General features: G+C 40.8%; 1 protein-coding gene and 1 long non-coding RNA gene across 2 annotated transcripts; both read right to left on the bottom strand.

Moving 5' to 3' along the window:
• Window positions 1–8,283: 8,283 nt before the first annotated feature.
• On the bottom strand, window positions 8,284–47,098 carry LYPLAL1 (lysophospholipase like 1). The gene is made up of 5 exons (XM_084624003.1): window positions 46,820–47,098; window positions 42,058–42,157; window positions 23,745–23,914; window positions 9,130–9,245; window positions 8,284–8,538 (listed from the first exon to the last, which is right to left on the bottom strand). The coding sequence occupies exons 1-5, from the start codon at window positions 46,893–46,895 to the stop codon at window positions 8,299–8,301; spliced, it is 702 nt and encodes a 233-aa protein (XP_084480129.1). The 5' UTR covers window positions 46,896–47,098; the 3' UTR covers window positions 8,284–8,298.
• LOC311518303 lies at window positions 31,878–35,603 on the bottom strand. Its single transcript, XR_014710946.1, has 3 exons — window positions 35,503–35,603; window positions 35,238–35,318; window positions 31,878–32,173 (listed from the first exon to the last, which is right to left on the bottom strand). It is a non-coding gene; the product is annotated as an uncharacterized lncRNA (long non-coding RNA).
• Window positions 47,099–72,089: the final 24,991 nt, after the last annotated feature.

Here is a 72,089-nt window from a genome sequence, read left to right on the forward strand (position 1 = left end):
GTTTATCCTTATTGGCCTTATAGGATATAGCTACACTGCAGTAAAACACCTGTGGCTGACCCATGTCAGCTAACTCAGGCTTGTGGGGCTCAGGCTGCAGGGCTGTTAAATTGTAATGTAGACATTCAGGCTTGGGCTGGAGCCTGGGCCTGAACGTCTAAGCTTCAATTTTATAGCCTTGCAACCCAAGCCTTGCGAGCCCAAAGTCAGCTGACATGGGCCAGCCACAGGTGTTTTATTGCAGTGAAGATATACCCATAGTGTCTCACAACACGGCAAAGCCACTGCAGTTCCAAAGCACAGATGAAAAGGGGTGGATGCCAGGAGCCTATGCTGAGGGGTGGTTTGTGCTATGTAGACTGCAGAGTATGGCTACATATCATCAGCAAGTGTGCCTGGGCCCCATAGCTTTTTTCAGGGTCTGGTTAGTATGGACGATCTGCTTCTAAATGAGGCCTCCAAACCTTTCCTTTCTCCCCCAACATGCAGGAAACCAGGAGAGCCAGAGAGGTACTTCCAGCCCCCCAAGATAGAGTAGGGGCTGTGAAATGCTCTGGTCCCATTGCACACCCTGGGAGAGAACAATTCTGCCTCACTTCACACCCCACTGTGTTACGCAATACTCAGATGAGTGAGGGTTTGATCCTGCTTCCGTACAAGTCAATGGAAAATTTCCTATTAACTTTAATGGTGAAGGATCAAGCCTCTATTGAGACTGGGTGGTGGGGGCAGGATTTGGAGCAGTAGGGGCTTGATTTATATAGTTATATATTAGGAATAAGGCTACAATTTTGGTCACTGAATCCGTGACTTCCAGAGACCTCCATGACTTGAGCCTGCAGTGCTTAGGAGCTGCAGGGTCCCCCGCACCACCTGGGAACTGTGGGGGCCCCGAGCTCCCAGCCGCAGCAGGCTACAGGTGCCCCGCAGGTCCTGGCTGCTTTGAGTGCCCAGAGCTCCACACCAGGGCCCCTGCGGGTGGTGTAGTGACCCTGCATCTCCCCATTTTGTCATGCATATTTTTAGTTAAAGTCACAGAAGCCCATGATCTTCTTTATTGCCCGTGACCCGTCCATGACTTGCTAAAAACAGCCTTAGTTAGGAACAATTCTATCAAAGTCAACAAAGTCATATCAATGAGAGAAAAGGAAGCGGGCTCAGTGTCAGCCTATGGACAACACAACTCAAGTTATATTCATCATTCATTGATCATTTTGGCATTCAGTTAATAAAGGACAAAGTTCTCTCAGAAAGTGATCTGAAGGTGGGCATTGGTGTTTTTGTTGTTGTTTTTTAATATAAACGAGGTTTGTTCCTGAACTATATTAACCAGCAAATGAATGATTTAACTTAAATTTAATAACCAAAACCAAACATAGAAGCAATGCCCTTGTCAAACTGCAGAAACCCCCTTATAACACTGAAAAAAACAACAATCAAAACCCAAATCTAATAGGTGGGAAAATTAGAGTTCTAACTACACAGCACGTACTAAATCACTTCATTTGCATTTTTTACATAACTGTGAGTACTGTTCACAAATATGGTCAAGATTACTTTGGGTTTCACTGATCCACATAACTAAGGCCTTGGCTACCTACATACCCATACATACCTACCTACATACCTACCTTGGCTACATTTTTCTGTAAAATTCCCATTAGTGCTAGTACTATTTCAGCCTGGGACAACATCAGTAAGTACCGTAGGCTCTGACTGAAGTCACTGGGATTATTCACATTCTTAACGTTAGCCATGTGCTTAAGTATCTTGCTGAATAGGGGCCCTAGTGTAGATACATGACCAGTCAACAGAGCAGCAGGTTTAAGTAGCAAAAACTGGCCTGGCTTATCTAGACTGCGGCTCCCTCTGGTTCCAGGTAGCTAGAGAAGGAATGTGCAGAGCTCGTGTGGATGTCTCAAACTTTGTGTGACAAGTATATCTTTTCACTACTAGTCAACTCACACTACAGTCTGATTGTCTAAAGCTCCAGGATTAAGACAGCGATCGATAGCTCAACTCCTCTGGCACAATGGAACTCTCTGAAGTGAGTAAAGCTCGACTGTTCAGGAGACAAGGTTTTCTCAGGGGCTGGTCTGATCCTGTAAAATGTACCCCTCCGAGAACTAAGGACCATTACAAACCTCACCACCTTCTGAGGCGAGTGCAAGAAACTTTTCTTTGACTTTTTCTTCTCCAACGAACATATAGCAACAGGTATATTTATATTTAAAAGACCCAAAATATACACACTTCCAAAACAAGACACTCCATTGCACATGCTTCTTCCTTTGGATGAGAGAACAAACACCACATGACGGATGTGCAGTCATGTGGCTTAATGCACTACTGGAAGTCATAGCATCAGATATTACGATGACATGCCTGGTATAAAAACCTATATAGAACAGAACGTGCAGCATGGTTACCATCCTACACTTTGCCAAGTGCTTTCAACTACATTAACAAGTGTACCAGTAGGTGATCAACTGTCCTGTATCTTATATTAGGTTACTTCTCCTTATTCTTGCATTTCATTTAAAATAAAAAGCCGTTTCAAGGAGCTTATGCTATATATTCTGCCACCACAAAATATAGCCCCTGTACAAAGCAGTGAAAAGGTCAAATTCTTTCACCTATTTTAACCTCTAGTCACTGCTTTTTAAATTTTTATTATTTTTAATCCCAGGTTACCTGAATTATTTGGATCTGCTCTTCCATGCCTGGTCCCAGGACCCTGGCTGCCTTTACAGATGCCATTTGTGGTCCAATAGGGATGTTTAATTCTCACTGTCTCATTTTCTCACGATCAGTACTAAGAGCCAGCAGCCAGTGTAGGCTGGGATTTCAAAGGAGCCTATGGGAGTTAAATTTCCAAATCCTATCCCATTTCAGTGGGATTTGGGCACATATTTCACTTTGGCTCCTTTGAAAATCCCTGCTGTCATTTCCCCAAGTTTATTTTTATTCATCTTCTCTCTCCTTACCCTACCCCTTCTCTTTAAAATGCTGTGTGGGAGAAGCTCAGAGTTGTGAGTCAAATGCATCCGAGGAAGTGAGCTGTAGCTCACGAAAGCTTATGCTCAAATAAATTTGTTAGTCTCTAAGGTGCCACAAGTACTCCTTTTCTTTAAAAGGGAAGCAGACACTTGCTGTTCCAATCCAGCCAATGTTAGCAGCACTTGAGAATAGTTAGGGCATAAGATAAGGGAGTTACAGCTAAAATACACAGACATTAAAAAAAAAGTTATATCTGTTTTCCTTCACCTAGAAAATGGTGGGTTGGAGGGTTGTTTTTTGTTTTACTTAGTGACTCAGTCCTGGTTTTGCATCATTGGGCTTTAGTGTCTGGCTTGGACAGAAAAGCGTAACTGCCTAATCAGAGCCTGGCTTTGAACCACCAGTATACCCTGCGCCACACTGTAATCATTTATAAATGCAAGCATCCTGCATGGTAGTGCTTCTCCTGTGGCAAGCTGTCTCAAACACCTAGACTGTCGTGCAGTCGGTTGGGCTACTCCAGGTGCTCATCCCCTCAATCTGTCAGGGAAATCTTAGCACATTAGCACAGTGTATATTAATTGGCACTGCTTTTCCCTCTGTCTTGTACTAAGGGGGACCCACTGGATGCATAGCTCCTGCAGGAGTTGTGCTATCTCTGGGTGGACATGAGGGAGTGGGACAGGCAGTAGCATACACAAGGGGCATCTGTGCAGATGTTAGGGAATCTGCAAATTGAAAACAGAACCACCAGATTCTTTTGGGGTCAAACTACCCAGAAACTGCATGAACTAGTACTTGTAGTGTTTCCTTTCAAGTCTGCATGTGAAGCCGTAGCTAGCCATCCTATTAATGTAGGTTAACCCAAGTTCATCTCAGAAAAGGGAAGGTTCAATTTCTCTTCAGACGGGACATTTTCTAAAACCTCTCCCAGCTGTCCTCCTTTGCTTTCCTGGAGCATGATCTTTAACCAAAAAACAGATATCTACTACCTTCCTCCATCCATGTCTTAACAGTTTTCTGGCTAGCATAATTCCAACAGGTCCCCATTTCCACGCTTTGCCATCTGGATCTCATCTTTGTGCATGGAAGTTCTGTTCACCCACTTGGCTCCCTTCATCTGCACAGACTTGTTAAATGGTTTTAAAGATGATTTACTACCAAACCTTGAGTGTTATGATTTAACAGGAGGAGAGATTAATGTAAGTGCAGAACTCATAATTTTGATATTAAAAATAAGGTTACCAGTTATTTTTGGCTTCCCAGGTTGATCAGCTGATTTCAGGTTTATTTGTGACTGTCTCTGGCTCCAAGTGTCTGCAGTAACATGCTAGTTAGTCAGGAAGGATTGCAGTTCATAGCACCAATCTATTCACACATTTTAAACCTCTTTTAAATACAAATTTATAATTACAGAAGTTTAAAAACAAAACACACACTTGTGCCTTGTTTCCAAGCAGCACAGAAAACATTTACTGAGCCCAAGAGAATAAGCCTAGTTTAAACTAATTTTCTTTAGCTCACTGAATTATGAACCTTACTAAAATAGCAGCAAGCTCCAGCAGGTATCAGGAACCTGAACAGTTAAATCCATTCAGTTATTTTTTCATATTTTCCAAATGGCCTTCAAGCCCAAAAGTGAAAGGACAGACTATCTAACTTTGAAAAAAGTGATATTTGGAAGGACTCCTGAGAACATATGTTACATGCTGGCTAATTGTGTCCTGTTCTTCGTCAGTGACTGATCCACGTAAGAGGATAAGATCCTGCTACTGTTAAAAGCTCATGGTGTTACACCTGTGCTTGGTAGCTCACGGTTCTGCTTTTTATCCCTTCTTACGACCTAGGCTAGTGGGTCATTAAATATATTTTCTCTCCCCCTCCATCAGGAGGAAGCACCTAAAAAAACTGATGTGAGCACGCACCCACAGAATAATAAAAATCTAGTTTCCCAAATATTTCCTTGCTATATCCCCATTGCCTTCAAAGTGCACTTGGCTCACTGACATCTGAACATTTTCAGATGAAAGGCAATAATACATGGATATTTGAAAGTCAAGGACTGGGAATTGGAACTGCTGGATTCCATTCCTGCTATGAATTATTGTGTTTCATTTATTTTGATTTAAAGTTTTAAATGAGCCACGTGTACAAAGCTCTAGGTACCCTAACACATAATATAACACCACCAACCCCACAGTATTAATTATTCAAAAAGGAACTCCTGACAGTCCACCCTTCTGTCATTCAGGGAAGCACATCCTTAAACTCCACCAAGAGACCAACAGGCAGCCAGAGGAGATCCCAGAGTAGTGGTTTCATATGCTCCAGTGAGATGACCTTCTCAGCAAGTGAGCTACATTGCTTTCAGCCTCTGAATGGTTTTAAGGTGTAGCCGTATGTAAAGTTAAAGTTAAACACACATATACAGGGTTGTACTGCACTTCACAGAAATCATTGAGGTTTGTGTTAAAATGAGATGTCTTTAGCTTCAGTACTGATGCTTGCTATGTACTATCATTGTGGTGATATTTCGGGGTCTAGTTTTGGAATAGCTGTTAAAGCCGTATTTTTTTTGTTTTGTTTTGTTTTAGGTATAGGGAATAATAGAGTGAAAGATGCCATAATGGTTCTTAAATATACCCAGTTTTTGGGGGAAAAAAATCATTCTTTGGGAAGAGCGTCTGTAGAGACTTATATTTTTGTCAACAATTGTATTTTGGAGCCTGCAGGATCACATTTTAAACTAAAAGATGAGGACACTTGAGTCCTCAGTGTGCATTTAAAAGAGCTGTAAATAACAATGATACAAAGAAACCTCATGTCCCTGTTATTTATATTCAACCCTGTGTCAGTGTCTGATAAATCTATTCCTATTTCATTTTTTCCTTTGTATTTTCCACTTTGCCCCAATTCCCCCTCCCCAAATTCAATAACTTTATTGGCATGACAAGGTATTTGTGTTGCCAAAGTCAATACACCCAAGTCTCTTGCTTAACCTCCTCCTTCCCCCTTTGTTGAAGAGCAGATTTAGGACACTGTTGTATGCTCTGTCCCAGAAATCACTGCCAGTATTGGCTATGGCTTCAGTGGGGTCAGCCAACTCCACGGGGCTGAGAGGTTTCTTTCTACCCTGGTGTGTTTGGCCCTAAGCAAGCTTTCACCTATCTTGAAGAGTAAGGGAAGGAAAAAAAGTGTCAGCATTAAAGTACAAGGCATGTAATTGGCAGTAGCAAGTAACAACTTCCTGCTGCTAAAAATATTTTGCGTTATTTCATTTCACTGGCATTAGCAAGTCAGCAGTCTGCTCTGAAACACAGGACATTAAATGGCACACAAACTTTACTATTTGAAATAGTAACTCAAAAGCTTTTTTCTTTGCTGCCCTACGTTTCCTAATTATCGCAGATTAAGTTGAAACAGGTGTGTGCTGAAGCAGCTGAGCTAACATTGCCTTAGCACAGCCATAATTACAACCTGTGACAAGTAGTCTCTTAAAAGTGTAATGACGATGCATCAGTTTGGTTTTTGTACTGTTTTCTGCTCTTATTACAGTTGCTGTCATGGGAATTTGTTAAGCACTAACATTGGGTGGTAACTCATTCTGGTGACAGGCACAATGAGATGAAGAGAGATGACAAACTCTTTTCATCCTGCCATTATGGCTTTCTAATGACATCCGAGAGCAGCTCAAAGAAATTGGAACAAATATGGTGAGAATAGGAATAGTTACAAAGAAAGGACGGTCACGAGAACCAGGATTCATTTTGTAATATCAATGGACTACTTTGGTTCCCTTTATTAAACACCATAGTGGACCTGGAGTTTTGTTTAGTCCCATTGTACAGATTAGAGACCAACTGTGACCAAGGTCAGATCCAGATCTGGATTTCACTACATTTTGGAAGATGTTTGGATACAGATTTTGTGCCCATTTCTACTCTATCATCACACCTGTGAAGTAGGTAAGTGTTATCCAACTCCTGAATAGATATGTTATGATTTACACACAACCTGGAAAGGGTTTTATGTTAATCAGTCTTTATGGTACAAAAAGGTCATGAATCGTCCAATAATCTCAAAACTCTGAAAATATTAATTTTCAGAAAATCTCTATGGAACAGGTGCTCTAAGAAGTACACTTTGAAGATTACAGATGATTAAACTGGGCCACGGGGAGGATATAAGTAACGTGTTCAAGGCCTGACTTGGACAGTGAGGTTAGGCCCCCTAGCCAGGGTCTAGTTGAGGTCGGGGCATGAATGAAAGTGAGCAAGACTGCCATGATGATGGGGGGTTGCGGCAAGTGGAGATGGCAGAGGTGATATCAGACCCTTTGACTGAGGGAGTACGTTGGACATTAATTACTGGGGTTAGCAACCAAGGGGTATTTTAGACCACAGTTGCTGTTTGATGACCATATTATAGCAGTAACCATGTTCCCTTCTTGCCAGCTGCCCTGGTTGTGATCTTTTCTTTCAGTTGCGGACTGTGCCACTGCTATCCATACTTTTGTACCTTCCTGCTTAGACTACTGCAGTGCACTCTAAGGGACTACTCAGTGTGTAAAGTTAAGCACACGCTTAAGTCTTTGCAGGAATGGCACCATAATTTTTTTTCCTCAAATGTAACTTGAATCATATTACACACTGCTACATTTGTAGGCTGTAAAATTATTTTTATACTTTTAAAAAAAAAACAAAACTATTACAGATTTTTCCAGCTTGGAATAAAAATAGGATGATGTGGAAAATCATGGAACACTATATATTAAAGTTTTGAAAAGAGTTTGGGCCATTTATAAATGGTTTTAATACTCTCAGTATCTTCCACAGAATGTTGTAGCTTCCATGTTTTGCATATTGGACAGTAAAATCATCAGTAAGTATCAGTAGTTTATCATCATCCAGGCTAGGTTTTAAGAAAGTTGTACGTAACATCAGTGTCTATCTGAAGCTGGATTTATATTTACGAAATAAATGATGCACACTCTTAGGGCTTGTGTGTGATGAAGGCTAGTGTGCGGTAGACACACACCCCAGTTTTCCATTCACTAGTGGACCATGCTGCCATGTACTAACCATTCCCTATGTACTTTGATCTACTCCTGTTTCAAAGCAGGGTAGACCAAAGTGCACTAGCGAACTAGTGAGGCAGCAGGATCCTCACGGACACTTAGTGCATGGCAAGCTGGGTTGTATATTTACCTCACACTAACCTGTTGTGCATTAACTTATAATGTAGGCAAGCCCTTGCTATACATAAACATGTTATTTTGAAATGTTAAGTTAATTTCATTTATTCATTTGACATTGCTGTCTCCACAGGCAATTTCTTTACAATCCAGGAGCTCAATTTTTCCAGTTCAGTTTTGTGTAACTCATGATTAAGATTTGGAAAACTATGAAAAGATGTTGCTACTCCCAATGATTTTAACATCTTGTTGGTCTCTTCACCCCACGAGTGCAGAACTAACTCATCAGCTGTTCCATGACACTGAAATAATTCAGGAAGGACACTTTCATTTTTCTGTAAAGCCTAGATGGGGGAAGAAAAAGAGTTCAAATATGGATTTTAGAAGATGCAAATGTTGATATATGAAAACTTTATATATGGAATTCCAATGTGCTAAACAAGCTCCATTTACAACTGCAAAAAGCTACATGCAGCGTTTGATCCTGCTCCACGTAACATGAACAGAAAGATTCATGTTGACCTGAATACAGCAGAATGGAGCCCATGACCTTTATAATCTGCTAGACATTCTCAAATAATAGGTACAATAATTAAAGATGCCATGTAACTAAACAAATAATTTGATTGTCTAATGTTCCATCGCACACTTGGCATACTTTGCACAGTATAATAGCAGTGAAACTGCAAAAGTAAGCAAATAAACAATGTGTAAAGATAAAAGTAGTTTTTAAACCTTTATTCCCTGATATTTTGCTTACCAATGTTCTCAGTGCAGAACATTCCCTGCAGTTAATGACCACCTGGAGCTAATCAATTCCACTCCCCAGGTAACGCCGTGCTTCAACTGTTTTTGCCTAATTATCAGTTTATCTTTTTAGGTGGAATTTGTATGTGCTCCAAAAGGCATTTGTAAAAAGACTGGCATTCACTCACCTGGTAAACAGCAGATGTCTTATTGAGAAAGCTAGAAAGAGCAAAGACTCCAGCCACATCTTGATGATACCTGTACGCTAAATGCATTGCCATGCCACCTCCCATTGAAAAACCTCCTAAAACGTGACCAAAAAAAAAAAAAAAAGTATTTTAGATTTTGGAAAAATATCATACATATAATATTTTATGTTATATATATAAAAACAAACTAAGATTCAGTTAGAAAGCTGGAGAGCTAAAAAGAGGAGGAAAAATTTATAAACCAGAATGGTACTATTTCATAATCCTCTCATTTAATGGTCTCCACCAGCTGTTTGGATATTGTAGATGTGTGTTTTATAGACAATGCAAAGCAGAATTCCATGATGTGGGTACGGCTGTCACCTCCAGTTCTTCAGGTGACTTTTCATACTTTGTCAGTCTAGCACTCATGAAGGATGACAGCATATTGCCATCACTGTACATAATCAATATTCATACCACTGGACCACCATGCCAGGCAGACTGAGATCCTCTCTTTTTTCACAGGAGAGATATGGCATGGGCGGTACAGCTGGACAAGCGGAAACACTTCCCTACAAATGTGCCCTACCCCTGTTCTAATAGATCACTTTGAAGGGTAAGAGAATGGATTACTCTCTCTACCCAGGGTCTACCTTTTGGGAACAATAACTAGGCTGCCACCAGCATTTTTTTTTTTTTTTTTTAAGATGACAGATACTTGCCTGTTAGGAAACTGGCTCTGTGACCATCACGTTACTTTCCATGTACACAATGTAGACGGTATTTTATTATTGTATCCTGCTAATAGAGGACATTAGAAGTGAAGCACTTAGGTGGCATGACTGTCCTGTTGAAATCTCTCCCAGTGCACAGACATAAGCTAACAGAGAATGGTTATGACTTATGCTTAATTAGAACAGTACTTTTACACAGTTCACTTATTTGGTGGTGCATTTGGTTTTCACCAAGTAGTTTGGTGCTAAAAATAGATGTGAAATTCTGAGTTCTGGACTTTTTAAACACAAAACGTGCTGAATATAGATTAGAGGAAAAGGAAATACAGATGAAATACAGTACGATTTTGACTGGGGCTTTTAAAGGCAGAATGGCAGGTTGATGTCATAGTCCATCCACTGGGTTGACCCAGTTCCACTCTACTTCTGCCCTGAACAGCATTTACACAAAGCTGCTAGCATGGAAGTTCTGTAAAGACACTGCACTGAGCATAAACATAACTCTGCACTGTATAATTTAGGTACTGTGGGCTTGACTTGGCCACGTCTTATGATAGTGTATCCCAAGCCACAGGGCAGAAAAATCTGTCTGGGGGTAAGAGCAGCAATGGTGACAGATGATTACAGGCAACCAGTGCTACATCAAAAGTGTGAGGCCCTAGCAGGGGGAAAGGAAACAGCCAACATGCCAGGGGATGCACAGATAGGTGCGAGCAGGGGTGGGGGAGACCAGAAAGCAACTTAAAACTGCACCTTGTACCACCCCAGCTGAAACCCCCAGGAGAAAACCAGAGCAAATACTGCTTGGTCTTCTCCAGCAGGAAATTTCCTTTTGGGCACAGGATTTCCCACAGCTGTTTATCACACAAAATGCTAAAGTTCAAAGGGAAAACCTAGAACTCAAAAGACCACCACAGAAAAATCCACCGCAGATCATGGGGTGGGGAGGAAGACAGAGACAGAGAGAGAGAGAGACTCTCTCTCAATATTTAGATAAAATGTTGTTACAACTACCCAAAACTCACTTCTGTAAAACAGCAATGTGTCTTGGCTGAAGTGTGCTTTATTCTCTCTCATGAGATCCAGTTGCTTCTCACCCACTTCCTCATGCCACCCAGGCATGCCATCTTCCAAACTCATAAAAATAGTGTATTACATTCCAAAAGGTTATTGTATGTGTTTATATCTATACATATAAATACACACACTATACACAGATATACATTGTCCATATGTAAATGTAAGCACATTTTTATGTTTTAATCTAGACAAATGTGTGCATTGAAAACCCATTACTAGTTTGTAAATGATTTAATCTAAAATTTTGCACCCGGTTAGTCACACTCTGGCAAGACTATCTGCAATTACTCACCGGCAGTCTTTGACAATGCAATCACCTTCTGTGTAGAAGAATATTAGGTAATGGTGCTTTCATGTGGCTCATACTACTATGAGAAAATTTAATACAAAGGGCTAGTTCTTTGAATTCAGTTTTCCATGGGAAAATCTGCACTTTATCACTCAATACCACAGTAGCGTCTGGGTAAATACTATATAGTAAATGCTTCGCAGACAGTGATTTCAACGAGTATTTATACATGAAGGCAAAATATTATGATTCCAAAAGGATAATATTTCAATGTACGTCTAAGTTTGACATAATACATAAAACACATGTTCACTCAAGGAGTTATTTTTTAAAAGACTAGAAATATTAAAATGAAACAAAAAACAAAATATACACATTGTTACAGAAAATAAGATCTCATAACCAACACAACTTACAAGATACATAGACGAAAACTACATGCAAGTTTAAGTACTAATTATCTCAGTAGAAGGAAAGATAGCATGGAACATGCAAGACTTACAACATTACTAACCAGATTCTGTTGTGAGTATCCATCAAGATCAACGATGCAAGTTCAGATGTTTTAATCTTAGACATGCAGACCACTCCACTCCCAAGGAGTGCATGGAGTGCCATTAAAATATTAGAATTTGCCAATAGGTTCCACACAGAAAAAATCTGCAAGTATCACAGATTTTCCCCTATAACTACAATTCGAGAGATCTGCAGTTAGTGCTTTGTAACAGTTAGTAAATGTTGGCTTTATAATGGATTCTGCTGCATGTCAAGAACATCAAAAAGCAATATGCTCCCCTGTGGCCCTGATTCAGCAAAGCACTTAACTGTGTGCCCTAACTTTAAGCATACAAGTAATCCTATTGACATCAAAGGGGTGACTCACTAGCGATGTAAAATGTAAACCGGCTAACCGATAAGCATGAGTCATATCGGTAAGCATTTAATTCCGGTTAGCATTTAAACTCTGCTGCGAGACTCTACTGCCGGCGCCCCCATGCCCAGGGCTCTGCGCAGGGCCAGCAGCCGGGACCCCAGAACTGGCAATGGAGTCTAATGGTTAAACATTTAACCAGTACAATTTTAATAGTTTAAACGTTTACTTTTTTAAAATGCTATTTACATCCCTATGACTCACATTTTTAAAATAGGCAACCACCTATTAGGCCCCAATTCAACAAGGTTTCTCCAAAACAAGCACCTGAGATCCTACACCAAAACCTGCTCTGATGGGGCTGAAGTCTGCTTCCATAATAGGTCTGCCACCCATATGTGTCCTCTCTGAAAGTCAACCACTATTAACAGAGAAGGATATGGATAAAGTGAAATTTTAGGACACACTGCCCATGTGGAGGAAACTGCTTGTCCTTGAAATAGCTAATTGTGAGCTTTCAGCTGAAATCAGAACCCGTCACATCCTCACTTTCCAAATAAAGACCGTGAATCAAGGTTGAGCTCTGCATGTGTGATACCCATCTTAAAAAATGAGAGATTTAAGGCAGGCTGTTCTCTAGAATTTCAGGTGCAGTATAGAGTAACTCAATCACTCAAGTACACGGTGACATAACATGGGAGGAGCAGGCAGAGACTGTGCTTCCCATAAGTATTTTATTCCCTCTCAAGGAAGATTAAATCCCAACAACTGCTGCCATGTTTCAGTGGCAAGTAAATAAATTCTTTCATATACAGTCTATAAAAGGGCTTTAGGATTTTTCATAATGAGATGTTCTGTTTACATGTAAGATCTTCAGACTCGATTCCCCTTAAACCTTTAAATTTCAGTGAGGCTACTCCAAATGGACACCTGAGAGATGAGAATCAGAACCATATGTGAAGCAAAATCTGTTGCTTCAACCACTATGCTTAAACCCAGGAATTGACCAGTTTGCTTACTATAATACTTCAGTTATATTCATTTCTTTGCATTACTCACAACCCACTATTCACTCATCAAACAATGGTTTGGGTCTCAAATCTATAAATGAATGCTTAATTTCGTGACCCAGAATGAAGGACGTTTTACCTAAGGTCTCTCTTAGAAGTGCCCTGTATACCCTGTTATATATACTGTATGTTAACAGTTTATCTTCTGATCTCCCTTGTTACATTGTGTTTGACTTCCTATCTCTGACTTCAAAATGTTCAGTTCTTTGTCTTAGAAAGTGGAAGAATATATTTTTCTCAGTCATGCAGACTGCACCCCATAATGGGCTCTAGTTTTGTCTCACTAATGGTTTTCTGAAATCAGAGACTGGAAAATGTACTAGTACATTTGTTGTAGAAAATAATCTTAGATTTACAGTAGAATGGACAGGTGGCCAGTTAGGTTTTTCCATCTAGCTTTAACATGTTCAAAGCCACTTGCCTGGAAACTATTCTACAGACCCATAGACCCATACTGGGTCAGACGATTGGCCCATCTACACCAGTATCCTGCCTTCTAACAGCGGCCAATGCCAAGTGCTTCAGAGGGAATGAACATAACAGGTAATCATCAAGTCATCCATCCCCCTGAATATTAGGAAGCATTCCCTAATATTCAACTTAAACACTCCCTTTATTTCACCAAGTTACTCCAAATTTAGCACCATAAATAATTCTGTCCTTACTCCTTGATGTTTCAGTGCTCTGCAGCGCTAAAGCCTAGATTCTTCTCTCTCTCGCTGGTGTAAATCATGAGTTGCTTCCCTGAGTCATAATCACGCCCTGGTGTAACTCCCTTTGATCTAAGTGAGAGGAGAACCAGGCCCTTAATCATCACTTTGCCAAATTATACATATTCAGCTTTTTAGAATCTTTCCTCATTAGTCAGGCCCTTCTCTGATAGTTTTTCCAGCTCTTCCCTGAATTTCTTCAAGTTTATCAATATATCTCTGACAATGAGGTGGCCAGAAATTAACATAATATTCCATATGTAGTACACCAGCATAGCATGAGGAGAGACAATTACCTTCTTGCCCATTTTACTGCCATGATGCACTGTATATTCAGGTCTAATTTTCTGTCCACTCTTTCAGCATTACTGATACCCGGATTTATCCTTGCCATTGAATATCTGAGTTTAGGATAATTATTACTCAGAAGTATTAGCTTGTATTTTTCCAAACTGACTCTCATTTTGTTATTTTCTCCTCATCTTTCTGCCATCTCTAGGGGCGATTTGGGCAATTTCTCTTTCCCCATTGGTGAATGCAACAAAATATCCTAATAAGTGACCTGCAAAGAGACTCATGTGCTCTTTAGTTCCTTCTTTCAAATCAGTATTTCCATAAGCATAAACACACTACAGTATCCCACCTAGACAATTCCCCCAACCTGTTACAGTTTGCTTTGAGCGGAACAGAAAATATCAAGTAAGCACTAAGTACAAAGGCATATAATGAGCATGTGGCCACTAGCTGAACTGCAATAGTGCGTGCGGCAGGAGAGAGTGCCTTGACAAGACAACATAACAATAGCCTATTATTGTACATATGAACAATTACTGTGCGCCAGAACTAATGAGGCATACAATTGAATATTACAACAGTGGATGAATGTTAACGGGATAGCACATTTTCTTTATCTACATCATACAAAGAACTTCATGAACATAACTGTCTTTTGTCAGTTCTTCAGGGCAAGGACTTGTTTATCTGTAAAGCACTGCTACATAACTCCCACGCCTATCCCCTAGCAATACTGAAATGTACAGTTCAGAATCCACCACATTCTGTCCTGTTTGCTGTTCAGTGATTTCTTAATGCCTTTACAAGAATAAAGGCAGCTTCCTTTTAGTAGCCAGACACTTTCTCTTTTTACAAATTGGGAGCATGAATAAATTTGCTGTCCAGTTTTCTCTCCTGACAAAACACTCAAGCAACATGACATGTTTTCTGTGAACAGCTAAGTGGTGCAAGTTCTACATTTTTATTGTAAAAGTGATACTTTTTTGCTGTATGTATTGTTTCATGTTGGAACTCAAAGAAATTTTGCCACATTTTCACTTGATATGAAAAACACATTTTCATAAGACTACAATTATTGAAGTTCACTGGCAGAAAAGTAAAGACCAGCAAGAAAATGTCCATTTGTCTTTTACCTGATCATCTTATTACAACTATGGTTTAACCATTATTTCTGTATGCCTTTATGAAGATGAGACCATAGATGTGGTACTGGGAAGATATCTGTCAAACATAACATTAATTTCTTACTGCTGGTGACCAGTCCACACAGACAGACCTCTGCAACCATTTACTTCAGTGGCGAAGTGCATGGGTGTAGGGATCTGCTCTCATTGATCAGGATTGAAGGTCAGCTTTGTAACAGTTAATTAAATGTGCTTTTGCTGATATAGCTTATACAAGCTCCCCAGATGAAATAAGCTGTACTGGAAAAAGAACTTTTTCCCCCCAGTATAACTGCATTTGCACCTGAACTTTTACTGGTATAAAAGTGTTATTAAAAACAATCCCAACACCACCTGCCTGCACTGCACATTGTTATATCAAGCAAATGTTTCTAGCATAGACCTGGCCTAGCACATGGGAATGGCCTGCAACTATAAAAAGAAATTTTTCTCCTAACAGGAATTTTAAACAGTGGAACAATATTGCCAAGGGAGGTTTTTGAGGCCTTACTTGACAGATGAGATTAAAACCTCCATTTATTTTCACCTTTCCAGCCCCCTGCACCAACTTTGCTCCCTATGAGTCTCCAAGCTTCCCTCACAACCCCACATTTTAAAATCTGTATCTCACTCACATCTTGTACCTTCTTCCATGAAGCTTTATCACTTGTGAGGTTGTCTCCCTCCTCGTAAGCATCAAACCATCTTTGCTCTTTTCAGCTCCCTCGTAAAAAAGGGACCTTTTATTCTGGGTTGCCTTTCAGAGATGATCCACTAAAGGTAACTAACACAATGTCAAGCTTGAACCGTCATCTAGTATGTCTGTACCATATTAGGTTTATTGCAGGAGTGGGTGGGTGAGATTCTGTGGCCTGCATTGTGCAGGAGGTCAGACTAGATGATCATAATGGTCCCTTCTGACCTTAATATCTATGAGTTTATGAGTCTATTTTGTGTCTCTCATTTTGGCCCTAATCTCAAAGACATATGAGCATGAATAATTCCATTTCAACTGGGCTACATTTGAAGGATCAGGATTTACATGCAGAAGAAACTATCTTCATGTAAATCTCTATGAACCTGAGCACCCAGGTGGCACTAAAATAAAATTAAAACAAACAATAGTAAGAGCTGGTTGAAATATTTTGTATATTAAAAAATTGACATTTGTGTAATTTCACACACACACACACACACTTCTTTTTAAACCAGCACTAATAATAAAACATTAATATACAGAATAATGTTGCACGCCAACTGCAAGATGACCCAGAAGGTTTTTTCCAATCCTAGAATCAATGATTGCATGAGTTTATGGAAATGCTCCAACAATGGGACACTGACAGGTACATGGCAAGCTGGTGATCCAAATGCTAGAACAGATTCAGGATTGCTTATCATCATCTGGTTGGTGGTGCCCAAGTATTATGAAATCCATATTCTACTTGCTTAAAGCAACACTGACAAATTTGAGAATTGGTCTGAATTCAACATGATGAAATTCAATAACGGTAAGTGCAAAGTACTACATTTAGGAAGGGGAAAAAAATCAAACGCATAACTACGAAATGGGAAATAACTGGTGTAAAGGTTCTGAGGGTCACAGTGGATCACAAATTTGAATATGAATCAACAGTGTGATGCGGTTGTGAAAAAGGCACTGGGATGTATTATATTAACTGGAGTGTTGTATGAAAGACATGGGAAGTAATTATTTAGCTCTACTTGGCATTGGTGAGGCCTCAGTTGGAGTACCATGTCCAATTGCGGGCACTGCACTTCAGGAAAGACATGGACAAACTGCAGAGAGTCCAGAGGAAAACAACAAAAATTATCAGAGGTTTAGAAAACCTGACCTATTAAAAAAACTGGGCATGTTTAGTCCTGAGAAAAAAATACTGAGAGGGAATCTGGTCTCAGTCTTCAAATATGTTAAGGGCTGTTCGAAAGAGGACTGTCATCACTTGTTTCCCATGTCCACTGAAAACAGGACAACAAGTAATGGACTTAATCTGTAGCAAGGGAGATTTAGGTTAGATATCAGAAAAAACTGTCTAACTATAAGAGTAGTTAAGCTCTGAAATAGACTTCCAAGGGAAGTAGCAGAATCCCCATCATTAAAAGTTTTAAAGAACAATTTGGACAAACACCTATCAGGGATGGTCTATGATGCCCATTATATGTGATCAATAATAAATACATATTTTAAAAAATTAATTGCACTATAAAGACATGAACATGGCTGAACTGAGTAACTGCTGATTTTATTGCTGTAACCCTTGTCCTTCCCTACTCCAACCTTTCCCTACTGTTTGCTAAGCCTGGTCCCTGTACCACGCATATCTAACTTAGACAGGATGACCAGGTGTCAGGTTTTCGATCCTGGCAGCTCTGGTCAGCACCACTGACTGGGCCATTGACTATCCGGTTGGCAGTGCCGTGCAGGGAACCGCAGCCAATGGGAACTGCGGTGGCGGCGCCTGTGGACGGGGCAGCACCCAGAACCGCCTGGCTGCGCCTCCGTACAGGAGCTGGAGGGGGGATGTTCCACTGCTTCCGGGAGCTGCTTAAGGTAAGCGCCGCCCAGAGCCTGCACCCCTGACCCCCTCCCACTCTCCAAACCCCTCAATCCCAGCCCAAAACACCGTCCTGCACCCCAAACCCCTCATCCCCAGCCCCACCCCAGAGTCTGCACCCCCAGCCAGAGCCCTCACTCCCCCCCATGCCCCAACCCCCGCCCCAGTTCAGAGCCCACTCCCACACTCCGAACCCCTCAGCCGCAGCCCGGAGTGCCCTCCTGCATCCCAAATCCCTCATCCCCAGCCCCAAATCAGAGCCCACATCCCAACCCCCTGCCTCAGCCCAGAGCCCCCCACCACACCTTGAACCCCTCATTTCTGGCCCCACCCTGCACCCCCAGCCCAGAACCTGTACCTCCTCCCACACCCCAGCCTCCTGCCTCAGCCCAGAGCCGCCTTCCATACTCCGAACCCCTCAGCTCCACCCCCACAGTCCCCTGCAAACCCCTCATCCCTGGCCACACCCCCAGCTGGAGCCCTCACCCTCCTCCTACACCCCAGCCCCCAATAAGCGAGTGAGTGAGGGGGAGATGGAGTGGGCGAGGCATGGACAGGGCCTCAGGAGGGGAAAGAGAGTTCGGTTTTGTGCGAGTAGGAAGTTGGCAACCCGAAACTTAGAATGCAAATCTTTCAAGACCTATGACTTTCTGTGTGTACTGTAAAACAACTAGCAGAGTTTGGGTGCTGTAAAAATAAAACAATCAGCAAAGACAAAGAAATTGAAGTATATGCTCTTGTGGCAGACATTATTAGTTACTTCTATCCACTGCTGGCACGTCCGTTTGACATTTCTCCTGTTCACGCAGATAGGATGAAGGAAGATGAGAAGAACAGGAATGGATGGGAATAGGACCAGTGGCAAATATAAAAGCTGAGTCACATTTGGGGGTGAAGGTTTTTGTAAGGTGCTGCGCACACACACACACACACAAAATTCTACTTCTTCATCTTCACATTCAGATACTACAGGAATGGGGCAGTAGCACACGACCATAAATTTACCTCTGGAGAGCTCTGTAGTAAGTGTCCTTACATGAAAGACAACATACTTCATCTTCCAATAATTACAAAAGATGCAAGAGGAGAGAACTTGGAGGCTGGAGACATAAAAAGCCATGGCTGTAGGTGAAGTTGTTTGCCCAGCATGTTTTAATGATTTATTGTTGATTTTTCATCTCTCAGTACTTACAATGCCTTCTTTCTCTGGGATGTCTAGTGCCAAGATATTTCTTCCCCCATCCCATTTTCACACATACTGAGAGGGATGACTATGCCAATATTTACAAGAGATGCAGCCCTTTCATGTTACTTCCACCATGGTCCAGTAGCTATGTAAGAAGTCTAGCAATAAACAAAAAAGTGGTTGTCTCTCTCATGTTATTGTTATAGTACAAGGGGTCAGGAATCATGCATGTGTTTTCTGGCACATGATCAAGTCTACAGGACTGTTATTGAAAGTTTATTTTCACTGGCTGCTTATACAAGTGACTACAGGTGGCAAAGACCAACATGCTTGGATCAGCATTTCTGTGGTATACAGAAAGTGACCTGTAAAACTAGGAGGAGTAGTAGTAAATCAAAGGTGGCGGAGAGGGAAAGAGGGAAAAGTCAGTTTTTGCTTAGGTATCCAAACATCATAACTGAACGTTAGAGCAGGCTTCAACATTAATTGACACCTCATTTTTAAATCCAAGGATCTTTCTGAAATTCACACAGAACCAGGGTGCTTGTACTACAGTGGTGGGTGTAGTATAAAAACCTAGATATGAACAGAATAAAAATTATTCTCAAGAGTTCTAAAATGTCAGCATGATTTGCATATTTTAGGATCTGCCTAATTTGGCATAAACACAGAAGTTTATAACATAAAAACAGTCAAATTTGACCAGTTTTAACATTCCTTTGCATCTTTAATATCCATATAATTCTACTACTAAGGTTATTTTTAACCAGTAACAGCAAGACCCAACAATAACAAATCAATGTATGCACACAACTGAAAAGAGAGGGGGGCATTTGGCAAGAAAATGTCTTCCATTTTCAAGTTCTGGATTGGGTTATTACTACACAACAATTGAATAAATCCTCTCTTTTTTTAAAACTTATGAAAAAATTCCTTGATTGTGCTCTTTAAGTTGGAAATCTTGCTACCTTTGTAAGACTTTCTGTGATTCCTTGAGAACAACTTCTGAAAACTTTTTCTTAAGGAATAAGAACTGTGGGCTGTATACGGCCTTCAGTCAGTGCATGGAACTCCCTCAGAACTTGCAGTACACTTTACATCACGTATCAAAAGACGTATGTATTTAAAACTGTTAAACTTAGACTGTATATTTGAAAATGAGGATGTGATAATATTAAGGAGGCTGTTCTTCTGATGTATAGGAATTAGATTGAGTTGAAGGGGGAGGAGTGGCAGTACACCACCCAGGTTCCACCTTCAAGGCAAGAGCAGCTGGATGCTTCCTTTAAAATGATCAGTAGTGAAATGGTTAACAGTGTTGATCATTAAGCCGTCATCATTAGGTGTCATGAGAATTAACTGTGTTATTGAGATGAATGGTTTAGGCCACAATTCTTTAAGGAACAAATGCTCCTATTGCATCAACAAACCCCAACCCTGTGTAAAACTTGAATCAGAATAAGAAAGATAGTCACCCATGATAAAAATGTTAGGTTCTCCCTTTCCATTCCTGGAGTTCCTGTCTCATTTATCCTCCTATCTTTTAGACTGTTCTCCTATCCCACTCTACGTAGCTGTCAGCTACCACCCACTTTCTGTCCTAATTTTTACACCTGGCTCTCCCTCCCCTCACAATCTCTGACCCTCATGCTCAACCTGCAACTTCCACACTGACATGCCATCTTATCCCTCATCCTCCTTTGACCTTCACCACTGAATTAAATCCTACTCACTAAAACGTCTACTCCCTCAACTTTGCCTTTGGAAAACACTGCTTCTCTGTTCCTTCAACATCAGTGTTCCCACACCTTGACTATCACCTCATCTCCTTTAGCACCCTATGCTACTTTCAGCCCATTGCCATTGACGGCTTATCTGCCATTTTACGTCTCACTCTCTCCTTCATTGACTCAGTTGTCTAATCCCTCCACTCCTTCTTTCCACAGAACAATGTCCCACATGACTCACCACCACCATTCAATTTCCCTACATCTGTGCCACTGAACATGTCTGGAGAAAGTCTCCTGAGTAACAATGGCTTCCTCAACTATAAGCTTGTTCTCTTTGACTTCCTTGTCAAACAGCACTCTACCTCCCCCCACATCATATCCATGAACCAGCTGCCTGTTCACCACCAGATCCACTCTTAAAATGCTCTCCCTCCTCCAGGTAGAATGTTGCTGGCATTTTCAAAGAGATGACTGACGAGGGCTGATGTGACGTCCCACTTCCTTCTCCTCCTCCCATCACCCTTTATCCCATCACTGATGTTCCTCACCTGCTCTCCTCTCCAATCCCTCCACCTGCTGCATGACACCATCTTCTCCCACCATATGACCTCCCTTGCCCCTACCCTCCCTTGAATTTTCCCTTAATCTCTCATTCTCATCGGGTTCCTTCTCCTCGCAATATAAACACACCACAGCCTCTCCCATATTCAAAAAAATTCCAGGTCCTGCATCTCTCTCTCCCCCCAACTACTTCCCAATCTCCTCCCTAGAAGCCTGGCACCTTGGTGCAGAGGGACTGTATAGATGCTCTAGATTGGCTGATTAAGCCATAGCATAAAAACACCTTGTTGCCCAAAAGTTACACACACAAAAGGCATCATGCAAGGTGCCTTTACAAAATACACCGTTTTCTGTCTCAGTGGAAGTCTATGGCCAACAGTTTAACAATAAAGTCACCTTACACTGGTCCAGATCCATGTTATAACCATTCTTTCCTTACAGAAACTCAAAGCCTGATTCTCTGCTGCCTCTCACATCTGTGCAGAGGGAGTGTACAACCCTACCACTTTGATTTAGCAGTGCTTTAACTCCCTTTTGCACAGGTGTAAATGACACCATGTACCTACATGACCATGGTGAATAAGAGCTTGTGCACCAGTTTTTCCACACCCACATTCTCATCACCCTAACGTACATATTTGCACTTATTTGGTATGATGCTGGACTACTGACTCAGTCCTTATTTCATTATTTGTCATCGTAATGTCTAGAAGCCCCAACTGACTCATAGACGCATAGATATTAAGGTCAGAAGGGACCATTATGATCATCTAGTCTGACCTCCAGCACAATGCAGGCCACAGAATCTCACCCACCCACTCCTGCAATAAACCTCTCACCTATGTCTGAGCTACTGAAATCCTCAAATCATCATTTAAAGACTTCAAGGTGCAGATCAGGGTCCTATTGTGCTAGGCACAGGACAGGCCCATAGCAAGAAAACCTCTCTCAAAGACCTTGCAATCTACATAGACAAGACAGACAAAAGGTGGGAGAAAAGACAATTTTCCTCAATTTAAAGATAGAGAATTTAAACACAGAGGCTGGAATTTTCAAAAGAGACTAAGGGATGGAGATAATTAACCTCAATTACTCCCTTAGATGATTTCCCAGATTTAAAGTGTGTCTCAGACCCTGAAATCTCACTACTTTTATTTTCTCGAGGTCAGATGGAAAATCTAACAGTACAATGAGTGTGTATGTGGAACATCTCCACCCCACTCTCAGAAAAAAGCACCTGCTCTTCTTTAGCTGTCTCCAGGCCTGCAGGTATAACACAGGAAAGCCAGATCAAAGAGACTGTGCAGACAGCCATTCAAAACAATGAATTCTGCAGCCAGGGCAATGAGCCACCAAGGAAAAATAAACAGTGACCTTCAAAGAGCAACACAGGGCTGGGCCAAGAAATATGCAGGCTGAATGGTCCTGGCTCCACCTCTCAGGAGCTCAACGGCAAGAGTCAATTGGCCATGACGTCAGAAGTTCCCACATTAGAAGTTTTTTCCAACCTGAAATATTTAGTCGTATAAGCATAGAACAAGGAGTCAGGCACTCCTGAGTTCTAATTCCATCTCTGACTTATGCTACTCCTGTGGCCTCAACCTCTTTGCTTCAATTTCCTCAACCGTAAAATAGGCTTGAAACAGCATGTCCTTTGAGAGTGCCTGAAGATTAGTAGATATTTGTACAATGTTCTGAAGATGTAATGAGCTAAATAAGTGCTAAATATGATGCGTAAATGCATTTGTTACCAAGTTCTACCATTACCAAACATTTCACAGGACCTTTGTTTTCTCATGACTGAACTCCTCTGAAGCAACCACAGCAGTAAAGATACAACGTGTAACGATTTGTGTTGTCTAGATGCTTATTGAAATAAGAAACTACATTGCCTTTGAGAGAACTCAAAACTTACATTCTTCAGAAGCCCTCTAAATATGAAGAGGCCAGACAGACATAGCAAAGTAAGAATAGGATAGACATTGTTGACTGGTATTTAAATTCCAATGATATATGAGCAGTTCAAAAAACAAACAAAAACCTTACATTTAATTTGATGGGACAGAGTACCCAGCCAGCCAAATGCTGTATACGTTTGCACCCACAGCACCCCAATGAATTCAAAGCAGTTTTACAGGTGTGACAGCCTAATCTGACCTACCAAGGGCTAGATCCTGCAATGCACAGAGTGCTCTCAACTCTGAATGAAGGTCAGCTGAGACCTGGGGTTGCTCAGCACGTGTAGAGATTGCTGGTCAAACTTGCAGGATGGAATCCAATGGGAACCCAAAGTGAGAGGCTCTCTCAGAAGCCTAAAAAAAAAAAAAACCCCATAAAAAAAACCTTACCTAAAATTATCTTATTCTTGCTGATGCCATTTTTAACCTCATCATCAATCACGTTTGTAAGCACCCGACACATTGAGTCAATGGTTTCAATGTGTTCTGGGCACTCATTAGATATCTTCCATCTGTCAAACCACACAGTGGAGAGGGCCCCTCTCATAGGTGTATACGGTCTGGGGGAAAAGAAAAGAAAGGTTGATTAAAAATGTCTGAGAACAAAGGCATTCAGTATAACCACGGTAAATAACAGACAATTTGGTGACTGACTGGAAAAGGAGAGGAGGAATCAATTAATTGTGTCTCAATTCTAAATGTGTCTAATTTAAACGTTATTCACCACTAGTTATACAAAGTCTCTTTGTACATCAAGGACTATCCTTAAAGGGTGAGGACATATAGAAAACTGTTTAAGATACAAATGCAAGTTTCAATCAGCACAAGGTCATGGCTATATAGTTTCATATACTAAGTCTTTTAGCTCACAATCCTGCCAACAGATCTGCAGGTGTGACTCCTATTCCTGAGCATACTTCCTGATGAAATAAATGGGAGTAAGGGGTCAATACATTCTGATCTATTGTCTATGGGTTGCAAAATCCTCAGGTCACATATTATGTGTGTGTCTTGTGGGGTTCTGATTTTATATCAGGAATAAGGCTGAGATTTTTTCAAAACCACCTTGGGGATTCAGAGGCGCAATTCCCACTGAAAGTGATGGGAGGCTTTTGTGATTTTTTATTAATCTTCCAGGCACCTATGGAAATTTCAGAGAGAGAGAGAGAGAGAAAATGAGTGAGTGGTGAGAGATAGTTTATCTTAATAATCCAGATAACTTTATAAATAAGGTTGAAAAACACAACTTTGTTTATCTTGTCAGCGTGCAGGTTGAAATTAGAGATGTAATTACACTTTTCTTTGCAAGACTGTAGTGTCAAATTAGTATCATAAATACCTTACATACACTGTCCAAAACTCAAATAATCAAGGAAGTTGCAATTCAAAGGAGACTTTTTTTATGATGATGAATTGACCCCTAGAATCCCCAGAAAGATGATCTAATTGTCTTACAATGGTAACAATTCAATACCAAACCTACTGCACTGAGGTCAGTGTTTCATGTCAAGGGGTCAAAACCAAGACCCTAAAATCCTTAATTGCTACGTTTAATCAAGAGGCACATTTTTCACTCTAAACTTAAACTCAGAAAAGCTCAGATCAGATTACAATAGTTGCCTACAAACAGACAGCCTTTGATAAATTTGTCTGGCTGGGAACCCACTGAAAATGAAAATGAAGCCTTCAGTCTTTTATCTGGATTTTCTCACTACTAAGGTTTAAACAAAATACCACTAACAATTCCAAAAATGCTTAATGAAGCAGCAAATTCTGCCCTTATTTATACCATGGGGTTTGCACATGTGTGAAGTAGAATTGTCTATTTCTAAACCAGAGAGACTATGACACTCCAGAACCCTAGTTATGCACCAGGACCCCATTTTGCTAGCCACTGTAAACACAGAACAAAAAGACAGTCCTCGACTTAAACAGCTTGCAATTTAAGTATAGGCACTTAGACACTAATAGGGTGATAAGTAATAGTCAACATCGATTTGTCAAGAACAAATCATGTCAAATCAACCTACTTTCTTCCTTTGACAAGGTTACTGGCATAGTGCTGTAGACATGATTTATCTTTATTTTAGTAATGCTTTTGACACCGTCACCAGGTGGGGGTGGAGCTTGGGCTTCAGCTTCAGCCCTGGGCCCCAGCAAGTATAATGATGGCCCTGGTGATCCAATTAAAACGGGGTTGTGATCCACTTTGGGGTCCCGACCCAGTTTGAGAACCGCTAGTCTAGAGAAAAGAAGACTGGGGAGGAGGGGCAGGGGTTGATAACAGTCTTCAAATATGTTAAGGGCTGTTCTAAAGAGGACTTTGATCAATTGTCCACTTCCACTTCAGGTAGGACAAGTAATGGGCTCAATTTGCAGCCAGGGATATTTAGGTTAGGTATTAGGAAAAACTTTGATTATAAGGATAGCTAAGCACTGAAACAGACTTCCAATGGAGATTGTGGAATCCCTGCCCATGAAAGTTTTAAAGAACAGATAAGACAAACACCTGTCAAGGATGGTCTAGGTTTACTTGGTCCATCCTCAGTGAAGGGGGATGGACTAGATGACTTCTCAAGGTCCCTTCCAGCCCTTATATTTCTATGATTCTATAAGAGAAGAGACTACATTCTCGAATCAATTCCCACAGGAAAATGATAGAAGACAAAGCACCCCATCACCTGGAGGTGAACACTTTTCACAAAGTGATCACTCCATACCTGAGCTCTCAGTCCTCATCCTCAAAGGAAACCTGCACAACATTTTCAAAAGACAAACCTAAGAGCTTAAATTCATAACTCTGCTAGACACCATAGGCTGACTCCATGGGTGCTCCAGAGCCGGGATGGAGTGGTGGGGTGGGGTGGGGCTGTGGCCTTGAGGAAAGGGGTGGAGTGGGGGCAGCGCTGGGGCAGAGCTGGGGGTCGAGCACCACCTGGCACAACGGAAAGTTGGTGCCAGAGCTAGACACTAAAAATCATGGACTGAATAGGGACACTGGATTTATGGCTTATTACAACAATCTGTCCCACTACTAATCTGTCCTTTTTTGTCCTATGACTGCAGAGGTATTAACAGACCACACCACCTTAAAAGGTCCCTTAGAATATGTACTAACTACCTATGCTAAACAATCTGTTCTACCTTGTATTTCGCTGTGATGCTTGGAGTACCTTTCTCAGACCTGAAGAAGAGCTCTGAGTAGCTCGAAAGCTTGTCTCTCTCCTCAACACAAGTTGATCCAATAAAATATATGACCCCACCCACCTTGTCTTTCGGATAGGCAAACAGACAGATGCAGGAATATAACATGTCTATACAACCCAGATCTAGGCACTGATTCAGAAAGCACGTTTGAGTTCCACTGCCTTTAATTTGCTTAATTCAAAGTTAATCATGTATTTAAAGAAATATTGCTATTAAAACACATCACTTATCAGGCCTTAGTTTGGATTCCAAAGGATAAATAGTGATTGTCTATTAAAATAAAGGAAGATCAGCAGACAGTATTCAATACACAGAAGAAGCTCAACTGAAATCTATTTAACAAATTTTGTTCTTTTCTTCTTCCATTAGGGATTTTACCATTGCTATTGATTTTATATGGAAGGCACTCAGATACTATGAGGAGTCGGAGTATAAAACAATTTGGGATAGATATTATCCAAGTACTGGTTACAGGCCCTTTCTCAAAAACCTTGGCATCAGTGCTTATGGTAAGCACTGCTATTGACAGTGGACCAAATGCCAAGAGACTTCAGCTCCTAGAACTAATGGATTAATACATAGGTCGTTGGGGAAAAAAAAAAAACATGTAAAAGTTTTTTAAAAGAACTTTGTCCTATGGTTGCAGGATTGCCCCCGCATTTACATGGAAAAGGTATGCGTGGATATTGCTGAAATATCCACAACAAATTTAGTGGTATACAGCTTTGCAAGAGAAACTAACAGATACTTAAAAACAAAATAAAGAAACATAACCACACAACACAGCACCTTTTGTTTGACTTTCCCCTATACTGTTTGTTAGCACAACAAACCTTTCAAAGCTGGAAATATGTCCCCATCCCCTTTGATTCTGTCTCCCTTATTTGGCAAATGATTTAATTTATCAGCTTAGTGGTCCCTTGCTCGCAAGTGGGGAGGGAGACCACTCCACCTCACTGTGGCAGGAAGCAGCAGGCAGGGCCAAGCAGCTTGTAGCCTCCTAGCAGGGACAAACAACCATTAACTGTCTGAAGCTCTAGCCCCCTTGGGCAGGGCAGTAAGCAGTCTTTAGGCCAGAGTCTCCAGGCTAAGGCTGACACCAATCAAGAGTCTAGGGCAGCAATGAACAGTCTATAAGGGAAGCTCTGGCCTTCTGGGTTGGGCAGAGCAGGGAGCAGGCTTTTGCCTAAGTGGAGTGCCCCACCAATCAGTCCTGGGGCTGGTTTTGAATATCATCTTCATAATGATCTGGATGATGGGATGGACTGCACCCTCAGCAAGTTCACAGATGACACTAAGCTGGGGGGAGAGGTAGATATGCTGGAGGGTAGCGATAGGGTCCAGAGTGACCTAGACAAATTAGAGCACCGGGCCAAAAGAAATCCGATGAGGTTCAACAAGGACAAGTGCAGAGTCCTGCACTTAGGATGGAAGAATCCTATGCATTCCTACAGACTGGGGAACACTGACTAGTGGCTAAGTGGCAGTTCTGCAGAAAAGGACCTGGGGATTACAGTGGACAAGAAGCTGGATATGAGTCAGCAGTGTGCCCTTGTTGCCAAGAAGGCTAATGGCATATTGGGCTGCATTAGTAGGAGCATTGCCAGCAGATCAAGCGAAGTATTTATTCCCTTCTATTCGGCACTGGTGAGGCCACATCTGAAGTATTGTGTTCAGTTTTTGGGGGCCCCAATACAGAAAGGATTTGGACAAATTGGAGAGAGTGCAGTGGAGGGCAACAAAATGATTAGCAGGCTGGGGCACATGACTTATGAGGAGAGGTTGAGGGAACTGGGCTTATTTAGTCTGCAGAAGAGAAGAGTGAGGGGGGATTTGATAGCAGTCTTCAACTACCTGAAGGGGGGTTCCAAAGAGGATGGAGCTTGGCTGTTCTCAGTGGTGGCAGATGACAAAACAAGGAGCAATGGTCTCAAATTGCATTGGGGAGCTCTAGGTTTGATATTAGGAAAAACTATTTCACTAGGAGGGTGGTGAAGCAGTGGAACGGGTTACCTAGGGAGATGGTGGAATCTCCATCCTTAGAGGTTTTAAAAGTCCGGCTTGACAAAGCTCTGGCCGGGATGATTTAGTTGAGGTTGGTTCTGCTTTGAGCAGGGGGTTGCACTAGATGACCTCCTGTGGTCTCTTCCAATCCTAATCTTCTATGATTCCTGGCTAAGGCAGCCAACAAACACAGACTCTAGGCCCCCCAGTCTCTTTGCTGGGGCAAGCCACAAACAAAGCACAGGCCTTCTGGTTTAGGGGTGAATAGACCACAAAACCAAAGGTGGGGTTGGCAGCAGAAGGGTAAGGGGACCTGGGCCCACGCTACTCCACCAGGTCCCAGCTAAGGGCCCTAACAGTGACAAAACTGGAGCAAAGTCTGGTTTCCCTGGGCTCCTTCCTACCCCATTCCAGGTGCTGGGCTCCACAGTCCAAAGGTGCTCCGTCTCCTCAAGGTACAGGGCTGATGGCAGTCCCAACAACTTGTACCCAGGATGGGTCTCCTGCGGGGGCAGGGAGCTGCACAGCGCAGTTTCAATTCCAGAGTGCCGCAGTGGGCTGGAGACATCTGCCTCCTTCCATGGCTCCCACTCACCTTTATCCTTCCTGCCCCGCCCTGGTACTTCTGGTGAGGGGGGAGAGAAGGGGGAGATTTGGCTCCTCCCACCAGGCAGTGTGTAGTGGTCCCTCGTTCTCAAGTCTGGAGGGAGGTCACTCTGCCTCACTACACTTACTAATCAGGAATTACAGCCTTGTAGCTAAAGAATGAATCAGGAGAATCAGATTCTGCCACAGACAGAATCTGGGTGACCATGGGCAACTCACTGAAGCTCTCTATGCCTTTATCACCCAATCTCTGGAGTTGAGATAATGCCACTTACCTATATCACAGAGGTATTGGCAGGCTAAATTAACTGATCTTTAAAGAAATGTGCACTGAGATCCTGAAATGGAAGGTGCTATAGATGCAAGGCATTTATTATTTCCCCATGCAGCCTCAAAAATCCCTAATTTTAATGATGCCATTAACAGAAATGTGAATAACTGTGAGAAATCAGTCACATATTTGCAAGCCACTCCACTTTTAACTCTCTTTTCACAATTACTGTGTTGTGTGTATGTACCTGACATGACAAAAACCTAGGCTGAAGACATGGGAAGATTTTTGTGTCATTAAACCAGAATGGTAAAAACATATACTATATTATTAATTCTCTTATCATAGTGCCTCGTGGTCACAATCCAGCACCTCACTGAGCTAGGTGCTGCGTATACAAAGAACAAAGAGAGCGCACAATCTAGGTACAGGACTAGGGACAACAGATGGATACAGGCAGATGGACAGGGGACTACAAAGAAACTATGGAATATTTTAATATATTATATATGTTTGCTATAACTGAAGATGGATTTAAAATTAAAGATTTTGAATCATGGTAAAATCCATAATGTAATATGACTGTAGGGTTGATCAAACCTGGGATTAAGGGTCTTAACATGCATCTTTATAAAGCCCCAGTGAAGGAGATGGGAGACTGATCCATTTAAAGAGCACAGGAGCAGACCCTCAAATGGATTGCCAGAATATATTCTGTTGTCACAAAGATGTCCTCACAACTAAATTTAGTTTCTCAGAAATACAATAAAAAAATAACTCACATAAAAGAATCTTACTTTTCAGCTTTAACAGTACATCCTACTGGCACATCTGTTTTAGTCATTCACCTTGTTCCTTAAATAAATCCCTTTACTAACCAATATAATACAACTCAGACATTACCACTGTAAACAAATATGTTTGGCAAGGAACTATCTGCACAGCTCCAAGAATAGAGCACAAAATTTTTTCTTTGTGGTTTAATTGTATGAAAAAAAGAACCCTATGTTACAGTAACATGAGGAGGTTGCCCTGAAATGTACAAAAAAAAAAAAACCCAAGGAAATTTAGAGTGCACTGAAAATTCAGTTCAACACTGATCCTCACCTGACATCATTGCAACAAGGCTCTGAAGCAAAGCAGCTCCATGCCTGCAAGCTGTGTGATCAGTTAAGGACAGCATCAGACCACATTGTCTGTCTTAACTTAGGTTTTCTTGCCTTTGAGAATTTAAATCAAACCCTTACCATTACTCCCAACAGATTTTTGTGGTTCAAGTTTGTTTTTTTTTAAAATGGCTTTGAAAGTAAAGGCCTCATGTCCCCGTAAGCTCTGTTTTTGAAACTCTCTGAATACAAATTTATGGTCTACTAGCAAATGTGTTTTAAAATGTGGATTTACTTTCTGTAGTGATTTTTTTAAAACAGAAGTTATATGAAGTACTTTGGAGCACATGAAAGACTCAACCCTTTAAAAGAAAAAAAGCTTCCTCCTGATCAATTCAACCTCAAAACTCTGGCTTGTTTAAAGAACATAGCCTACCTCTCTCCCTCCTCCTCTCCCCAAACAAGCATTACAAATGCAACATTATACAAGTTGAACTAACTCTAAACACTAAAAAAATGGGGGAGAGATAAACAGTGCTAAGGAACCCCAGGCACCCCGTAAATGGAATCTTTAAAATGCTTCTAAACGTCTTCACATCTCACCTGCATTGTTTTGTCTGAATGGATTAAAGGGGTTTTTTTAAGTGTGCATTTTTTATTATAACTGCTTGTTCAGAGGAATATATTAGGGACTGAATCTATGCTAATCCATAATTTCAAGTTAAGAATTCAAAATAGAACACATGGATCCAGGAATCTGAACGTATTGTATAAAAAAGAAATGCATTATGAAAACCTGTGACTGACTGACAACCACAGCGACTCACTTTAATCGTTTACATTTTTATTTAAACACAAAGGTAGTTGTCATGCAGATTAAGGGCCAAATTCAAAGGTAATGCATGAAGAAGTGTAAATTAGACATCCTTTAAGTAATTTAGAAATACTTTAGTAATGTGTAAATCTAAGCTGGTGTAATTTATACACCAATGTAGGAAACATAAGTGAAAGCAGGGAGGTAATTTACACCTTTTGCAGCTCTCTGGAGAGTAGATTAAACCAATTTAGACTCCCTTACACCTGGGTTGACTTAAGATAAGTAGGTCTAAATGAGTTTAAATCAATGGAGTGGGAGTCTAATTTATACCATTTTAGGTATCACCTTTAAATTAGTCCTTCAAAATGTCATTTGGAAAATATTGTTAACATAAAAATAACGCAGTATTATTGGTATTGTATTGATTAGTTAATAAATACAGTTAGTTGCACTTGCACAACATAAAACTTAAAAAGATTATGTGAAAAAATCAATCAGCAAAAGCCTAATTATAAGAAGGTGGATGCCTCAGGTAAGCAGGGTAAGATAAGATGGCATATCATTAATTTTAAATGTTCCTGGTACAGAAGTGCAGTCTAATCATGGATTATCAGCTCCACTCTCTGTGTGACTAGCACTCTGCTGATGAAATCACACATGCTACAAACCCAGGTAGAAACCTGGAGCTGGCCTGGAAAGGGCAAGTACTAGCTATACCTTTTTCAGAAGTTTTTAAAATGTTATAATGAGAGCTTGCTGATGTGCCACATGGCATGGGAGCTGGGACTCTGTTGTGGAGCTAAGAACCCTGTACAAAGAAAGAGAAAGGTAAACTTTAAAGTTAATAATATGCTGATTCTCCCCCCACCCCCTTTATTCTGATTGGGGCTCTGTACAAGACATTCTAATGCTGGATTTTGTTGGCTTACATTTATATGCAAGAAAGATCACAGGCAACAGAGCAGGGTGCCAGATAAAAGTGTTTAAAGCTCTAGGGTGAAATCCGGGCAGTGTTGAAGTCAATGGATGCTTTCCCATTGATTTCAACGGAGCCAGATTTCACCCCTAGTGCCAAATTTTTTGCTGGTTCAATTTGACTCATTGCAGTAATTTCCAGCAGCAGAGAATCTGGCACATAGTTTTAAATCTGTTTATTTTTACTTATTTAAATTCAATCTATTTGAACCTTAAGATGAATAAATTTATGAGAAAAGAGGGGGAAAAAACTTTTTATTGCCCTTTTTTCCCTAGTTTAACTTTTTAAACTATTTAGGATGAGTTGTACAAACCCTTACACTCATGAATAAAGGCACTCAATGCATATAATGGTTTGCAGGATCAGGCTCTCTGTTTAATACACTTGGTTAAAAAAAACTACACATTATTCCTGTATCAAAATCCTAAAGCCCAGGGTACATTTCATGCCAAATTTATACGCCCCTCAAAAACAGGATTTATTTTAGAAACATGGACACAAACACATTGCTATTGTTAACAGGGCAGCCTTACGGTGCCATACCGCACCAATAGTTACTGCATTAGATATGTGTCAGGAGAAGTTCAAGAAAATTAGACTTGAAAGTATACTTAAACAAAAGGGGGAAAAGAAAAGATTGCCTATATACATATCCAATTTTCAAACACTTCTAAACTAGGACCCCTCGCCATTAGCCCTGACTCACGCATGCTGTCCAACAGAACTCAGTGGGCCAGATTCTGATTGGTTACATTAGTGCAATCTATACTGGAATTGCTCTGGATTTACACCAGTGTAAATAAGAGTAGAATGTATCAGTTGGAGTACTTATGTAGCAAGAATTTAGAAGGCTATGGGTATTTTTGTTGGGGGAGGGGAGAATCTGATTACCTTATACACAACTCCTGACAATTCTGGCTATTAAATCTTTTTTCCACTGGATATAATTTTTGCCTGAGAGCAAGGGGTCACACATACACTGGTTTTATCTTTTAAAAAAAATCACTCTTATTTTAGACTAGACACAAACAATATTGAAAAAGGAGGAAAAAGCTTTTAATCTCACTTTTGCAAACCCTTCCTGTTTCACAGCTAATCTCTGCTAATGACTGGAAGATCCACTGCACATTAATAAAATACTATGAATTAGTGAATTCTTCTTTTTTTAAGTCAAGTATAGTACATAAAAATTGTTTAGCTTTAACTGTATGAGAATCCTTCTTAGCCTACCAGTAAATGTTTGACAGTACAGTCTGTAAAAGTATTGACATTTTAATAATTTGAGGCTTCACTGGGATGCTATGGAAACAAGGTGCACCTTTCCATAAGCAACACTCCCTTCCAAGTCAGAACAGAATATACTTAGGCAGGAAAAAAATCAAATGCACAACTACAAAAGGGTCAATAACTGGTAATCCTGCTGAAAAGGAGCAGGGGTTATTGTGGATCACAAACTAAATGCATCAACAATGAAAAGCAGTTGCAAAAAAGGCTAATATCATTCTGGGGTGTCTTAACAGGAGCGTCATATGTAAGACCTGGGAGGCAATTGCCCTGCGCTACCCAGTACTAGTGAGGCCTCAGCCTGTCTCCAGTTCTGGGTGCCACATTCTAAGAAAGATACGGAGAAACTGGAGAGTGTCCAGAGAAGGGCAACAAAAACGATAAAAGGTTTGGAAAACCTGACCTATGAGGACAGGTTTAAAAACTGGGCCTGTTTACTATTGAGAAAAGATGACTGAGAACAGTCTTCAACTATGCGAAGGGCTGTTATAAAGAGGACAGAGACTGTTCTGCACATCCCCTGGAAGTAGGACAAGTAGTAATCAGCTTAACTGGCAAGGGAGATTTAGGTTAAATATGAGGAAAAACCTTTTGCTTATAAGGATAAACACCTTGGATAGGCTTCCAACGGAGGCTGTGGAATCCTCGTCAGCAGAAGTTTTTAAGAATGGGTCTGACAAACACCTGTCAGGGATGATCTAGGTATACTTGATCTTTCCTCAGAGCAAGGGATGGACAAGTTAACTCTCGAGGACCCTTCCAGCCCTACATTGCTATGATTCTATAACACAGACCTATGTACCACTTAAGTCTCATTCATATCTTAAAATATAGCATACGTGGGACTTTAAGTGGTGATGCACAGACCTCATACAGGCCCTCTACAAAGTGGTGAATTAACCTTTAAATATTTACTGGCAAGTGGAGTAAGGCGATTAGGAATTTTTGGCAAGAGTTGTGTGGTTTGGAGGGAATTAGTGGGCCAATATCTGCTTTTAAATAACTGCAGCAGTTTAAATCCCAAATAACTCAGCTGTAGCATCTTTTAGAGGTAGTGAAAAAACAGATTAAGTCTATAGGATGCTACACTGGAGTTACTCGGAATTTGTATCACTGCAACAGAGCACTGTTCTGCCCAGCGAATTTTATACCATAGTATTATTTTATTGTTTTGGATGTTTCGGTCTGCAAAGCACATCAATTTTAAAAATTTCTACACAGTTGTAGTATTTACTATTTGAGTTCAAATGGTCTTCTCAGAGACCACCTCCACCCGAGTGTCCTCCTATTGGTGACTGTAAACCCACTGTCATTTTGCTGAATGAATATGGCCAGGGACATACCAGAAACTCTATTTGGAGCACTGGAAGGCACTCCTAAGCCATGCTCTGAAGTTCAGAATGGCAGCTTTCCAGAACTGGTGGCAAACAATGTAGAAGGGATTGGCAGATGACATAGGGACTCAACAGGCTAATCACAGTGAAAAAAACCTAACATTTACAATGAGAAAAACATAAGGAAAGCTTTAAAATAAATAATGTAACATACATCTCAAACCCCCATAACTTGCTGGGAAACAATATGAATAATGCTGCAACAGCAGAATTCTTACCCATTCCCAAGGTGGAGATAATAGGTTTCCAGCTGCACGGGGAAAAAGTTGAAATGAAGAGAAATGGGAGGAAGAATGCCACTAGAGTATGGATTAAGGAATAAGGAACCTGAGACAGAACCGTTATTATACACTGCTTTTCCCCCCTCAAGGTACCTGCTGGGCAAAGATGCATTCACTGTATGCATGTATTTCATATGGGTATGTTATCCTGAACATTAAACGGTTCACGTACTTGCTGCAGCACGTAAACCACAAAGGATACATGAGAAATGAAATGAAAAGATATTCAATTTGCAAAAATATGCTTTCTCCATGCTGCAGAATAGTGGTATAGTGTAAACTCCAAGATAGGTCTTGATATCTATGTGGTCAGAATAAAGAGAAACAGCTTGACAATATCTGAAATCCGTCTATGTGTCCATCAGAATCCCACTTCTACAAAGCTCCTTTGTTTTAAATTTATGAATGAGGTTAGGGCTCATGAAACTGAGGGATTAATAACATTTGCTTGAGCCAAACATAGTACGAATAGGCACGGTGCATGTTCCCCCTTACAGCTCTGCCAATCCATCTCAATCTTGACCTGCAATACTCCTGCTGCTTTTCCAATCCTAGGCCTCTCACAAGCAGAGACTGCTGCCAATGTAGCTGAATGGTGCCAAACTGTCTGGGGTTTTTGTGATGTGGCCAGATGGGGACTAGTATGAAATGAAACTCACCTCCACTCAACAGCAAAGTGAAGATTTGAACCCAGGTGAAAGGCTGGAACACTAGCCCGCAGTACTGAACAGCCTTTAGCAATATACTTCCAACAGAGGAAGGACAGTGTATTGTGCAAAATGTGTAACACTCAAACTATGCAGAGCGGTCTGTTGGCCATGAGAAGATATGCTAGTGGATGTCAAAAAGATCCACAAAATAGTCCAAGTTGTCTATTTACAGTTTACTTTCTGACTTACAACGGGAAAGACTGTCAGAAGGGAATGCTAAACAGCGCAAAGAATCTTTGACCTAGATTTTTCAAGAGAATTATAAAGGCAAGGTATATTTATTAAAACAAGTGGAGCCTCAATAGTTTTAACTTTACCACGTTAGCTGCTGCAATGCCAATTTAAACTATCACTTTCTATTTTATTTTTTTTTTTAAAGCTAAACTGGGTGGTATTCAGTTCTCCTGATTTAGATAGTCAATAGAAACCGAATGTTTAAGTCACAGTGGTAGCAACTGAAACAGTATTTAAAGCTGCAGCCGTGCTGACCCAAATAAAGAAGAAAAAAAAGGAAACTCTTTGCCTTTAAAACTGTGAGTGCAGAAGTGGCTTTAAGTATTGCATCAGCTACTAGGGCTACAATTTAAACCCCTGGTTTTTAATTAAAGCATGTGCATCAACATTACTGGGGGGGAATCCTAATTCAACCGCGTTTAACAATTTAAATCTGGCTACAGAGACATCAATGGTGGAAGAACACTAAAAAAGAAGTTAATTGAATGTTCCATTAAAATAAAACGACAATCATCTTTTTCAATATTTTAAGCTTATACAGAGATAAAACAAAATGCTTCTAGGAAAAGTGAAAAACTAAAAACAGAAACTTGTAAAATGATTTGGCCTCAGCTACATGTCTGTGCCTTCTGGAGTCCATCCCATTAATCTTCCCCCAACTTCTTTGCAGCCATTACAAAATTATCCACTTCTTATTTTATTAAATTAGGGTTTTATAAATGCATGTATTTCTTTCACATTAATAAACAGGGGCCCACATGCTCTCTGTATCAGAGCATTTGTTAGTATGTTAGAAAGTAGTGTTAGATATACATATATAAAATATTTTCATCTTTTTAAAAGGAATAATGCAAGAACTGAAGTCTTAGACTGACCGCAGACTAAGTAGTTTGCTCTGGGACCTGACAGCTATTGCACTGCCTTTATAAAATTTGGTGCAATTTAATGTCAAGAACAAAAGCCAAACAGGAATGTGGCTGAAGTACTTGTCATTGGAAGGGTTTGTTTTGTTTTTTAAAAGAACATTAAAATGAGGCACTGCATGGCTCCAAAGACTGGTGACAAATAAAAAAAATTTAGCACCACATCAGTAATGACTGGAGCTATCATTGGATGACTGTTTGGTAGTACATTCCCACTTCTTAAAGGACAAGTGACCAATTAAAAAAATCCACCATGTCACTAATTGGCAGTCATCTTGGTAGTCACAACAGATACAACAAGGAATGAGGGCAAAATCCTGCAAGGTGCTCAGTGCCCTCAACTGGTGTCTTCAGTCAACTTCTTCATTCAAATGACTTTTTTATTTAATCATCTTCTGATATCAACATGTCTTTCGACACCTGAAGCCAGAAAGCAGTTGAGACCGTCAGCACCTCAAAGTGAAATACCCCAGCAGATACATTGGTAAGGACGTACAAGGAAGTTGTTGTCCATGTTATACTTGTTCTGGGGATAGAAGGCCTTCAGTCTCCAGGGTGGTTAATCTAGTTTCTTATACCAGAATTATTTCCATATACGTATATATATTTTAAAGTAAAACAAATGTTAAAATTATACTTTGTTTTTAAGCAACTGAGAGCCAGCCATATTATACAGACTTTTTTTTTTTTTTTAAAAGCAGCCAACTCAGATATTTGAAGGCGGTCAGCTCCCATTACAGAAGAGTGTAATTAAAAAAAATGATAATCTTTCTCCGGGTTTTTTAAACCTTCTATAGAATAACAGAATTATATCCCTTCTGCAGACTAGCTAAAACAACTATAACAGCGGATATAATTTATTTACCATCTTATCGCTTTAATCTCTATTATATAAGGCTTTTCCCTGAAGAGTTTTACTCTTGGGGGAATTCTGCGCCACTGCTGCACAGCAGAAAAATCCCCCGCAGATTCTCTTTACCTTCCGCAGAAAATGGTTTCTCTGGGGAAGCAAAGAGAAGCTGCATCAGTGCTCACTCACTCCTCCCTGGCAGCTCAGACATGTCTGTTTGGGCCACCAGGAGAGAGGTAAATCACTGGGCGGAGGGAGGTCTGGGGATGCCCTGGCTGCCCAGGGATGTCTCAGCTGGGTGGGGAAGGGGGAGGAGGATGGAAATGTAGTTCCCCCTTCCCCTTCCCTTCCTTGCACAGAGCTGCTGGGGCTGGGTTATATCCACCAAGCCCCACTCCCTCAGCCCTCCCCCCGAGCCCTAACCACCTTCACCTGGACTCCCCTGCAGAGTCCAATTCCCCCTGCACCTAGAACCCCACACCAAGCGCCTGTGCAGCCAGATTCCTCCTCGTACCCAGACCCTCCGCAAGCTGCCCACACCCAGACTGCGCCACACAGAACCCTGGTACTCTAGAGGGAATTCTGTGCCAAAAAAATTGAAAAATTTAAAATTCTGCAAAGTTCTGCAAAATAACACAGTAACATAATAGCAATGTAATCACACCATTTTCAATTATTTTGGTAATTTATTTCAAAATACTTGTCAGCAAACATTTGAAAATGGTTTGATTATATTGTGTTATTTTAACAAATAAAATAAGCAGATTTTTGCCGAACTTTAAAATATTTTGAACAGAATTTTTAATTTTTTTGGTGCAGAATTCTCTCAGGAGTAGTTTGCCTTGTATCATTCCTCAATCAACACTAAATAATTTTATATTTTAAAAGTTAATCAGGCAGAATGAATATGTTTTTAGGATTTTATTCTGGAATATGTTCTTTGGTTGCTCCAAAAGAGTTCGGTCTATGATAGTTGGTGAGTTAAGCCCCAATAACTCCTATAGGAAATAGGAGGGGGAAAAGCAATTATTTCAGTGCTGGGATAAAACAATTTAAAAAAATTCCAAGACAGCATGATAAAAATTATACAAGTTCTACTGCTTGTCAGGTCCCTTAAAAAATTCAGGCAACATTTATAGGCATGCCTAACTTCTGAAGCTTCTTTTTGCTTTTAATCATTAGGGTCAAAACTGCCAATAAGCGTTATGCTCTGATGCACAACTGTGGATTGCTAACCTCCACAGAACTACTTGGATGTCAACAGAACTCCACTCAGACACAACCATCCCCTCATAGGTTATCAACCATAGGATCAGGGCCTCAGTGTACCTGGACAGTACCACTGGGTAATTTAAGGCCTGATTTTCAGAGGTACTGAAAACCTTAACTGGTGCTCAGTACCACAGGAAAAAGAAATCAGTCCATATATTTAGGTTCCTACATATGGATGGAGGAGCCTACCATTTGTCATTCCAATTTGACATTTTTGGCCTTGATTTTTCTCTTCTATGGAAAGAGGGAAGAGAAACCATTACAGACTTTACAAAGTATATAACATGCATTAGATTTAAACACCAAAATAACAAAAACCCATACTGGCCAAGCAAAAGTTATTTACATTGTAACCAGTAAAGCATACTTTTACAAACTTCCTTTGTTTGTATATAGCCCCAAACAGTGGCAAGCATTACTGTACTTAAGCGCATCTGTTTTATTTCACTGTGTCAGTTAATGGTGCTTAACAGGAACAAGGGGGCTGTAAAGCAATATTCTATAATGTACTTCTCAGTTACCAATCAAAGACAAATGCACTACAGGTATTTTTCTTTGGATATATCCCTTTCACACAAGGAGAACAGAATGGAAAAATCCTGCTAAAAGCTGCAAAGTTGAATCAAATCATGCTTGACCTTAGTTTGCTTTGGAAAAGAATAATGAGAGTAAACTTGACTGAAACCGGGCAACTAATTATTCATACCTTTTACGTTACAATCTAGGCTCTTTTTTTACATGTCATCTTTATTGATACGTTACAATCTGTGTCCAAGTCAAAAAAAAGCTCCTTGGTAAATCATAACATGTACTGATTTAATCATTTACAATGTTGCCTATAGCTGTAGTTATCTACAAAAAAATAAAATAATAGGGCAAGATTGTGGCTTTGGATATGCTGGAATGGGAAAGTGGAACTTTAGTGGCCAAATAGATGTGGCCTGAGGCATTTTGCCCACATAGGACACACACAGGAAGGCTGAAGGAGGAACGTTACAGAAGTTAATTCTAGCAAACCTGCATCTACTGCCAATATTCATGCAGAGGATGGAGCCTCTTGGGCCCCACGGATAACGCTAGCTGCACACTTAGCCTAGCGTCAAGGGAGCAGTGTCTTGTTTGAATAAAATCATGCCCATAGTGGAGCTGACCTATTGAACTACCTCCCTTAAATCTCTCCATAAAACACACTTCTTCCACAAAGATTTTCAGCAATGTCCTGGGCAAGTTTTCTCCACAACCCTGAGTTGCTCTCATCCATATACAGTGAGTCAGTTATGTTGCATGCATAATAACTAGACTGTAAACTCCTTGGGTCAAGGACTGCTTCTATATAGATATGTGAAGAGCAAAACAAAATCTCAACTGTCTTTTTGTCTGTGTTTGTACAGAACCTAGCACAATGGGGTACCGGCCCATGATTAGAGTTCCTAGGTGCTACCGTAATACATATTATTATTATTAATAATAATTCTTGGTTTTGTACCACCTGAACCAATTCAATGAAAACTCTCTCAAACTTCTGGTCCTTGAAAGCAAACACTAGATGTCACAAACCCCACCCCATATATATTTAGGACAAAAGCTTTCAACATTGGTACCTAAAATAAATACTTCAATCCATATTTAGGCCCAGACTCAGAAAAACACTTACACATACGCTTCAGTCTCACTGACTTCGATGGAAGTTCTTTCCTGAATCAGGTCATCAGACATTCAAATAAGTGGCCTGATTTTCAGAGATAAGCCAAACGCCTCTGAAAAATCAGGCTATTTATTTAGATAGCTAAATATGGATTTAAGTGCCTAGCTTTAGGCAGTCAAGTCTGAAAATGCTGGCCCTAGCTTGTACGCTCCTTAGGGCAAGTACCATTAGCTCCCTCTATTTCCTGTAAAAAGAAAAGGAGTACTTGTGGCACCTTAGAGACTAACCAATTTATTTGAGCATGAGCTAAGTGAGCTGTAGCTCACGAAAGCTCATGCTCAAATAAATTGGTTAGTCTCTAAGGCGCCGCAAGTACTCCTTTTCTTTTTGCGAATACAGACTAACACGGCTGCTACTCTGAAATCTATTTCCTGTATGCCACAAAGCACATTGTGGCACTTTACTATGACTAAACAAATAATAATGGGGCTTGCAAACGCAGGCACCTGCGATGAGGAAACTGGACTCAATTTTTATTGATTCTGTACCCAATTATTCTAAATTAAAAACCAAATCAACCTTGTGATTCAAATGTTTTAATTTCCAGTGCTGTCACCAATAGCTGAAGATGATCCTTGCATTGCTCCTAATTATATATTTATTACAAGGCAAATACTCCTACCAGTCACACAGGACTACTGTTCGTCAGAACCAAAGTGTGATATTATGTATAGTGAAATGTTTGGTTAATTCTGGTAATAGATTTATGGGAACAATTATATGTATGGAGGTAGCCTAGAATATGATTTAATAAAACCTGGTTACAGCATGTCATAGAAAAATCCCTATCTATATTATTCTTGTGAAGTATTCAATTGTAATGCGGACAGGGCTTTAATGTGAATTAGAAGTGTGTGTCCTACATAAAATCTCATGCATTTAAAAATAGGATCCTGAGGTTGCAAAGCATTACTGAGCTCCAAGTATCACCAAAAAAAGGACAGAAAGAATTGCAAAACAAAGCACTACCTGTACCCAAAGGTATAAGAATATTTTCACAACAATGATTTTGTCAGAAGATTAGAGGAATTTAGTCTTAGTAGTAAAAGGCATTGCACAATACCTGGCAGGAGCTGTTGGATAAATTACTTTTATATGCTGGAAAACCAAATCCTGATTCAGAACTTGTTTGATCCACGCTCTTACTCCGGGGCCAGTGTCACCTGCAAAACACAAACACACAGGAAATGTTATTCCACATATTTATAGGTAGCACCATACAATGCCAAAAATATTTATACCTGAAATTCACTTAATTTACAAACTCGATCCTGCAAGCTGCTCAGCAACTTCTGAAAGTACTGAGAACCTTCAGCTCTCTTTGAAATCAGGACGTACTCAACACCTGTCTGATCACACTCTTAAAGGGACTACATACTATTGCTTTTATAAACATTTTGCTACAGCATTACTGCCATTGATTTCCCAGTTGGCCACAAAAATCTTGTGTCCTTATAACCTAGATAATTATCCACTGATAGTAAAGTGATAAAAAACCCACAGGGAAATGCAAGAAAATACAAAGTAAAAAACAATCCAAAAAGCTTGTCAGTTGATGTCCTCTTAAAAAAGATGCATTTTATTATTTTCTTCATTTTTTTTAATTACAAAGGTTTTAAATGAACAGTCCTCAAAACGTAGTTGAAAATAATAACTGTATAATTAAATATGATGTTTTTATTAGAAATAGAGTTCAACTAAAATCTCAGATCCAAATTCCCCTGAACTCTTGGTAAAAAGGAGTTCAAAATATGAACCCAGATCCAACCACCTGGCTCCTAGAATTATGACAGGCTGCTCAAAATCCTAAATCCAAACCAGTCCCTTTCTTGAGAGTTGGCTGAGATCAGGGTCTGAATTTTGTGGCTCTGGCCGACACGCAACAACAGTTGAGTCTGTGATCCTACAAGCAGGTGTCCACATGCGTGGATCCTTGCAGATTCAATGTATTCAAAGTGTCTCACAAACATCCATCCATTTTCTCCTCCTTTTAAGCTCTTATCTTCAGCGAACATCTGCAGTGTTCTCAATGTATAACTCGAGTTTTGCCTTTAACCAACGCTCATCCACACACACAAAAATGTCTAACTTGGAGTTAAGTGTTTCTTTAAATTGGAGCTAGCTGACCAGTCAGGAAAGTGGGTTGAAGCTCTAGTGGTACTGACACTCCAGCAAATAAACAACAGGGAAGCGGCATCTTGAGTTACAGAAACTGATCAGCGGCGAATCCAATCGCTCTGTACTACTAATCCAAATCACTGTGTATCTGAAGTATTGTTTCACAGTATAGTCATTCTCAATGGAGCCAGGATAACCTGAGTGGGGTAACTCCATTGTATTCACTAAAGGTAACTGTTGCAGTGAAGACAAGCCCTCAGGTGGAAAAGGCTTTTTATTGCTTTAGGTTTCAACAAAGAAAGCCCCGAGATAATATTTACAAAATAAAATGTAAATAAATACTACGGGATTATGCTTCAGTTAATGAATGGAAGGCAAAAGGACCCTGTCCTGCTCCTGCTTACTGCCAAGCACAAAATGTACTACGAATGGCCCTATTTATGTCAAATCGTAAATAACTCACAGCAGTAAGTGCTAGTCTCCATAGTAAGTCTTTCCAGGATTGGGCCCAAAAATTTTACAGTGTTTATTTTGACTTTGTCATTTTTTTAAAAAATCTATATACAAATTAAAGACATAACTAGGAGCCCATTGTGGATTTATTCCTGCAAACATGCTCATGAGTAACTTCAATCATGTGACTAGCGTAGGCTGGAATCAAAGCAAATCTCAACAGTCAAATTTGGAACATATGGGTTGTCTGTCTAAGATACACTATTAACAAAATACTTTTAAAAGCTTGAAAATAAAATTCCTTTCCCTACATATATCTTTCCTTCATTAGAGAACGTAAGCCTTGATTCTGCAAATCAAAATTAAGTGTGAATGCTTATAAGCATTTGCCAGATTGGGGCCATAGATCTTCATATGTTTTCTCTGTGATACAGGAGATATCATCACATCTCCCTTTCTTTACTGCCATTTCATGAGCTTTGAGTGTCAGCAGGAGCATGCATAAAGCTGGGAGCCAGGGCTTGTATACACTACCACTGTATTTTCCACTGAATGCATCCGATGAAGTGAGCTGTAGCTCACAAAATTTTATGCTCAAATACATTTGTTAGTCTCTAAGGTGCCACAAGTCCTCCTTTTCTTACTACCACTTATGTCAGTATAATTTATGTTGGTCAGGGTGTGAATAAGCTCCTCTTTCCCTCCCTCCCCCCCGAGCGACTTAAGTTACACCGACCTAAGCTCCGGTATGGACAGTGCTATGGCGGTGGGAGAGCTTCTCCTGCCAACATAGCTACTGCCTCTGGAGAAGATGGTTTTATTATGCTGACGGAAGAGCTCTCTCCCGTCAGCATAGAGCATCTTCTAGTGAAGCGCTACAGCCGCTGGTCTACTAGTGCAGACTAGCCCTTAGTCTGTTTGAACAGCTTGCAGAAGACTCATTAGTTAAGAGACTTTGATCCTCATGTACCAACTGCCATCATCGCCCTAACATTGTCATAATTACCAGGGCTCCCATTTGGATGCAACTAATCTCTGTTACATAAAAAGCACACATCAGAAAGTGCTGGACTTCAGACATTTTTACATACTATTTTAACACTATCTTCTCTTCTGAACAGTACTAAGAAGAATGAATAATGCACAACCAATTCAGTTTCAGGGCCCTATTTCAAAGCCTGAGGCTAAAATCAGCTAGCTGTGATACCGATTGCTACCTTTTCCTTTTAAAATAAAAACACAAGTTTTAATTTCCCTTTCAACCATGAGCGGCCAAACCTCTCCAACCCTCCACGTGTCTCTCAGACACATACACAGAGTTGAGTAGCTGTCTACAAAATGATTACAGATTTAAGGCCTGACTCCAGTGTCTTAAGATCACCGCTTTTCTTGCTGAACTACTATATTGCTTGATGCTAATACTGGATTTACTGTATGGGGAGTTCTCCACTACCTTCCCATTCAATCTGGGGTCAACTCATCTTTGTATTGCAATTAACTGGTGGCAACCATTAAGGAAAAAAATGGATTAATGGGATTGCTACTGAGCTGTTGCTCTGTCCAGAGGGCAACAATGCAGTATAACTAAGATAACTGGCTACCCCTGCTTTGGAACCCACCCTGCAGAACTGTTAAATAAAACCAGATAAAAGAGCACTCTTACTTTTCCTTACAGCTCCATTGTAAATATTATGAGTAGAGTTATAACAATAATGAAAAATTGTACAGTACTTAAACCACTTGTGGAATCAACCTCTAACCATAATCTTCCCCCACTTTCTAAAAAATAAGAGGAAATTATTTCCTCCAGCATTAAAGTATTAGAGTTAATAGGAGAAACTGAGCATATTGTATTAACTCCCCTTCATTTGTATGCTTTGTGAAATCAAAACAGTTTTGACAGTCCTGGTTTAATAAACTAAATTCAAACTGGATTATAAAAATAAAAACACATATGAAAACTTTGTCAAATCAAATATAAACATCATGATTATATATATATATATCTCAGTAAAATAACTTTAAGAGATCTAACTCAAGCACTGACAGATACTTGTAGACACCACAACAGAATGGATTCCTAAAGCCTCAATCCATCAAACCCTTACGCATACCCTTAATTAATTAGAGAGAGTCAATTTCAAGATTACATTTCCACCTGATGTAACAACATTAGGGTAAAAAAAAAATAGCAAGCAATACCTAAAATGACTATAACTTATAATGGAGGAAATACTTTTTCAGTTTGTTCACTCTGTAAAATTAAAAGCATTTTTTCATATAGTTAGTTTAAATATTTCACCTGTGTGGTCAGGTATGAACTGGGTTGGGGATTTCAAAAGAATTTACGTGATACAGCAGCACCAGTCCCACCGATTTAGGCACTCTTGAAAATGTCACCCCGATCCTGTACATTTTTGTGCACACAAGTAATTTTTTACTTATGAAGGTAATCCCCTGCATGAATTCAGTTATCCGTACACCTAAGGCCTTGTCTAGACTAGGATAAATATTATATTTGCTAACACATGCCTTTAACTCACATTGAACTGGTCAAGTTCAAGCTGAGGAGAAGCCTCAGCTTTATGCGTGCACGTTAAAATACATCCCACCTTGTCTACACTAGACTTTTCAAATGCCTCAGTTAGGATGTGTTAGCTACCACACCTTTTATCCCAATCTAGACATGGCCTAAGTGTTTGCAGATCTGTAGCCTTGGTTTCCCTGTTATTTGTGTGCAGACTGCAGCAGGGGGGAGAAAAAAACATTTTTGAAAGGGGAGGAAACTGTGGGTGTAAACCCACATAAACTAGCATGGGAATTTGGGAGCAGGTACAGAACTTCAAACTCATTTTAACTCCGTTTTTGAAATCGTCTAGATTTCAAACCGACAGAGTCCCTCTACTGCCCCTATTGCCATTTTACAGGTGGAGAATGAGGCATGGGGGGGGGGGGTCCAAGGGGTCTGCTTTTGAGCCCGTACTCACACCAGTGATCTCATTAAAGGTAAGGGTGCCACTCGCCTCAGTAAAGCCCTGAGCCTCCAGCCTAAATCCAGGATGGCCCATACCTGTGCACTAACGACTACAACACACCCCTAAGGCCCCAGCCCAGCGCCTCCCCTGCAGAGTGGGCTCCCGTGGCTCGCCCCAGCCCAGCGGCCCTCACCCCTGCAAAAAGCAGGGTCCCCGGGCTCGCCCCAGCCTAGCGCCCCCCTGCAAGTGCCTCGGGACATAAAGCCTTGAGGCCTGCACCTGAGCCGTGCAGCAGGATCACCGAGGCGCTGTGCCTGCCCGCCGGGGACACAACGCTCCGCTGCAGCGCGGCCATGGCCGCGGCTCCCCTCCGCCAAGCGCCGGGCGGGCGCTGCTTCCCGTCCCGCGCCGGCGCGGCTCGCTCGCTCGCTGTCTGTCTGTCTCCGCCCCGCCGGGGAGGCCTTCGCGTGGAGGTGGGGCGGCCGCGCGCCAGGCTGCGGGTTGTGCGTGAGGCGCGAGCCAGGGGCGGGCCTGGGGAGAAGGCGGGTGAGCTGTGGAAGGCCTGAGGCCTTCCCTCACCCGGCCCGCTGGAGCTGGAGCCCCCCTCGTCCCTTCACAGTGCTTCCCAGCAGCTCCCCTACAGAGCCCTCCCCCCAAGGCGAGTGTGGCTCAGGCAGGGCTGTGCCAACTTTGCCTATCGCCATCAGCTCTGGTTTGATCTGAGGTCCAGCTGCATAGGCACCAATGCCCGTGGGACCCTCCATAGCTTGCCTAGTCACCTAGGGGTGCCATCTCCTCCCTGGTGCAAAAAACAACCACCACCAGCCATCTGGGATGAGCCTGACCCATAAAACTGGAGAGCTGACAGTGTGTACTGATTTCAGAGTAGCAGCTGTGTTAGACTGTAGCTGCAAAAAGAACAGGAGTACTTGTAAAAAGAAAAGGAGTACTTGTGGCACCTTAGAGACTAACCAATTTATTTGAGCATAAGCTTTCGGATAGCTACTTTCAATAAGGTGGCAACCCTATCCTCAGGTGGGCATATAATCCAATGCTTTGGATCCCCACGCACCCTTGTGACTCGTTGCAATAATCAGTTTTGTTCCCAAGGGAGCAGAGATCAGGGCGGGCATCCGCTGCAGTGAGCCACTGGAGTTCCAAAATTCCAAATTGGGGGGGGAGGGATTGCATGAAAAGGGACAGATTTTCCACAGAAATGTCATTTTTTTCAACCCTCTGTAGCTGCCACTGTGTGATTTTAAAAAAATGGGGTTGTGGGGAAAAACGTACAAGTGGTAGGAGGTGAAGAAATGGCAAAGAGACTGAGAGAAGTAGCAGTGATATCACCACAAGTCCTAGAAGATTCAAAGCTAAAGATTCTCATTTTCTCATTAACAGGCACTGAAAGAGAGGACTGATCCTGAGTCCCTGGCTGACCATTGAAATTTTTTTCTCTTTACTTTGAAAAAACAAAACAGGAAAACAGAACCACACTGAACTTTGCGACTGTCACTTTGGATATTTTGGATATTTCCCAAGCCCCCTACAAAATAAAGTTTCATGTTGTAAAACAGGTCCCAAAGATCAGCACAGACACCACTATATAGTTTTCAGAGTAACAGCTGTGTTAGTCTGTATTCGCAAAAAGAAAAGGAGTACTTGTGGCACCTTAGAGACTAACCAATTTATTTGAGCATAAGCTTTTGTGAGCTACAGCTCACTTCATCGGATGCATACTGTGGAAAGTGTAGAAGATCTTTTATACACACAAAGCATGAAAAAATACCTCCCCCCACCCCACTCTCTTGCTGGTAATAGCTTATCTAAAGTGATCACTCTCCTTACAATGTGTATGATAGTCAAGTTGGGCCATTTCCAGCACAAATCCAGGTTTTCTCACCCCCCCCCCTTCCTCAGACGCTCTTGTTAAACTCTGTAAAGAGATTGTAAAGAGAGTGATCACTTTAGATAAGCTATTACCAGCAGGAGAGTGGGGTGGGGGGAGGTATTTTTTCATGCTTTGTGTGTATAAAAGATCTTCTACACTTTCCACAGTATGCATCCGATGAAGTGAGCTGTAGCTCACAAAAGCTTATGCTCAAATAAATTGGTTAGTCTCTAAGGTGCCACAAGTACTCCTTTTCTTTTCACTATATAGTTAGAACAGGGATGAGCAGGAAAATGCGCCAAACTGGGATGCTTCAAGTGCTAACTATCATTATCATTAACCCCTGAAGCCGCATTGTGTGTTACGTTCAGAATTTTATATGATGGATTCAGGGTTGCCTTTAATAATCTATCAATACTATTGTCACAGTTCAGGGCATCTTTGACCTCTCTCTCTCTGTTCTCTCTAAGTGCACCCCCTCAGGTGACAGGCTTTGTGTCTTCACTTCCCTCTGGGGTGGAATCCCATGATTCTCCCACTCACAGGCTATGTCTTCACTAGGAACGCTGCAGCAGTGCTGCTGTAGCGCTTCAGTGTAGACACTCGTTACAGTGATGGGAGGAGTTCTCCCATTGCTGTAGTTAATCCTTCTCCCTCAGAGGTGGTAGGTAGGTTGATGGAAGAATTCTTCCATTGACCTAGCGCTGTCCGTGCTGGGTCAGCTTAACTGTTGCTCAGAGGGGTGGATTTTTCACACCAGTGCACAACATAGCTGGGACCACCTAACTTTTTTATGTAAACCTGGCCTCAGACTGGTTCTTGGACTACAGCCTCCTATGGACCAACCAGGACTGCTCAGTAGGCCTGACTGGGTTCAGTCCCTGCAATTCTTCCCTTCAGGAGCTGGTAAATACAGTGACCCAAACAAAGTATTGTTTCACCTAAACAGGAACAAAGCATAAGAAGAAAAAGATTTTAACACAATAAACACAATAAACAGTTTAAACCCATATCTGTCTTACCTAATGCTTTAAGTAAGGCTGGTTTATCCCAGGTGCCTCACCTCTTGGTCTGGAGAGGACAGTCGGCATCCATGCAATCTCTGTCTCTGTCTCTCCCTTTTCTTCAGGTATAACCCTTTTATTTACTCCTAAAGTTTTTGTCAATGCCCTGTGTCTCTTGAACCTGGTTACACTGTTTTATGTGGTCCACAGAGGTCCAGGGGGAGGAACAGGTATATACTTCAAAGCAATTGATGCTCTACATTAATCTTCTAGATATCAGCAAATGGGTCTACATGCAAGTATTGTCTGCTTCCTAGCTTACATGCTGTCTACTCCTGTTGGAATTAATCCCTTGTAGTTGTATAGGAAACCACACAATAACAATCTAACAGATGGACATATAATATAAAATAATTCAGGCATCACCCACTTCCTTCACAACTATGTGCTGGTTATGTTGGTATGTTGAGTATTGTCAAGATGTTTACTGCATGCGTATATTGGGTTAATTCAATATTCGGGTGGTCAGGAAATGGACCCAAGAAGATGGACAATAGGGATTCCCACATAGGAGCTTTGTGGCAACACCCAGGATTATTAACTGTAGTATTCTATTTCCGCCTGTTGCGGGGCTTGCCAGACTGGCTTTCCTAGGACTAAGTCACACACACATACACTTCCATGAAGGAGGGGAGATCAAAAGACGGGGATTTAAAAATATTGCATCCTATCGATCAGGGTAGATGGCTAAGGCAGAGAAACTGACCCCCAGGCTTCCTGGGATGCCTTGAGGAAGCTTCCCCTGCCTAGATCTTCATTTCAGGATGGTCAGATTTAAAGTAAAATAAGCATTTTGTTATTTTAAAATTTTAAAATTCTCTTCTCCCATTATGCTGTGTTCCTGTTGTTACAATTAAACAATATTTGTTTTTAAGAAGCCTGATATGGGTTACTGTATTTACTACTGGACACAGTCCCAATGGGAAGAATTGGAGGTGCCGAACCCAGTCTGGCTAGCTGGGCAATTGTGATTGGTACACAGGGGGCTAAGTCCAAGACCTGGTCTGTGAGTGGGAGAATGCCAGGATTCCACTCCTGAGAAAGGTGAAGGTGAGAGGCCTGTGTCATAAATATAAAGGAAAGGGTAACCACCTTTCTGTATAACATAGGGTACAAGGACAAGGCAAAGTTTGTACCTTGGAGAAGTTTTTAACCTAAGCTGGTAAGAATAAGCTTAGGGGGTCTTTCATGCGGGTCCCCACATCTATACTCTAGAGTTCAGAGTGGGGAAGGAACCCTGACAGCCTGTCACCTGAGAGGGTGCACTTAGAGAGACCAGAGGGGGTCAAAGGTGCAGCTAGCATCAAACCATAACAGTTGATATGAACCCACCCTTGCTACCGGAACAAATCAAACCCCTGTCACTTCCTTCTATTTGAGATGGGCTCAGAAGCTTTCATTGTTGTTTCCTTTCCTCCATTTTAATCTATTTATAGAATACATTTTAGGTTTGTGGTTTCTATATTTAGAAATGTCATATAGTAGGCAAACTGTGGAGCAAACAGTAAAGGAGGTTTGTTCCTTTCATGTAGCTATACATGTCTGGAAATGTAATTAAGTTTCAGTGTGACCAGGTGTAGTTTTACAGATAAAGGCCCAGTTGGCAAATGAACTTAGGGGGACCAGGTGGTAGAGACTTTGCATAGTAATTCTTCAAGGCATATCTCAAAGTGAGGGACCTAGACAGACCCAACATTGTGAAAGGCCCAATAGACATTGCCAGTTTTGCCCACCCTTAAATCCATCCCTGTACATAACTACTTTGATGCTTTTGATAGCTCTTACTGTTCTGCGGGTCTGAATACCTTGTGAGAAAGCATAGGAGTTCTCATGTATTACACTGTGTCCCTTGCCCATTTTCATGAAGCATGTATGCTTTCATCAAGGCCATAAGAATATTTTGGTGCTGTGTAGGATTAACCACTACCATGGTGATTTGAGGTCCATAGCATTCAAGTAAGGACAACCAAACAAATCCCAATACTGCCATTTCACTGGCCAGGTGCAGGGTGATCCAGGGGGTGAATAATGAGTTTATAGTTTAGTTTTGCAGTTCATCATGAAGTATTTGGCAAGCCATAGGGGCACACCTGTTAGTCCTTAAAAACGTAATGAAACCTTAACCCCTTGAGGTAGTGTGTTATTACCTTAACAATGGCTGTGGGTTATGTAGGTGAAACATCAGTGTATGTGTAATATGAAGAACATGTTGTGCTCATATTTCTGTTTGAGTTACTCTTTCTTTTACCACCCTGGAGCACCATTTCCTAGCATACCTAGGCCATCAAATCTGTGGGCATCACTGTGACTTGCAGTGGCACATGTAAATAGCATGCTGCATATCTAAGATATATGCAAATATCTTCACTGTGTAGCCAGAAGCATTATGCTGTTCTAAGAGGTATTGTTCCTCTTAATTTTATACTTAAAGAAAATCAGGCTTAGCTCTGGTCACATGTTCCCCCTAGTTCAATAAGTAAATAGAAAAAAAAAACTTCCTGAATTTAATGGAAATTGAATGAATTTACTTTAATGGGCAGAGGATCGAATTCAGCTGTTTGTCAAACTTTATAAGACAAACATAGTTTGCACAACACAAGAATGCAAAATTCCAGTAAAGTAGTGATCACCAAGAAAAGAGGCAAATGCAGTGATCAGCGTAAAAAGTAAATATTTACCAACAGTTATTATCTGAGATACTAGTTATTTTCTATTCAAAGAGCAGAGAAATAACTGTGATATTTCCCATATTGATATTGTTGATAAATGTTGACTTTTAAAATGGGTTAATCAGGAAACGTCAATCATTATCATAAGACATATTCATATTTTTAATTATGCTTATTTATTAATAGCTTTACTTCACAGTTCATGATTCTGTTTGTGGGTAAATTCTAGTGCTCATAAAAGTGAGGGGTCACCCTGGGCAAAGGTAGGATATTGCTATCTGGCTTAGCTATGTAGAAAAAAAATTGTCTCTGTCTCAGCCTCTTGTTTTTGTTCTTTGAACTTCAGACAAAACCGAGGCAAGTCCAGTTATCTTTAAAGGTAGAGAATTACTCCGTGTCAATGAGTAAGACTAGATGCCAGAGCCAAACTGGAAAAAAAAAATCTTGGGTTTGTTTGGCAATGTATTGCTTTTGCATGTTTTAAATTATTTTTTAAACAGTGAGAGGGGGAGGCACAGTCTTGGCACATGATTTAATTGTTTATTTTTTATTAAAAACCAATTAAAGGCTGTCATTAACTTTCCTTGAAGTGAATGGAAGGATCTCTATGGCCTCAGTGGGAAGGCTGTAATACCCTTCAAACATTAGAGATTCCAACACAAGCAATGGAGGTGGATGCTAGCCCAGCTGGTTCCCTACGACACTCTTCCCCTCTGTCCCCCATCCCCTACCCCTCAACTGCATTCAAGCAGACCTAAGGTGACCTAGCATGGACAGCACGAGGTCGATGGAAGAATTCTAGCCCATGGTTTTATCATGGAAATTATGGGCATTGCAAGCATACAACTTTACTAAGCAGGAGAAGGTTAAATTTGAACAGATTATTTTAACAATATAATAATAACCCTCGAGAAGTATAGCCACTGTGCTAGTAGTTTGCAAATTGTGTAGGACTGAGCAATTTATACTGCATGTTCTGATGTAAAAAAAAAAATTAAGTCACTCATAACAGACGTATAATATGTCTTCAAAGGGTTTATTGTATTCCACAATATTAATAAAAATAATTCCTCCCTACACCACTAAAAACCAATACATTTTCTGTTGAGAGCACTGGTATTTTTTCCTTTCACTGCATATACACAGTACAGGTATAACATTTTTTGTCTTAAAACAAACTCAACATAAACATTTAAATGAAAACATAGGGGCATATTTGGCTTTGGTCATAGCTCAAAATTAATATTCACTTTCATTATTTGGCTTCTCAGTGTAAGCAGTGTCAGGATGAGCTCCACCCTGACATCTGGTGGTGAGGTGTGGCAAGTTGTGGAAAAGAACTTCAGGGGCCGATCTCATTTGCATAGGCACACCCACCACGCCTAGAATGAGACCATAGCTGCCCAAATGGTCACTTTGGCTGCTGTGGGATCCCCAGTGTCTCTGTTATTGGGGCAGGAAGAATAAATTGTTATTACCCTGATTATGGGAACTGTGCTTGGAACTGTACGTGGCCTTTTGTTATGATGGAGGGATTCACCATCAACTAAGTAGCACTCGCTAGGCAAGGGTCATGGGTTCCAAAACTGTGTGAATGGAGAGAGGCTGGGGACAAGTAGTAGTACTTGGTGGCATGGGCCCCTTGGTGAGGGCCTTACATGCTGATTGCACTTCCTCCTCTCTCCACTGTGGAATATCAGAGCTAATTTTGATTTCATTAGAAGTCTAGTTATAGGCTGCTGAGCTGACTTTGGGCTGACAGTGCACCAGCACTGGGGCTCCCCTACTACAAGCTGAATTCACCTAAGAGCTGAAATCACTGAGTGTTGTGTTAAGTAGTGGGGGAGCCTGAAGATATATTGTGGAGCAGTTTGCGGGACGGCTGGTGAAGCAGTTCGACGCGGAGCAGTGTGTGGATGGCAGGAGCTGCTTGTGGGCCGTGGAGCTGAGTTTGTGGGGCAGCTGAGCGAAGGAGTTCGTGGGGCGGCTGACGGAGCGGAGCGCAGCTGAGCGAAGGAGTTCGTGGGGCGGCTGGCGGAGCGCCGCTATGGAGCTATGGGGCGGTCAGCTTCAGATCACGTAAGGTGCCTCTTACCCCCGTCCCATTTCCACCCAGGTTGGGAGGTAAACTTCCGCCGATAAACTTTCGAACTCTGGGGCTGCCCTGACCAGGGACAGAGACTTTTGGGGCATTGGACTTTTGGGGTTGCTGGACTCAAGAACCAAAGGGAAAAGGGCATGCCCCAATTTGTCTGGGGTGGGGTTGTTTTTGCTCATGGGTTGTGTTATGAATCCTGTTGGGGGTGTTTCCCCAACATAATGCCACATTGTTTCTCTCTGTTATTAAAAGACTTTTGCTACACTCAGACTATGTGCTTGCGAGAGGGGAAGTATTGCCTCTTGGAGGCGCCCAGCGGGGGTGGTATATATTTGTCCCAGGTCACTGGGTGGGGGCTCGAGCCGGTTTGCATTGTGTTATTGGAATGGAACCCCTAGATATTGAACCCGGCCCTTGTTGCTGCCAACTCTGACGGGCAGAAGGGTTACATCAGTATCAAATGCCACCCATTGTGCTCTCTGATATATATGTACTAATCTTCACCCTAGTCAGAGGAATCCAGAAGAGTTTGATCCATCTGTAGCTTTTTGATGTTTTTTTCTCATTTAAAGTGGTTTTGCACTTCAAAGTTAATTTTAGCTGAAAACAATAAGCTGCAGAGTACTTTTTATGTCCGGGGTATGTAACATCTAGCCTGCTATAATTACATACAGGGGTCTGAGTCTCTCTCTCTCTCCCCCCTCTTTGTTCCTACCTATAGAAATCAAAATGAAAATCTTAAAGGCCCTATTTATTGAAAAATACAATTTGTGGTCAGCTTGTATTCATTCAACATTTTCTTTTTTATGAGTTAGTTGGCCCACAGGTGCTATATAGATTTTTTATTTCTAACGGGTCTATGTTTGCATGCAGATGGAGTTCATGTAAGCAGGGATTCTGGTATAGAAATTAAGCATGAAATATATGTTAGGACATTGTCCCTGCCACTACCACCACTTGAAGGTCCCATGATTAGTATTTGGTGTTCATCCAGGTAAGTTAAATAACAGTAGATATCATTTTATTGCTTTTTTCCAGAACAGAAGGCATCAGAAATAAACACCAAATCTCTCTGATTCTTTCCTATCCTTCCTTCCTCCTCACATCCTTGCCTCAATTTTTGCCTGTTCATTCTTCTTGTGAAGGCCACCATACCGGTTACAATGATTAGACACAAATAGACTGCCTCCTGAACTTTGCATTCCCAAAACAAATTCAAAGAAAAGGAAAGCTGTGGCATTGCTTTGACCCACAATTCACATGGGGTGTCTTCTTTATTAGTCTTCTCTTTTCAGTAAGTATCATGGCTTACCTGCACCAGGGAATTTTAGCAAATATTTCCCACCAGAGCTGCTGCACTTCTGGTAGCAATTGTCTACTAAAATTCTTCAGTGTAGACCTTGCCCTGATGGTCTATGGTCAAGAATACCTTCTCTGGTAGGTCATATTTCTACACTGGCTTCAGTAGCACTCTAGTACAGTCTGCACTTCTGGGCACTCATTGTTCCAGCTAAAATAAACATAAAAAATAGTTTTCTTCAAAGTTTTTCATGGAAAAGTTTGACTTTTCAATGAAAAACCAAAATATTTAAATTCTGAAATGCTTTTTGTTCTGTTTGTACAATTCCTGGCACAATGGGGTTCTGGTCCATGACTCGAGCTCCTAGGCACTATTGCAGTACAAATTAATACACTAATAATTAATACACTAATACACTAATTCATTAATAAAGCCCCCTGGGTTTGCTGAAACATTCTCCTTTAGGGTTGAAATGTTCTATGATTTCTTTCTTCGTAAAGGTGAATTATTTTTTAATGTTTGGATAGAATTCCTTCAGCAATTGTTGAGTTATGGGAAACTGGAAAAAAAAATACCCACAGTAAAATAATTCTAACCATGCTTATTTTGTACAGGGTTAAAACAAAAATGGCTGAAGCGTGAACCTTGGAAATGTCCTCAAGGATGCGTATGCTTCCCTAAGTTTTGTGTCAGGAAGGCAAAAAGTATAAATAATTGAAAAATCACTTCTGAGAATACTCGATGGACGTGACCTGAAATTTTAGCAGAGCTCAATGAAAGCTCCTCCTTTCCTTTGTGACATTATTGTACATTTTCTCTTCCCAGACTGACTGGCCAAGAGGCTACTGCTGTCAGACACTGGGGGGGATAATTTGTATGAGGGAGACTGTACATTTCTCACTGAAGCACACATAGCAAAATCCCTTAAAACTGCCTTAATATCAGGGATAGGAAAAAGTCACTGACGCACACACAAAAATCAGAGATTGGTGATTTTAATTTCTTTCCCCATTTTTGGCTGCACTCTGAAATACTCTGCAAATTCTGATCTTTTATTATGAAAAAATTAAGCTTCTATTTTTTTCCCATTGCAAATTAACAGCTGTCATCGTGTAAATCATTGTGTTCTTCTTGTTAGCTCAGCCTAGTGGAAAACTAACTCCAGCTAAAGAAATAGCAGCAAACAAGGGAACTCACCTCTCCTTTGCCCCTTTCCCCTCAATGAGGTGTGAACATCAAGGCCTAATTGGTACCATTTAAATGCTAACATTATTGAAGTATAGTTGTAGCCATGTCTGTCCCAGGATATATGAGAGACAAGGTAGATGAGGTAATATCTTTTATGGGACCAGCTTCTATTGGTGAGAGAGACAAGCTTTCAAGTTAATAGTCCACTGCTATACTCTACCTTGAATGGTCCCTTATATGTGCTAACTAGTTGTGCTAAACAATCTGTTCCACCTTGCATTTTGCTGTGGTGCTGGGAGTTCCTTTCCCAGATCTGAAGAAGAGCTCTGTGTAAGCTCAAAAGCTGGTCTCTCTCACCAACAGAGGTTGGTCCAATAAAAGATAATACCCACTCACCTTGTCTCTCTAACATTATTGAACACAGGCAAGTTCTCTCACTCTCTTTTTCTCTACTCTTGTCTACATTAAAGAAATTCAAACTGGCGCCACTAGATAAATGTAGTTGTATACTGGTGCAAATGCCTAATGCAGGGACTCTTGCCCAGTTCAAAGCAGGGTTTACACTGGTGCAACTTAATCTAGTAACAGAACAATTGGGGCTGAGGTAATTTGTGCTTCCCCAATCCTAGTGTTGCAGCCATGCATAAGAGTGCATTGCACTGCAGTATCTGGAGATCACTGGAATGCAGCAGCACACTGGTCATGGCCCCTTCCCTCTGACATCCTCTATACCAGGAACTCTGAGGGGGATAGTGCAGGGGCAGGATATCTTATTTAACTCACCATCTCAGGCCAATTTTAAGTGCAGTGCAAAGCAAACTCAGTGGGCCTAAAATTAAAGTCCTTACTCTGTAACACTCCATTTGAGAGTTTTACTTCAATGAGAGGTTTGCCTGAGCAAGCATTTCAGCATAGGGTCCACAATATTAATTATTTAAATCTGTCCATTTAGTCATAAGTCATGCTTTTGGGCCCAAGGATTCTTGATCTGGAACTCGGTGTTGCCAACTCTTCTGATTTTATTGTGACTCTCACAATATTTTGTATTTTTCTTAAAGATCCTGGTTCAGGATCACATTATTAGATGAGGACTTTTGTCTTTGCTTTTAAAAGTATGACGTTGCACTCCACAATGTTTTAGGGAAATATGCTTATGAGTGAATATGATATAACTGGAATATGCTTTATGCAAAAGGTCTCCTGTAAGGTATCATGACATAGCTTATGATCTACTGAGTGTGTTCATCCCATTTGTTTGCATGTATTATTTCTATGTCTGGAGTTAGGAGAATAAGATATAAACTTATATTACTGACGTAAACATATTAAGTGGAAGCCATTAAGGGTACTTCAGAATCAATTACCTCTAAATAGCTCTGTTTACTTGCAAACCTTCCTGGGTACCTGCGGGCCACCCCTGAAAGAATGGAGGCTGGGGTCTCACAGGACATGTGACCATGTCACCTGATACTGGAATCCATCTTAAATCTGGTGCCTTTCCATTTAGAAGGAGGGGGGGGACCCAGAGAGACAAAAGATTCCTGTCTTGTGCCAAAGCTATAAAAAGGGATGGAACAGAACAAAGAGGCTGCCAATCATGAGAACACCCTTGCTTTTCACCTAAGATATCTGCTGGAACTAACAAGGACTGTACTAGGGGAATGGTATGGGCCCAGACTAAGAAGGAGTCTAATCTGTGAAAGAAGCTAATTGGAACATCTCGGAGGGTAAGATTTTACTTGTAAACAGTTTGTAATGTATTAGGCTTAGACTTGCGTGTTTTTGCTTTATTTTGATTGGTGACTTACTTTGTTCTCTCTGTTATTACTTGAAACCACTTAAATCCTACTTTTTATACTTAATAAAATCACTTTTGTTTATTAATGAACCCAGAGTAGGTGATTAATACATGGGGGAGCAAACAGCTGTGCATCTCTCTCTATCAGTGTTATAGAGGGCAGACAATTTATGAGTTTACTCTGTATAACCTTTATACAGAGTAAAACGGATGTATTTGGGGTTTGGATCCCATTGGGAGCTGGGTGTCTGGGTGCTGGAGGCAAATAACCCGTTGAGCAGTTTTTGGTTAAAGTCTGCAGCTCTGGGGGCGTGGACCAGCCCTGGGTCTGAGTTGCAGCAAGCTAGTGTGTCTGGGTCAACAAAGCAGGGTCCTGGAGTCGCAAGCTGGCAGAGAAAATGGGATCAGAGGTAATTTCAGCACATCAGGTCACAGTCCCAAGGGGGTCTCTGTGACCGAACCCACCACAAAAAGAAAGTAAATTTCTAGCACTCTTGATTGCAGAGAAAAGTTTGAAAATATGAACTATGAAAGGCTCTAAACCCAGAAGGCAAAGAAAAAGAATTCAGATTGTTTTTCCTTTTTAAAGTTCATTGTTTCTGTGCCAATCTCATGATTTTTTGGGTCCTGACTCATATTGGAATGCTGAGGGTTGACATTAGGGTGACCAGATGTCCCGATTTTATAGGGACAGTCCTGATATTTGGGGTTTTGTCTTATATAGGCACCTATTATACCCCACCCCCATCCCGATTTTTCATACTTGCTGTCTGGTGACCCTAGTGATCCAATGAGAGCATAGTGCTACATGATGCAGCAGTTCTTAAATTATTACTAAGTTTGCTTTTCTATGTTAGTACTAGATTCTGATCTCACTTACCCCACTGTCAAGCTGGAGGAACTCAGGCTGACAACAGAGATGTCAGATTATAACAGAGATGGTAATTTGGTGCTTGTCTTCTTGACTAACTACTCTCTAATATCATGACAATATCCATGGCACTGTACCTACAGAAAGCACAGTTTTATTACATAGGATGAAACTGTTATAGTAATGCCCAAGTTTAAAATTGTTAAAATAGCGTTGCCAGGCGTTTGATTTTTGACTGGAACACCTGGTCAAAAAGGGACTATGATGGTTCCAGTCAGCACCACCAACCGGGCAGTTAAAAGTCCGGTCAGCGGCTCAGCAGGGACCTGGGGCTAAGGCAGGCTCCCTGCCTGCCCTAGGTCTGTGCAGTTCCTGGAAGCAGCCACCAGGTCCCCGCAGCCTCTAGATGCATGGGTGGCCGGGGAGGCTCCGTGCACTGCCCCTGCCCCAAGGGATGGCTCCACAGCTCCCATTGGCTGGGAACCGCGACCAATGGGAGCTGCGGAGCTGACCCGCAGGGCAGGCTCAGTGTGCAGAGCGTCCCTGGCAGCCCATGGTTCTAGAGGCTGCAGGGACCTGGCAGCTGCTTCCCGGGAGCCGTGGTAAGCACCACCAGGACCCTGCACTCCAAACCCTCTCCCACAACCCAACACCCTGCCCCTGCCCAGAGTCCCCTTCTGCACCCAAACTCCCTCCCAGAGGCCGCACCCCCCCAACACCCCAACACCCTGCCCCACGCCCCTCCTGCACCCCAAACCGCTCATCCCCTGCCCCACCCCAGAGTCCAGACCCCCAGCCGCAGCCCGCACCTCCTCCTGCTCTCTGAACCCGTCAGTCCCAGCCCGGACCCCACTTCTGCACCCCAAACTCCTCATCCCCGGCCCAACCTCAGAGACCGTCACCCCCAGCCGGAGTCCTCATCACCCCCCCCCCCCCCCCCCGCACACACATACACACTCCAACCTCCTGCCCCAGCCTGGAGCCCTCTCCTGAACCCCTCATTTCTGGCCCCACCCAGAGTCCACACCCACAGCCTATACCCCCCTGCACCTCAAGCCCCTCATCCCCAGCCCCACACTAGAGCCTGTACCCCCAGCCAGAGCCCTCACCTTCCTCCTGCACCCCAACCCCCTGCCCCAGCCCAGTGAAAGTGAGTGAGGGTGGGGGAGAGCGAGCAATGGAGCAGGGGGATAGAATGAGTGGGGACAGGGCCTCGGAGGAGGGGCGGGGCAGGAGCAGGGCAGGGGTGTTCGGTTTTGTGCAATTAGAAAGTTGGCAACCCTATTTTTAACAGTATTTTGTTAAATTTGCCCATTTGGGGATCCAACAGGTAAAAAATGTTCTACAAATTTGTATCAGTTTAAGAAACATATGTTAAATAAAGAACTCCCTGATAGACCCTTCTTATTGCGCTCCTCTCACTTTTATACTACTGGAACCTGATTCTTATGGCTTCCACATTTTGACATTTATTTTTCGAAAGTGGGGCGTAGGTGTAAGTATATTTTTGCCAATTTATGTGATGCCATAAAACAGCATTTTTCATTTTTCAACACTTATTAGCTCAGCTCCCCAGCTGTGTAGCACCACACCCTGGTGTGAAACTTAGAGGCATAATTCTGACAAGTTTATATTGGCCTAAATTTATAGCATTTCATTTGGGAAAATGAGTATCTTGTTCACATTTCCAGTGCAGTTTTGTGATAAGATCGACTCATAACCTTTTTAACACTGAAAAATACAGGGCATTATAAGAAAATTGATGCAGAGTGCAGTAGGCAAAAGGAAATGGTTATTAGAAAAGAATATGAACTATCCACTTAAATATTGTGTGTTTCTTATAACACACAGAGTAGCACATTGCTTCATCAGAGAAAGTGTTTGTAAATATTTCTGGTTGTGAAACATTGCACTGTGTTGGCTGATTGCAGTCTAAACATTCAAGAAAAGGAAACTACACTGTGGCTTATCTTTTTCATGTAAAAAGTAATATACAAAAGGGGTACCCAATGCATTTTTTTATAAAAATAATATACACATTTAATGTTGAGAGTTAGCATAATGTATAAACTTATTAAGCCATCTTTTATTATTTTTCTCAATAGCTTACACTGTATCTCAAAACTGCAGGTTTGATATCGTATAATAAGATAAGGTCTGGATGTACTGTACAAGGTACAAGCAGTAATAAATGCCAAATGTAATAAATCTTAATAAGATGGTTGTTCTCTATTGATTTTATTTACTTGGACTTTATGTTTTTACTTTTAACCTTCTGTTGTTGGACTTCAAGTCATGGCTATAGCATTAGCATTTGACCTATTAGTATTTTGAGAAATTTGAGGGTTGAATGTCTCAGAGGACAGATTCATACCCACTTCAGAGTACTAGTGACTCATTGCTTTCTGATGGGAATGTGAAATGAACTAGTGTCCTCAGCTCTGTTACTACTGGACATTTATCCACATCATACAAATTACTACCACAGTTAGCAATAACAAAAACTCTTCTTGTCACCCTCAACAGAGAAGCTAAAGAAAACTGAGGAACATTAGCAGGTCAATGTAGGGAAGCTAGATTGGCCACTGTTAATGTTGTAACTTTTCTGACCCTAGATATGCCACCATTATTCCTGTACTCGTGTAAGCACTCAGCCATGCGAGTAAGGGATGCACATCATTCTGTGTCAGTCTGACACTTTTCACTAGAACCTAGTTCACTTAAAGATATTCTAAAAATAAAACATTTGAGCAACAGTGAGCCAGGATAACTCAACAAGCACTACTGTACGTACAGGGCTAGGTTTTCAGACAATGTGCAAAATCTCAGTTAAATCAGTGCAAATTCACACTGAATCCACTGAAGTCTGGGTTTGCTCTGGTGCAATTGAAAGCATAATTAGGCCCTTTGGTGTCTAAGAAATATTTACAAAGGGTGTATGCACATGTCACATGTTGTGTGAACAAATACTGCATGAAATATGTGAGTATGTTTTGGTGCCCCAATGTCTGGAAATGTGGCCTTTATTAGATATGTACAGATATTATAATAAAAATGGATATGTGAAGATGAATATCCTTGTGAAGAATTGATTGGTCCAAGCACTCAAATGTTTGTGATATGAAGATCTTTGCTTGGATTTTTATTACACTACAGTTAGCCTATATTTTCAAAATGACTTGCATAGCGTCTCAGATTCAAAGGGCATCACTTAGCTCAGTAAACTCCTCTGCAAACTGTGCCTGGTGCTAATGAAACCAAATAGTACATGAGAGCAAATACTCTTTCACTGTCCTCAGTTTGCATCTGATGTTGGGAAGTTCTGAAAGTCTGAATATGCTAATTACTCTTTCCTTTGCTCTGTGGTAGATGCTGTTTAACTATAGAAATTGGCTCAGAGATCTGCATGTTTTTGTGATGTGCTAGTTGCCATCTGCTTTGGAGATATTCCCATGCACTTTTGTTGATGCAACAGTTATAGTGTTTTCAAATGTTGATACTATGAAAATGTAATGTGATTGGACTTGGACAGGTGCCTTAAACAGACCACCCATCATATTTATTTTGCTGCCAGTCAGGTCAGACAAACTCATGGGTAGAATGTTGAAGTACTTTGAACATTCCAGATAGTGAATAATTTACATTTCATTTCAAAAGATCTTCTTAACCTTCCTACAAAATTCCTGTTTAGCTAACTAGAAGTCAACAGTATGGTCCTGTTTTTCAGAGTTTCTTATAGTTGACTTAGATTTTAGTTTTACTCACAGTGATGATTTTTTTTAATTGGCTTACCTGAGAAGGTTTATTTTGTTACTAGGGGCCAGGAAAGATGAAGTTTGTTGAAGTTTAAAACAGCACAGATCATGAGCAAAAGGTAGCACAAGCAGCTATACTGGGTTCCATTTATAAACTGTCTGGATGTATCATACAAGGTACATGAACAATATTGTATACACATTGCAAAGAAGGTCTTTGCTCCTGAAACCCTTGCATAAGCTTCTTTTGCAAATCCATGTTTAGAAATGGCTAATTTTATGTTTAATGGACATGTTTTATCCTTATCAACCAAGGAGAGATATAGAAATCAGGATTCAAGCTACTAATGGGACAAATTACTATATTATTAACACGTCCAATTTTTCTTGTTTTACATTAATACTAAAGATAGTCAAAAACTGAGACCTCAAATATAAATCCTTTCAAGTGTCAGGGACCAACCGTAGTAGATTCAAATGTCTGGATATAAACCCATTCCCTGTAGTTAAAGTAGATCAAAATACAAATCACCTAATCAGCATAGGTGGTCAACATGATGGGTCTTGAAGACACATGGAATTGCAGCTGAGGGATTCTATTTCAAAATAAGGAGGCTTATTATGGTAATAGATACCAGAGTTATCAAAATTCAGTAGAGCAAATGGGATCTGGGGAGGTGCGAAAAGTGGACAAAGTAGAGCAACTGGGTCTGATTCTCTGCTCACACTAGGTGCAAATCAAGAGTAATTCCATTTAAAACAATGAAGTTACATGGATAGAAAACTGGTGTAAATGAGAAGAGAATCCACCTGCACTCAAAGACAAAGTTGTATGAGGCCTTATAGGTGGGGACATGTAGCTTAATTTTGGTATAGTTTAAGGAAATAAGATCCTGTTTTCATGCAAATATTCCTAGTAATATAAAAGAAATATAGCATATGTGCTACAAACATAGAATTGTCTCCAATGTTTTTCATGAGGCATCAATTAATTTTTAATCATTTATAATCATAAGCGGCAAGGAAATTTGGATTTCAAAGTGACTGGAGAGTGGCAAGGAGAGAGGAGAGAAATGGAAGGATGGCTGGTCATTTCTGAAAGAGAGATACTGTTAACAATTATTAAGAGGATGGCCTAATGGCAGAGTGATTAGCCAGAGTCCAAACCGATGGGCTCACATTCTTGCTGAAATGTTCAAATTACATGAGCACACTGTATTTTTCCAGATGGGTGACAGAGGAACATAATCATCCCTGCCTTTAAAAATGATGATGGGAATTGCTGAAAAAATTATCCCCCAATTATCTTGATAAATCTAGTCATACAAGCTACACATAATCTGTCTTTGCTAGCACAGAGGAAGAGATGAAAAATGTGGGGTTTTTTTGTTTTGTTTTAAGAGAAGAAAGAGGGGTTCTTTCAGGGTGGAGTTTTTTCACATCAGCTTATTTATTAAGTAGAGATGAGCTGTAACTAGAGGTGGCTAATATGCAAGTTCTGTTTAATTTGAACCAGATGTTCAAGGTGGTTCTGATAATAGATTTCTGTTGAGGACCATCTCTAACATATTTGGTCTTGAAAAACCAGGGTTGGTTCAGTTCCAGTTTTCCTTTAATCAGGTGTTCTCCAATGTTCAACTGTTTTATATTAACAGGTTTCAGAGTAGCAGCCGTGTTAGTCTGTATTTGCAAAAAGAAAAGGAGTACTTGTGGCACCTTAGAGACTAACCAATTTATTTGAGCATAAGCTTTCATGAGCTACAGCTCACTTCATCGGATACATTCAGTTGAAAATACAGTAAGGAGATTTATATACACACAGAACATGAAAAAATGGGTGTTACCATGCACACTGTAAGGAGAGTGCTCAGCTCATCTTAAGTGATCACTCTCCTTACAGTGTGTATGGTAACACCCATTTTTTCATGTTCTGTGTGTAATTCTCTTAAGGGTTACAGCAGAATGAGTCTCTGAGTTGTTAGATACTCCCTCTTGTCTTGTGCCTAAATTGAACAATAATTTCTTATAGTACAGGAAGCCAAATAAAGAATGGCTAGTGGGGGAGGGATTTTGCTATCTGTGGCAATATGGAGGATGTGCTATTCTTTTGTGTAAATCACAGTTATTGGAAAGGAAAAAAGGAAAATATGGGGTTTCATAGCAGGGAAAAAGTAAAATAAGTTTAAGATAACTTTACATGGAGACATATGACATTGCCTCTCTTTTGTTCCAGGGTATGGGATATGAGTTTAGCTCCATTAACTGCCCAAAACTTCGGCGTTGAAAAGCAACTCACATTTTTATGAACAGAATGGATCGCGGAGTATCCCTAATACATATTTAAAAATAAATGTAGGGTTTCAATTAATTCTGGTCAGTGCATTTACATTGTATCCTCCCCAGATGTACCTGAGGAAAGGTCCACACTAGAAAATTAGGTCGCTATAACTATGCCACTCAGGGGTGTAAAAAATCCACACCCCTGAGTGACGCAGTTAAAAACTGACCTAACCCCCAGTATGGATAGCGCTATGTCAACAGGAGGACTTCTCCCATCAACACAGCTTCTGCCTCTCGGGGAGGTGGAGTACATACAGTGATGGGAGAAGCCTGCTCATCAGTGATGGTCATGTCTACAGAGGCACAGCTGTGCCGCTGCAGCCTTTTAAGTGTAGACCAGCCCTGAGTAATAAGTAGTTGGAGTCTTAAAGACACCCCATTAACACGAAGTTCCTTTGTCTCAGAGTCTAAGACTTAGAAATGCAGAGTAGATTTTTATTTAATAAAAATGACACATTTCATCCGTTTGTATAGAGCAGGGGTTCTCAAACTGGGGGTCGGGACCCCGCAGGGGGTCGTGAGGTTATTACATAGGGAGTCGCGAGCTGTTGGCCTCCATCCCAGCCCGCTTTGCCTCCAGCATTTATAATGGTGTTAAATATATAAACAAGTGTTTTTAATTTATAAGGGGGGGTCGCACTCAGAGGCTTGCTATGTGAAAGGGGTCACCAGTACAATAGGTTGAGAACCACTGGTATAGAGCTTTGGGGGTGAAATTCATCCCTGTGCAGGGGTCTAGAACAAGGCCCATGTACTGCTAAATCCCACTTAAACCCTATTTTGAAGTCTTAAGGGGGACTTAAGTGATTCATGGGCCTTGTGCACAGTGACGAAATTCACTTTTAATTCTGAACTGCAGTTTAAGAAGACCTCCAAGAAGGACAGTCCAGGCAACATGCCCTATAAGATCGGAAGGGAGGCTTTTCTGTATGCTGGAGAGTTCTAGCATTAGAGTCTTTGTGGTAATGGTGTAAAAGTTCTATAGGCGTGGCCTTGTGAGTGCTAAATGCCTTGTTCTCCTATCAATTCACAGGACTGGCACTTATAAACCATACGAAACCATCCAAAATTGCCAGACTTCATTAAGAGAGAAGCAAGAAAGCTGAGTGAAAGTTCCTCCAATTTTAGGGCCAAATTCTTCAACTCTTATTTATATCAAGCAGCAGTTGTTATTGGTGTCAGTATGTGCTACTTTGTTTTGTGTAAGAGTTGCAGATTCAGGTCCTAATTCAGAAGCATTATTAGGAAGCACAAAGGAACATCCATAACTTCTGTAAGTGGGAATTTTTTTTTTTTTTTTTTTTTGTTCACAGCATAGGAAGAAACATTTATCAAGGCTTTTAATTTTAAAGCAGAACCAGTCAGCACAATGCACAATGTTGTACCCTGATATTTTAGCTGGACAGAAAACTTGCATTTTGCTTATGCCACCCATGTGTCAGAACTTTCGACAATAGTGAAGAAGGAGCTGTTTTACCAAGCTGTTTCTGATATAGAAAAGCAATAAGATGATTTCAAATTATTTCTCCCTTTAAAAATTCTTAAGTGATGATTTTTCTCAGTACAATAATAGAGTTGTTATATTTATTTCCTAAGGGCATCCAGGTGTTTTCACTGGAATAATGCAATTTTGCTACGTTTCTTTCCTCCCATGCCAAATCCACTGAACTAGACATTTTCTGTGCTAACATGATTCGACACCCGAGAGGGGTTGGTAATGGGATACAGCTTGTAGGTGACTGCCTTCAAACCCGCTAATGGTAGTAGTGGTTAATACTTTTCACCGTCTTGTGGCTGTTCAACTATAAGAAATTAGTTGGTGGCTTCAGTCCAATTTCAACGGACAAACGATCATGTTGCAAAAAACCCACAGACCCAATGGTCAATAATTAGTACCCTCAGCAAAGAGGCAAGGAACTGGCTAGAGAGCAGAGACGGGTCCTTATCATGCCTAGAGGCAGGCTCTCAAGAACAACACTGAGGCTTTTGTCAGGGTAGCAAAGAAGAAGCTTGCATTGATACCTGTTGTATGTCTCAACAGAGTGGGACTAGAGTGTGCAGTGCTGTCAATTCAGCAACATTCATGTGCATTAAATTTACTGGAAACAAAAATGCTGAAGTATGAACATCATGCCTTAGGGCAAATCTGATTGAGAAGGAGGAGGCTAATGATGCTGTTGTGAGGAAACAGAATGACAAGTGTCATGTTAAGTAAGAGCAGTAATCATATTTCACTGCCATTTACTTTTTGAGCATGGCATTTAGTTAATTGTCTAACACTGTTTTAAAGGACTGGTGTAGACACACAGTTGGATCAAAGGATTACTCCATCCAGAAAAGGCCTTTTGGCTCCGCATGGCTTCTCCAGCTTATGTTTTTGGAATTAAAAATATAAAGCTAGATCCTCAGCTGGTATAAACTGGTATAATGCCACCGAAGTCAATGGAGTTCCACTGATTTACACCAACTGAGGAGCTGGCCCAGAAGCAGAGCTGAGCAACTAAGCTCAGGGACAGACCTGAACTGTTCCAAAATTTGGGGTTTAGATTTGGGTTCAGGCCAACTTTAAATAGAGTTAAATGGTTCTATAGAGACAAGAAGGTCCTGCTAATTAAAAGCTAAAGTTAATAATAATGGACCTACTCCTAGACGGTGATAAGCACCCTTCGCTTCCATTGGTCTGGTCCAATATTTCCAATAATAAGGCCTTTATTTTAATAGTTAAAAAAGGAAATTGGGCTCATTCTTATAGACCTTGTAAACAAACCCTTACTGATAATTCCATTGTGAGCATCTAGTATTCATTTGGCTCTATTCAAACAAATAAATACTAAGTAATAAAAGAAATAATAATAATTAATTTCATTGTCTGTTTATAGTAATCTTTGTGGTCCATGTGCGGCCTGCATGTTGATCAAGTAGCCTCCTTTTGCCCCCATTACATTTATCTCACTTCCATCTTCCAGTTTTTTTACGTTTCTTGACCTTCTCCGTAAAACTGCTTAAATCATTCATGCAAATGTGCTTTTACAGCCTAATTTGGCAATTTATCCTATGTGTTGACTGCTCTTAGAAAAAAAAGTTGTTACTGGATTCTCAGTTTATTCATACGTTTATAATTGTTGGCCTATGTTTCGTGGTTGTTGAGCCTCACAGCTTAGAAGATGGTTTATCTTGTGCTTTATTATCAGCTTCTTTGTTATTTCGAAGCTGTCTATTCAGTCATCTTAAAATCTTCTCATCTCCATTGAAAATAAGATTAAAATATATTCTGAAAACATGGATTTTTAGGCCCAGATTTTCAAAGGTGAGCACAATGGATCCCCCAAAGAATGTAGGTCTTCTGTGCCCAACAGTTGTGCATATACTTTGTGCTCTCCCTTTGTGTTTTCTCTACACTACTGCATCCCTTTGTATGTAGCTTGTCTTCTTGGTGTTTGAGCTCTTTAGGACGGGATCTTATAATATGTTCAGAAAGAGTCTAGTGTAGTGTGCGCACTATTGCAAACCAAATAAAATTTTTAATATATTATTATTATTAAGTTATTATTAATAATATTATAATTAACAAATCCATTTCTTGGTCAGTAGATGACAAGACTCTTTACCTTAGCGATATAACATATTATTCTATATTTCTTTTGTAATTCTCTTTTCCGTTTATTGGCATAATGCATAAGGAAGCTGATGTCACTACCAGTGGGCTACCTTGGGATTCTGCTACTGTAATGGGAATCCCCAAGTGGTATAGAGCTGTCATAATGGCTTAATACCACCCCCACTCTCAGCCCGCATCGTAGGGCCAGATGAGGCATGTGGCCAGAGAACAGCTGCACCTCAGTGATTTCTGGCTGCCAGTCCCTTCAGGATCATTGAAACCAATTACTATTTACATAAACTTTGAGGCTGCTCTAAGTTGTACCAGACTTGAGAGACTGGAGTTGAAAAAGATTGGAAAGGTGGCATATAGCCACTTCTGTCTCTCCTCTGCCATTTGGACAGCTGAGGATCTGTCCCACTGAGAGTTTTATGATATACTTCAATGCATGTAGGATTGGGCTCTAATCTGGTATTATAATATAATACTTGTTTTTTTCCTTTCATCTCTTTACTATTATTAGTACCATTTCCTTTGCCTCTGCTTCTCATTGTTTTGCGTTTTTAGGAGATTGCTATTATTTTTTCCTTGTTCTGTAATGTGAATATAGCTAAAGAGTCCATTTTTGTCAGTTGAAGTATTTATGCAATTTAGCATTCAGTAATTCCATTTGCTCTTTTAATTTGATCCTTTAACTTACTTCTGCTTATTTTTACACAAAGTACTTCCAAATCCTCCACATCAGATTTGTTTATATATTTTTAAAAAGCTTTCAGCTTACTGCTTGTAAAACTCTTTGCGTCTCATTCCTTACCTAACCACAATGGCCTATGTTGCACTTTTCCCTCTCTAGATTTAACTGGGAAGAATTTCAGCTGCACTGTCTCCAACAGTTGCTTAAACATTTCCCACTTTTTTTCTAGTAGCTTTCCCACAGCTAGTAGAAATCTAATCAGAAGTACTTTCCACTTTCTTTCAAAGTCAGCTACTTTGCTTCTGTTATTCCTTCCAGTACTATTCTGTACTCACTCTTGAAATAATTCAGCCATTTAATGTATTTTCAAGGCATGATTTTTTTAAAAAAATATTTAGCTTTCCCCCCTCTTTCTTCTTCTTGGCTTGAGATTCTCTTTATATCCTTCAATGGAAAAACACCCTTCTCTCCTTTTTCTTTTAACTAGGGCTCTGAGATTTTCCCAGTGTAACAAAATCACCAGTGGGATGGGCAGACATCCGAAATTAGATGTATGTTCTGTCTGAGGGGAATTCCCAGACTCTGTGGGCATTTTTGGTCTGAGCTCTGGACATGGACAAAACCCTCCACTTATTTTTAAGGTGGAGGTGGGAGGAGCCATTTTTAGGCCTTGAAAAGAATGTGTAGCAGAAAATAATACATACCACTTATTGAATATTTTCATTTTTAATCTGGCTTCAGGCCCTATGCTCTTATTTCTAAATAGAAATCACAGAGCACTTTATCTTTTCCACTGGGTATAGAAAGCTAACCAGTGGATATGCTATTTTGAAAACTGGTTAGCCCTTTATTTACCCTGTTGTTAATCTCAAAAAACATGGGGGCTCCCTAAATTGTGGAAGTTTAGATAAGTCTCCTAAAGTAGTAAGAACTCTTGGAGTTTTATACCTTCAAAGAACTCAAGAAGCATTAACTAATCATATATGAAAGGTAAATACATTGGGACTAAAACTTCATTGCAAGTTTTCTGTTGATTTCACTGGCATAAAACTGGGAACACAGTGACAAATCGGGCCCTGTAAGTAAGTATTATTTATTTATGCATAGATTCCAAGGGCAGAAAGGACCATTGTGATCATCTAGTCTGACTTCCTGTATAACACAGGCCATACAACATCCTCAGAATAATTCCTACAGCATATCTGTCAGAAAACATCCAGTCTTGAGTTAAAATTGTCAGTGATGGAGAATCCAGCATGACTCTTTGCAAATTGTTCCAATGGTTAATTACTCTCACTGTTAAAAAATTTCCAGTCTGAATTTGTCTAGCTTCAACTTCCAGCCATTGTGTTATACCTTTCTCTGTTAGGTTGAAGAGCCCATTATCAAATATTTGTTCCCCATGTAGGTACCTACAGACTGTAATCAAGTCACCCCTTTACCTTCTCTTTGTTAAACTAAATAGATTGAGCTCCCTGAATCTATCACTACAAGGTAGGGTTTCTAATCCTTTAATAATGCTCATGACTCTTCTCTGAACCCTTTCCAATTTATCAACATCCCTCTTGAACTGTGGACACCAGAACTGCAGACAGTATTCCAGCAGCAGTCACACCAGTACCAAATACAAGGTAAAATAACCTCTCTACTCCTATTCACGATTCACTTCTTTATGCATCCCCGGAAAACATTAGCTCTTTTGGCCACAGCATTTCACTAGGAGCTGATTATCCACCCTCCCACACCAAACCTTTTTCAGCATTATTGCTTCCCAGCATAGAGTCCCCCAGCCTGTAAGTATGGCCACTATCCTTTGTTCCTACATGTATAAATTTATATTTAGCCATATTGAAACACATTGTTTCCTTGCATCCAGCTCGCTAAGTGATCTGGATCACTCTGTATCAGTGACCTCTCCCCTTCATTATTTACCTCTCCCCCAACTTTTGAGTCATCTGCAAACTTTATCAGTGATTATTTTATGTTTCCTTCGATGTCATGGATAAAAATGTTAAACAGGATAGGGCCATGAAGCGACCTCACTGGAAGCACACCCACTTTATGATGACTCCACATTTACGATTACATTTTGAGACCCAAAAAAGAAAAGGAGTACTTGTAGCACCTGAGAGACCAACCAATTTATTTGAGCATAAGCTTTCATGAGCTACAGCTCACTTCATCGGATGCATACTGTGGAAAATACAGAAGATGTTTTTATACACACAGACCATGAAAAAATGGGTGTTTATCACTACAAAAGGTTTTCTCTCCCCCCACCCCACT

This window comes from Lepidochelys olivacea (genome assembly GCF_965140295.1).
Source record: "Lepidochelys olivacea isolate rLepOli2 genome assembly, chromosome: 3".
Classification (NCBI taxonomy): Eukaryota; Metazoa; Chordata; order Testudines; family Cheloniidae; genus Lepidochelys; species Lepidochelys olivacea.

Coding starts and splice junctions, on each gene's coding strand:
- LYPLAL1 (XM_084624003.1), bottom strand. CDS start 46,895: ATGGCCGCGCTGCAGCGGAGCGTTGTGTCCCCGGCGGGCAGGCACAGC. Junction 42,158..46,819: donor GATCCTGCTGCACGGCTCAG/GTGCAGGCCTCA, acceptor TGTGTTTTGCAG/GTGACACTGGCCCCGGAGTA. Junction 9,246..23,744: donor CAAGAATAAGATAATTTTAG/GTAAGGTTTTTT, acceptor GTCACGTTTTAG/GAGGTTTTTCAATGGGAGGT.